Consider the following 72,089-nt stretch of genomic DNA (forward strand, 5'->3'; position numbering starts at 1 on the left):
AAAATGAGCTCCTTGATCACACAGGCCCTACCCATCTTCAAAGAACATTTGCATGTGAAGAGGATTCCTGGAAGTCAAAATTATTGCTGGACATACTTATATTAATATCAAACCAGCTTCTGACCTCTGAGAACTTCCCCCTCCCCCTCAGGAACCACTGAGGATGACATGGACCAAATGGCCTAAATAGCCCTGGGTTTAGTTGCTCTTGATCAGCAGAGCTCTCTTTGAGAACAAAGGAGGCCAGACATAGAGGCTCCATGACTAGTAACTTCAAAAAGGACAACCGGTGAAATTGCTCATCTCTCCTGACTTCAAAGAAAGCAAATGGAGTTTGGGCTAGGAAGAAGATAAGTTTTAGGATCTCTTTGTTCTGGAGGGATAAAAACAGAGCACATGCTCTCCTCCCCTCTTTCTGTCCCGGGCATTTCTCTGTGTCCTGGGCACTACGCCTCTCTCTTTCTTTCTCCCTGCAGCAGAGTGCACAGGACTCTGCTGGGCTGCCTTTGTTTCTTCTTTTTCTTTCTCTGCACACCTCCATCTTTAGCCACCAGAGCACCTGGCTCGGCTCCCCCCATTCTCAGACAGCCCTATTCCAAGGTTTCTCTCTTCCTCTGAACCAACACCCTATCCTTTCTTTCTCTTACTCTAAACACACACCCAGAGACAGCCTTGTACCCTTTTACCTGTACCAAGTGCTATAAGCCTATATATATCTGCAAAATATAATATACTTTATATATATCCAAACCCGTGTGGACTGTATTCTTTGAGAACCCACTGCCTCTGCGAACTGGGCCTGGGACCAACCCTAGACAACGATTGCTGACATTTGGGGAGCTCGTCTCGGTTTCGCTAAGAGGATCTCCAGCTGGGTAAGTAAGACATTGTTTTGCTTTCTTCATGTTTGCATATGTACTTCTAGGCTTGTTAAGGGGATTGAAAGTTGAATTAATTTAATGCTGCGTTTGGGGCTGCTCAGAAAAGACTGATAGATCTTCCAACTTTATTGGAAAGGGTACCAAGTTAAACAGTCCCACATTTTTAAACACTACATATCTGTCTTTGGTTCTCTATCCAGCCAGTCTCTGTCTTGGTGAAAGTCAGCTCTGCCTGACAGGAACCGACAGTTGGCATACTTAATCTTTTAACACCTGCCTATAATCTATATTCATTCTGTACTGCCTCTCCAGTCCCTCTCCTTTATAAAGAGGGCCTTTCCAAATCCAAGAAGCTACACAGAGCTAGTTCCATATATGTATATCTATAAAGAAACTAGCCAGGCCCTGGTACCAATAAAAAGTATTTTTCAGCAGCCTCAACCGTGGACGCTTTTGATCTTAAAGAACTAAAGGTTATGGTACAGACTTATTGTAACAAAAAGGGAGGCCCATTTGAAGGGGAATTCCCAGAGGATTCCTGGTATAACATTCAAAAACAAATGGTACACCATTCCCAAGAGTTCAAAAAGAAAACTAACAAACGGAAATGCCTTTTTATACAAGGCCTGTGTAGGGGACTAATTACTTTGAAACAGCAAAATGCAGACCTGACCACTCAGTGCACTCAGTTAACCAGGGACCTTGAGGACGCACAAGCGTGCATCTCGATGCAACGGGCACAGGTTGTGCAAGCAACAAATTCCTTCTTACATGTAAATGAACAATTGGACGAGGCTAAAACAGAATTAAAACATTTAAAAAGTAAATGTGCCTCAAAGGACCAGATTAACTCTGTGCACTGGCAGACCCCAAGTATTTCTCCCTCAGCACCGCCAGCCTATGAAACACCCTACAAGCCAGGTTTTCAATTCATAGAACCACAAAAGCACACAGAAGTGTGTGTAGTGGATTTGAGAAGTGGGGGCAAATCTAAGACTGACAGCACTGACTTAAGCACTCAAACATGCATAGATGAGCAAACCCCAGGCACAACCACTACCCTGAGGCCACTGCCTCTGCGAACTGGGCCTGGGACCAACCCTAGACAACGATTGCTGACAAGGTGGATAAGCAAAGGGCAAGAGTTGTGCAGATTGATTTTGCGATGGCATGCCATTGTGAGTGTCAGGATGAAGTGCAATCTACTTTATGGTCTCGGCAGTCTGTAATGTTGTTTACGCTTACAGTGTTTCGCAATGGGTAGAGAAAATCTCTAGTCATCTGCTCAGATACCAACAACAAAGGCAAGACCACTGTTTTTGAGTAAAGTCAGTGACAGCATCATCCAGGAAATTATTGACAGTGATGGGCCTTCATCAGAATTCAACACAAAGTCCTCCCAAGGACTTTCACCAACTACACCCTCTCCAAAAAACATTACACGATGTGATACCCGCAAGCGAGCCTTATCCGGAGAAGCCCCCACACTCTGGAATGCGTTGCCTAAAAGTCTCCGCTTAACACAAGACTACCTCTACTTCAGGAAGCAGGTGAAAGCTTGGCTCTTCAACCAAGCCTATAATGGAAGAAGTAACTAACTTGTTAGTCTCACACACAAGGATTGACTCGGGCTGCACATACTGCAGCGGGACATGTTTATCCACTCCTACCCTAGCTGAGATAATATTTAACCATCTCTCTGACCTCACGTGCAACTTTCTTCAAATCAATCACCTTACTTTCTAATTCTTCCTACTTTCTTACTCATCTGTATGTTACAACTTTGCCTTACCCTTCACTACCAATTATAATGTTCTAGTTGTGTTGTCATTGCAAGTATTATACCATAATCTATAATATCTTACTTCCAAGGATTGTCGTATGTGTTAACCAGGACCCCCAATGACAAACTAACATTAGCATTGGGGGTCCTGGTTAACACATACGACAATCCTTGGAAGTAAGATATTATAGATTATAGTAGACCAAGGAACCCAAATAAAGGAAAAATAGAGAAGTATTATACCATGCCATTCTTTGTATTGTTGTTCGAATATTTTTACTGCTGTAATTGCCTCCTGCTTATGTTTGATCTACTCTTACTGTACACTGCCTTGAGTGAATTCCTTCAAAAAGGCGGTAAATAAATCCTAATAAATAAAATCAATAAATAAATGGTCAAGGTTGTTCACATCCTATCTGCCAGATACAACAAAACTTTCATTGGAAATACTTTGCAGTATCCCATGGTAAAGGGGTGATCGATGACATTGGAGGATGAGCAAAGTCTGTGGTACACCAGGCTGTGATGAGCAAAGCCAGTAGCAGAGTTATCGTACAGAATGCTGCTGATTTTGCCAAAGTTGCTGCTGAGAAGATACTAATGCTATTAAGTCCACCGTCAATACATGGGAAGAAATTCCTGCCATCCCGGGCAATACATCTGCAGACTCCAGCTCTTCATCAGTCATTATTTCTTCTCCACAGGCTGAGTTGGCCATGTTACATACTAAGCTTGATATGTCAGTCGATGAAATAGCATCCAAATGTGTCGACGATGGTCATTCAGACGATGCGCCTGTTGAAAACTGCTGCATAGTGTGATATGATGGGTCATTGTATCATAGGCGGAGAGTTTGAAGCGTCTGTTTTGATAAAATCCAGCAAATATTATTGTTGGCCAGACAAACCAGTTCGTCTGTGCTACAAGAAACAGAATATGCTTCATGCCATGTTTCCACCTGAATCAGTTGATAAGAAAACCAGAAGCCTCTACTGCTTTAATGATCCAAAACTGTGATAGAAAACAGCCAGTTGTGACAGATTAAGTAAACTTTGCTTAACAGGTACATAACTGTAACAATTACTCATTTACAGATTTACTGATTTAAACAGTTGCACATGTACATAAATAATGCCATTCATGGGGAAAGACCAAGGGTCCATTGAGCCCAGCATCCTGTCACCGACAGCGGCCAATCCAGGTCAAGGGCACCTGGCAAGCTACCCAAACGTACAAACATTTTATACAAGTTATTCCTGAAATTGTGGATTTTTCCCAAGTCCATTTAGTAGTGGTTTAAGGACTTGTCCATTAGGAAACCGTCTAACCTCTTTTTAAACTCTGCCAAGCTAATCGCCTTCACCACGTTCTCTGGCAACGAATTCCAGAGTTTAATTATGCCTTGGGTGAAGAAACATTTTCTCCGATTTGTTTTAAATTTACTACACTGTAGTTTCATCGCATGCCCCCTAGTCCTAGTATTTTTGGAAAGCGTGAACAGACGCTTCACATACACCTGTTCCACTCCACTCATTATTTTATATACCTCTATCATATCTCCCCTCAGCCGTCTCTTCACCAAGCTGAAAAGCCCTAGCCTCCTTAGTCTTTCTAAGACATCAGATGACAATTCCATAATGAAGTATATAGATAGTGTTTTGACTGTATATTGCCAGACAGCATCTTCTACAGTGTGCCAAAAAATATTATGATTTTCTAAAACTGGCTTGCAAAGGTCACACATGTAACCAGAGAATGCGCCAGACATATATAAGGCAATTGTATTAAAGTGGAAAGATTAAAAAAAGTGTTCACAGATGATGCCTACTCCTCTGTAGAGGTCTGCAGCCAGTCTCAGGGTTGCCAGCTGGGAAAAATTTCCCCAGCCCCAAACGAGCCATAAACCCGCTCAAAAACCGCCCGTAACCAATCCCCGTCTCCCGCGTCACCGAACCCTGCTCCCCGCATCACCTAACCCCGCCCCGCATCACTAACCCTGCCTCCCACATCACTAGCCCCGCCCCCTACGTCATCCCTGACAGGCTTCTAGAAGCCCCGGAAAAGCTTCTATTGGACCAAATTGGACCAATAGAAGCCCCAGAAAAAAACGCCGAACTTGCACAGCGGCGATGGGAAAACCGCATCCCGCGGTCGGCGAAATTTTCCCGCCACTGCTGGCGAAAACCCGCCCAATTGGGCGGTAAAACCGCCCACCTGGCAACTTTGGCCAGTCTGCTCTCTTACACATCCCACTTTCCCTCGGCCACCAGTGATACGTCCCACCCATCTCTGATGCAACTTCCTGTTCTGCATGGGCTAGAGGCATCAATGGGAAGGCCGAGACCATGAGACAGCCTGCCTTAATCACTACAGTGTTGCTACTGGCAGTAATCAATACAAATTAGCAGCACTATCAGACCGCAGATGCTGGCACCTGAAGCCAACAACAGCCCAGGATAGTGCCTGGAGGTTGTGAGGGAGAGGAGGACACCAATCACCGCAATGAGAGCAGGTCGGGTCCGTGAGATCAGCTTGCTGAGGTAGACTGGGTTCTGTGGAGGGGCATAATCGAACGCAAACGCCCATGTGTAAGAACGTCCGTCTCCGAGAAAGGGTCCGTGAAGGGGTGGGCCGAATCGTAGTTTCGAAAAAGATGGACGTCTATCTTTAGTTTCGAAAATACAGTTTGTGCCAGGCAAATGCATTGGATGTGGGCGTTTTTTGATCTGGGCGTTTTCGTTTTTCGGCAATAATCGAAACCGAAGCGTCCCAGCTCAGAAACGACCAAATCCAAGGCTTTGGGTCGTGGGAGGGGCCAGGATTCATAGTGCACTGGTCCCCCTCACATGCCAGGACACCAACCGGGCACCCTAGGGGGCACTTTTAAAAAATAGGAAAAAAAACATTAAATTACCTCCCAGGTGCATAGCTCCTTTACCTTGGGTGCTGAGACCCACAAATCCCCCCCCAAAACCCACTCCCCACAACTCAACACCATTACCATAGCACTTAATGGTGAAGGGGGGCACCTACATGTGGGTACAGTGGGTTTGGGGGGGGGGGGTTAGAGAGCTCCCATTTACCACCACAAGTGGTACAGGTAGGGGGGATGGGCCTGGGTCCGCCTGCCTGAACTGCACTGCATTACCCACTAAAACTGCTCCAGGGACAGGACTTGTTGCTGCTGAATAACCTTGGCACAGCAGTTCACACCGTAAGACTAATCTTGCTGAAAACGTCCTTTATTTCAATAACCGCGTTTACTCACAGTTAACTGCAGATCAAAGGTTGTGCCCCACTGGCAACGAGTCTCCCTGGTACTAAGATTAGCAGTAGCTCAGAGCTGGCAGAATGGTGTGCAATGCCCTCTTTCAGCAACATTCAAGATAAGAACTAAGTTCTGTAACGTGGCTAAAACACGAAAGGGTTCTAAAACGGACTTACAAAAATGGCCACTACCTCGTGGACTACTGGAAACAAAACAGGGCACACTCTGACCCAGTAGGCAGGGGGAAACGCACCATGGGAGAAGAACCTACCAACTACCAACATCATGAGACTGTAACAGAAGCTAATGAAATCACGGAGCCCAATACCCTACACCCACCACAATGCAATGCTGATGTGACCCTGTACTGCACCCGAGAGCCACATCTGACCCAGGGAAAGGCTGTGAGAGGATGGAACACATTCTGCTGTCATGGAGGTGGGTACGGCATTTGAGGGTGGCATAGAGGCTTGGAAATAAGGTTTTTGCAAGTGGGTTTTTTTTGGTGGGTTAGTGACCACTGGGGGAGTCAGGGGAGGTAACATAGTAGATGACGGCAGAAAAAGACCTGCACGGTCCATCTAGTCTGCCCAACAAGATAAACTCATATGTGCTACTTCTTCTGTATACCTTACCTTGATTTGTATCTGCCATTTTCAGGACACAGACCATAGAAGTCTTGGCCAGAACTATGATTCCCGATTCCCTCCGGTGGTCATCTGGTCATTTAGGGCACTTTTTGGGACCTGTTCGTGAGAAAAAAGGGTTAAAAAAAAAGTGTCCTAAATTCTCGCTAAAAACGCCTTTCTTTTTTCCATTATCGGCTGAGCGCACCCATCTCTGCTCGGCCGATAACCACGCCCCAGTCCCGCCTTCACCATGCCTCCGACACGCCCCCGTCAACTTTATTCGTTCCCGCGATGGAGTGCAGTTGAAGATGACCAAAATCGGCTTTCGATTATACCGATTTGGCCGCCCACGGGAAACGGACGCCCATCTCCCGAACATGGGCGTTTTTCTCCTTTCGAAAATAAGCAGGATAGTGCACAAGAATATTGGAAACTGCAACTGGTGGCAGCAGTGGGATTTCTAGATGTGCCAATTTGGGTGGACACACTATTTCCTCTGCCCCCCTCCCCATGACCCCAACATTAAATAAATACCTGAGCTGGCAAGCACACTAGGTGAAAAAAAAACAGTAGAGGAAAGAAGAAAAACCTCTTATAGATGATGTCCAAAATATTCTTTTATTTCAGTAATCTTCAAGAACAGCATAGGAGACCCGACAAAACCCGTGTTTCGGCCCTACTGGCCTGCATCAGGGGGTCTGCAAAATAAAGAAAATGCATCCAAATAAAAAACTAAAACATATAAAGATATATATATATATCTACTATAATAAAACGCAGCCTCAACGTTCTGAGGACACTGACGTCACTGAAATCACTCACACACCGGTTCGTGGTTTCATGGGGGTGAAGCCACAACATCTTCATGCCCCGCCCTCGACGTCATCACGTGATGACATCGAGGGCGGAACACGAAAACAAATTAACGCACGGGGAGCAGTACTCCTCCCCTTCCAACAAATCCCAGCCGCCGCCAACGTGCACATGAACCCGCCCCTTTCGCCATATAGCCCCGCCCACGGTTGCACACGCTTAACCTCACCAACCTCCCTCCCCCCCTGTCACCTCCCCTCCCCTTACGCATGTCTCCCTGGTGGTCTAGAGGTACCTGTTCTGTCGGCCCAGGAAAGAAAGAGCCCCCTCTTTCCTCCCGTAGCGGTGGCTTCCTTGCTGCATCGTATGGGAGTCCGGCTCTCGGTGTTTGAAAATGGCCGCCGAGAGTTCAAGCTGCCTCACGAGACTTCAACTCTCGGCGGCCATTTTGAAATGCCGAGAGCCGGACGATGCAAGCTACCACCACCGCTACGGCCAGGAAAGAGGGGGCTCTTTCTTTCCTGCCCCGACCGAACAGGTACCGTAAGGGGAGGGGAAGGGAGTCCCGTGCCCGCTAGCGCCCGTTTCAACGGCGCCAGAAACGGGTCATTTTTACTAATAATATAGATAAAATAATAGGTTAAGAAAAGGGGGGAAGGTTCCTACCTAAAATTTAGTCAGAAAGATCATCAGAGAAAGTCTTCTGTTGACAATACAAAAACCAAGTATAAAAATATAAGGTTTAGATTTTCAAAGACCTTTAAGAGACACAAAAAGGTCACATAAAAATAAGGTCTATAATCAAATATGTTAAAATACCTTTTTAAAAAAACATAGATTTCAAAATAATGGAAACAGAAAAAGCATCTTGTTATAAATTGCTGTTATAGCCTTATAAAGAGATCGTCAAATATGTGAACCACACTAAAACAGTCTCATGAAAATTTCATAAGAGGTGTATAACTTCACCTTCTGAAAAAAAAACTTTTCTGTGGCTGACAAAAATGACGACATATTATCAAAAATGTCTGTAATAGCTTCAAATATGAACATGTCCAAGACCGAGCTTATCGTCTTTCCACCAAAACCCACTTCTCCTCTTCCTCCACTCTCTATCTCAGTTGATGACACCCTCATCCTCCCCGTTTCATCTGCCCGCAACCTCGGAGTCATCTTCGACTCCTCCCTCTCCTTCTCCGCGCATATCCAGCAGATAGCCAAGACCTGTCGCTTCTTTCTCTTTAACATCAGCAAAATTCGCCCTTTCCTCTCTGAGCACACCACCCTTACTTTCGTCCACGCTCTCATTACCTCTCGCCTCGACTACTGCAACTTACTCCTCACCGGCCTCCCACTTAGCCATCTATCCCCCCTTCAATCTGTTCAGAACTCTGCTACACGTCTCATAATCCGCCAGAACCGATATACTCATATCACCCCTCTCCTCAGGTCACTTCACTGGCTTCCAATCAGATACCGCATTCAATTCAAGCTTCTCCTTCTTACCTACAAATGCACTCAGTCTGTTGCCCCTCACTACCTCTCTACCCTCATCTCCCCTTACGTTCCCACCCGTAACCTCCGCTCACAGGACAAATCCCTCCTCTCAGTACCCTTCTCCACCACCGCCAACTCCAGGCTCCGCTCATTCTGCCTCGCCTCACCCTATGCTTGGAATAAACTTCCCGAGCCCTTACGCCAAGCCCCCTCTCTACCCATCTTCAAATCCTTGCTCAAAGCCCACCTCTTCAATGTTGCTTTCAGCACCTAACCTTTATACCTTTCAGGAAATCTAGACTGCCCCAATTTGACTGACTGTACATTTGTCCTTTAGATTGTAAGCTCCTTTGAGCAGGGACTGTCCTTCTATGTTAAATTGTACAGCGCTGCGTAACCCTAGTAGCGCTTTAGAAATGTCAAGTAGTAGTAGTAGTATATCATTACTTGACCATGTTTGACCTATGTGGGCAAAACAAAAAGGGCAATAAAAGCTAGAATAATTGAACACAGAAGTTGTAAAGAGGGAGAAAGATACAGGGAGGGGCATAATCGAACGGGGCGCCCAAGGTTTCATGAGGGCGTCCTCGCAGGACGGCCCCGTAAAGGGGCGGGACAACCCGTATTATCGAAACAAGATGGGCGTCCATCTTTCGTTTCGATAGTACGGTCGGGGACGCCCAAATCATGAAATTTAGGTCAACCTTAGAGATGGTCGTCCTTACATCATTTTTGAGATGGTCATCCCTGGTTTTCGGCGATAATGGAAACCGAGGACGCCCATCTCAAAAACGACCAAATCCAAGCCATTTGGTTGTGGGAGGAGCCAGCATTCGTAGTGCACTGGTCCCCCTGACATGCCAAGACACCAACCGGGCACCCTAGGGGACACTGCAGTGGACTTCAGAAAAAGGTCCCAGGTGCATAGCTCCCTTACCTTGGGTGCTGAGCCCCCCCAACCCCCCCCCCCAAAAACCCACAACTGTACACCACTACCATAGCCCTTAGGGATGAAGGGGGGCACCTACATGTGGGTACAGTGGGTTTGTGGTGGGTTTTGGAGGGCTCACATTTACCACCACAAGTGTAACAGGTAGGGGGGATGGGCCTGGGTCCGCCTGCCTGAAGTACACTGCACCCACTACAACTGCTCCAGGTACCTGCATACTGCTGCGATGGACCTGAGTATGGCATTTGAGGCTGGCATAGAGGCTGGCAAAAAAGTATTTTTAAAGATTTTTTTTGAGGGTGGGAGGGGGTTAGTGACCACTGGGGAAGTAAGGGGAGGTGATCCCCGATTCCCTCCGGTGGTCATCTGGTCAGTTCGGGCACCTTTTTGGTGCTTGGTCGTGAAAAATAAATGGACCAAGTAAAGTCGCCCAAGTGTTCGTCAGGGATGCCCTTCTTTTTTCCATTATCGGCCGAGGACGCCCATCTCCTAAGCACGCCCCAGTCCCGCCTTCGCTACACTGGCGACACGCCCCCGTGAACTTTGGTCGTCCCCATGACGGAAAGCAGTTGAGGGCGCCCAAAATCGACTTTTGATTATGCTGATTTCGGCGACCTTGCGAGAAGGACGCCCATCTTGGGATTTTGTATCGAAAGATGGGCGCCCTTCTCTTTCGAAAATTCACCTGAGGGTGTCACCTTTAGTGACGCATTGATGACATAAAGTTTTTTGTAATAAAGAAAATACAACTAACATGGCTTGGTGGCAATATACATACATACATAGTAGATGACGGCAGAAAAAGTCCTGCACGGTCCATCCAGTCTGCCCAAGAAGATAAATTCATATGTGCTACTTTTTTATGTGTACTGTCCTCTTCAGGGCACAGACCGTATAAGTGTGGCCAGCCCTATCCCCGCCTCCCAACTACCAGTCCTGCCTCTCACCACCGGCTCTGGCACAGACCGTATAAGTCTGCCCAGCACTATCCCCGCCTCCCAACCACCAGCCCCAGCACAGACCGTATATGTCTGCCCACACTAGCTCCGCCTCCCAACCACCAGCTCTGCCACCCATTCTAGGCTAAGCTCCTGAGGATCCCTTCCTTCTGCACAGGATTCCTTTATGTTTATCCCACGCATGTTTGAATTCCGTTACTGTTTTCCTCTCCACCACCTCACGCGGGAGGGCATTCCAAGCATCCACCACCCTCTCCATGAAAAAATACTTCCTGACATTTTTTTGAGTCTGCCCCCCTTCAATCTCATTTCATGCCCTCTCGTTCTACCGCCTTCCCATCTCCGGAAAAGGTTCGTTTGCGGATTAATACCTTTCAAATATTTGAACGTCTGTATCATATCACCCCTGTTTCTTCTTTCCTCCAGGGTATACATGTCCAGGTCAGCAAGTCTCTCCTCATACGTCTTGTAACGCAAATCCCATACCATCCTCGTAGCTTTTCTTTGCACCGCTTCAATTCTTTTTACATCCTTAGCAAGATACGGCCTCCAAAACTGAACACAATACTCCAGGTGGGGCCTCACCAACGACTTGAACAGGGGCATCAACACCTCTTTCCTTCTGCTGGTCACACCTCTCTCTATACAGCCTAGTAACCTTCTAGCTACAGCCACCGCCTTGTCACACTGTTTCATCGCCTTCAGATCCTCAGATACTATCACCCCAAGATCCCTCTCCCCATCTGTACCTAGCAGACTCTCACCGCCTAACACATACGCCTATCTTGGATTTTTACTCCCTAAGTGCATCACTTTGCATTTCTTCGCATTGAATTTTAATTGCCAAACCTTAGACCATTCTTCTAGCTTTTTCAAATCCTTTTTCATGTTTTCCATTTCCTCCGGGGTGTCCACTGTGTTACAAATCTTAGTATCATCCGCAAATAGGCAAACTTTACCTTCTAACCCTTCATCAATGTCACTCACAAATATATTGAACAGAATCGGCCCCAACACCGATCCTTGAGGCATTCCACTACTCACCTTTCCCTCCTCCGAGCGAATTCCATTCACCACCACCCTCTGGCTTCTGTCCATCAACCAGTTCCTAATCCAGTTCACCACTTTGGGTCCTATCTTCAGCCCTTCTAGTTTATTCAAGAGCCTCCTGTGGGGAACCGTGTCAAAAGCCTTGCTGAAATCTAAGTAGATTACGTCTATAGCACGTCCACGGTTCAATTCTCCGGTCACCCAATCAAAGAATTCAATGAGATTCATTTGGCACGATTTCCCTTTGGTAAAACCATGTTGTCTCAGATCTTGCAACTCAATATTGATATCAAACTCTTGCGTGAGGAGTAATTTGATATATACCTTAAACACCCAAAGGTCTGAATACTGAGATAGATTTCACATCTGTCTTATAACCTTTTTCACATTGACCTCATTACTTACCAGCCTCTCTCTCTCTATGTACTTATCATTTCTATAGCGCTAGTAGACGTATGCAGCGCTGTACACTTGAACATGAAGAGAGAGAGAGCAGCTGCTTTTCCCCTCAGGCTGCATGTGATGGGTTATTTTTTTAATTAAATGTATATTACATTTAGTCATACAACATAAATGACAGAAAAAAGGAAATATAAATGATCATTGCATTGCAAATCATGAAATAATTCAAACACTTTTAGACCACAATTTCACGTGCAAGAAACAAGGAATAAAAACAAAATAAAAAAGGAACTACATGACTTAATCAAAGTGCGGTGGCATGCACATTACTCACAGCCGAATATCAGCGTACCAGCCTATTGAGCATTCAGGGTTGAATTCCTCTACTTTCTCTAGAGCTAATAAAAACTTTCATTTTTGGGGGTTCAAGAAACATATATGTAACTGAGTCAATGGATATCATGGAGTGGCCTAGTGGTTAGGGTGGTGGACTTTGGTCCTGGGGAACTGAGGAACTGAGTTTGATTCCCACTTCAGGCACAGGCAGCTCCTTGTGACTCTGGGCAAGTCACTTAACCCTCCATTGCCCCATGTAAGCCGCATTGAGCCTGCCATGAGTGGGAAAGCGTGAGGTACAAATGTAATTAAAAAAAAACATGCTGGCTTGTGCAGTATACAGATGTACATAAAGGAAGTATAAGAAGGGAATAACTTTTCATAGGTAGAGTAGTAATGTGTTATAAATCGTAATCAGTGTGTGTCATTTGGAGAGGCTGGTTATGGGGACACTGTAGGACAGTTATATTTGTGCAAAGATTTTATTTTTTCTCAAGATAAAGGGCCTCTAAAACAGACAACATGTTATGAGAATCAGGTGCTCAACATTCAGAGTTTCTTTCTATCCATTTATTTACTTACTAGTAAAAAAGGCCCGTTTCTGCCTGTCATGAAACGGGCGCTAGCGGGCAGGGGACTCCCTTCCCCTCCCCTTACGCTACTCTCCCTGGTGGTGTAGAGGTACCTGTTCGCTCGGGGCAGGAAAGAAAGAGCCCCCTCTTTCCTGCCCGGAGCGCTGCTGCTAGCTGCCCTGCTGCATCCTGTGCGAGTCCGGCTCTCGGCGTTTCAAAATGGCCGCCGAGAGTTGAAGTCTCGCAAGGCTGCTTCAACTCTCGGCGGCCATTTTGAAACGCGGAGAGCCCGACTCACAGAGAATGCAGCAGGGCAGCTAGCAGCAGCGCTCCGGGCAGGAAAGAGGGGGCTCTTTCTTTCCTGCCCCGAGCGAACAGGTACCTCTACACCACCAGGGAGAGTAGCGTAAGGGGAGGGGAGGTGATGGGGAGGAAGAGAGGGCTACCAGGGGCGGGATGCTAGCGTTAAAGGGGCGAGGCGATGGCGTGAAAGGGGCGGGGTGATGGGCACGTCCTCGGTGGCTGCGATTTGTTGGAAGGGGAGGAGTAGGGAAACACGCTACGCGTGCTTTTCTACTCCTCCCCGTTCGTTCATTTGCGTGGTTGTGTACATGTTCCGCCCTCGACGTCATCACGTGTGATGCGAGGGCGGGGCGTGGAGACATGGTGAGTGTTCTGGCTTCACCACCATGAACTTACGAACCGGTGTTTGAGTGCCTGCAGTGACATCAGTGTCCTCAGAACGTTGAGGGTGCATTTTATTATAGTAGATGTATATCCCACATTAAACATGAATTGGGTTGAAACCTGGGAACATTTAAAATCTTTTTGTTTTCTTACGGAAAAGAAAACGGTGACATGAGATAGAGTGAGCGGGGCTAAGGTAGAGTGGAAGGAGCTGGGGTGTGTACTAAAATCGCCCTCTCAAGAATCCGGACCCCTTGGCAGCAGTGGCCATGGGTGGGCCTAGGCCCATCCACATTGAGCTCAGGGCCACCCAGTAGCAGCACACCTATGATGTGGCTGACAGGGATCCCCAAGCCCCACCAGCCCAAAACTCCCAACAACTGTCCCTCTTCACCTGCAGTGAGCAGCGACTGATACTGCTTTCACCTGCTCCACAGCTTTCCCTCTGATGCAGTGGCGTAGCAAGGGCGGGGCGGTCCGCCCCGGGTGTCACCGGGTGGGGGGGGGGGTGCTCTGCTCCCGCTGCTCCGCCTTAAAAAATTTTTTTTCGAAGCGCCGGAGAGGCAGCGTGCCTCGCATCTGCCCTGCTAGTAAAGAAGATCTCGCTGACGTCGTCGCCCTTCCCACATTGAGTCCTGCCCCCCTCTGAGGCAACTTCCTATTACCGCGAGGGCGAGCGGGACTCAGTGTGGGAAGGATGACGACGTCGACGAGATCTTCTTTACTAGCAGGGCAGACGCGAGGCGTGCTGCCTGCCACTCTCCGGCGCTTCGAAAAAAGTTTTTTTTTAAAGGCAGGACAGGGTAGGAGCAGCAGGAGAACAGATCTCAGCTGTTAGGTCGGGGAGGGGGGACTCAGAGGGGAGAAGGGGATTGAAGAGGGGTGGGGGAGCTCAGAGGGGTTCTTAAAGGGGATTAGGGAGGGTGAGGGAGCTCAGAGAGGGGAGAAGGGGATTGGGGAGGGGTGGGGGAGCTCAGAGGGGTGCTTAAAGGGGATTAGGGAGGGTGGGGGAGCTCAGAGAGGGGAGAAGGGGATTGGGGAAGGGTGGGGGAGCTCAGAGGGGTGCTTAAAGGGGATTAGGGAGGGTGGGGGAGCTCAGAGAGGGGATTGGGGAAGGGTGGGGGAGCTCAGAGGGGTGCTTAAAGGGGATTAGGGAGGGTGGGAAGCTCAGAGAGGGGAGAAGGGGATTGGGGAAGGGTGGGGGAGCTCAGAGGGGTGCTTAAAGGGGATTAGGGAGGGTGGGGGAGCTCAGAGAGGGGATTGGGGAAGGGTGGGGGAGCTCAGAGGGGTGCTTAAAGGGGATTAGGGAGGGTGGGAAGCTCAGAGAGGGGAGAAGGGGATTGGGGAGGGGTGGGGGAGCTCAGGGGTGCTTAAAGGGGATTAGGGAGGGTGGGAGAGCATCAAGGAGGGGAGAAGGGGATTGGGGAGGGGTGGGGGAGCTCAGAGAGGTGCTCAGAGAGGGGAGAAGGGGAGGGGGAGGGGGGAGGGGAGTGCTCAGATGGGAGAAGGGGTCTGAAGCTGGAACTGGGGTCTGACAAGGGGGCAGGAGGGAAAATGGGTCCATGCCTGGGGCAGGTGGGAGAATGGGTCTGGGGCTGAAAAGGGGGGGGGGGTGCAAGGCATGTGGTGGATGAAGGGGGCTGAAACTGTGGGGACTAGGGGCTTTAAAGGGGACAGGGAGAACTGGCTGGGGCTGAAGCTCGGGACTGGTGGGATAGTGGGGCTGAAAAGGGGGGCAGGTGGGAGATGTGGGCTGGGGCTGGAACTAGGGGCAGGTGGAATAAGGGGGCTGGAACTGGGGGCTGAAAAGAGGGGGCAGAGAGAGATGGGACAGATCCTGGATAGAAGGGGGGCACGTGAGGGAGGGCAGACCCTGGACGGGTGGGAGAGGGCGGGCAGACGGATTGAAGGGGCAGAGAGAAAGGGCAGATGGTGGGTGGAAGGGGAGAGAGAAAGAGGGCAGACTGGGGCAAATGGTGGACGGAAGGGGCAGAGATAGAGGGCAGATGATGATGGAAGGGGGAGAGAGAGATGGCAGACTGGGGCAGATGGTGCATGGAAGGGGCAGAAGTGGATGGAAGGGAGAGAGGGCAGACAGTGGATGGAAGGGGCAGAGAGAGAGAGGGCAGACACTGGATGGCAGAGAGAGAGCGAAGACAGATGCTGGATAGAAGGAAGACAGTGAAAAGATGAGGAAAGCAGAAACCAGAGACAACGAACTGTAAATATATATTTTTATTTTTTTGCTTTAGGATAAAGTAGTATTGTAGCTGTGTTAATAAATGTTTATAATAGAACATGTAAATAAGGTAATCTTTTTATTGGACTAATTTTAATACATTTTACTTTCAGAGAACAAAACCCCCTTCCTCAGGTCAGGATAGGACACTAACAGTACTATACTGAATTGACCTGAGGAAGGAGGTTTTGGCCTCTGAAAGCTAAATGTATTAGTCCAATAAAATGATATTATTTGTTTTATTTCTATTTGTTAATTTGTAAAGTGGTGATTGGTATTTGTTAGTTTTTTCAAATTTACATCTGCTGTCTTTATATTTTGCACAGTACTAGAGGACATTTTCTGTTTCTGTGGTGTTGCATTGTATGCAGAGTCTGGCATCGGGGGTTCAGTTTAATTTTTGTCTAAATAGAAAGTTTATGATTACTTATTCTATAGTGGATTAGGGTGTATCTGTATTTGTGAAAAAGACATGGCTTTTGGTTGGCATTGACTGTGCAGGATCTACGATCTGTACTATTCTGTCTGTTTTCGTTTTACAATAGGTGAATTGATGTTCTAGTGCTCACTGTAGTGCTTAAGATGCTTTCCTTTTCCTTGTGTGACTCGTATGGTAGAATTGCTCTATAGGTCCTGAGTGTTTTGTATTCTCAGTATGCCTAGTACTGGATTTGGGGGGGGGGGGGGGGGGGGGTTAAAAAATGACCGGCCCCGGGTGTCAACTACCCTAGCTACGCCACTGCTCTGATGTATTCCCGAATCCCACCTATGCGGAAACAAGAATTTGCATCAGAGAGAAGGCTGTGGGGCCAACATGAGCAGTGTATATTAGTTGCTGCTTGCAAAAGGTATGTGGGGGAGGGGGGATATTTGAGAGACAATACGGCAGGCACGCAAGTGAGAGAGGGAAAGACCAAATCACTTGTGGGACAAGGCGGAGTTCTTCTGCCACCCATCTTGGGCCCAGGCCCACCCGAAATTGGGTGCCTGGCTACGCCCCTGCTTGGCAGCTTTGGCTGTGACCTTGCAAGACTTCAGTGGGTAAATCCAGACGTATTGTAACCCTATGTATTTCATATCTGCCAACACCGTTTCAACCCTCCTTTACAACCAGGAGTTAAACACAGATCCAGAAGCTGAGATCATTTACAATCCAATCACTGCACTGCATTTGCAAAAATAAAATTCATTGAAGTGCCCAAATAAACACTATTAAGATATAAATGTAATAGAGGTCCAGAATTTTCAGGAAGATTCAGGTCTCAAGAACCTCAAGGACATAGATGCAACAGGATTAACTCATTTTCCTGATCTGTCAGCTGTTTTCTACACAGATCCACCTTAAGTAGGTGGGAAATCCTAAAATGACCTCAGCAGAGGGGAGGAGCTCAGAGGAAGGGGGAGGGAGCTCATAAGGGAGGAGGGGAGGAGCTGGAGCACTTAGATGCTCTGCATTTTCTTTGTTTAGTGTCTGCAGACCTGCAAAGAGGGAAATTACTTAGCACAAAAGCAGAAACTTTCTGTCTCTGGGGTCTGGAAATCCCTGCAAGACCCAGTCTTAGATCTGCAGAGAGGGAGAGGAGGGAATTTATCTGAGACCCGGAATCAGCTCAACCTCTTCCTGTTTTATTCATCTTTCCAGGAAAAGAGAAATCTACAGCCTCAATCCACCCCAGCAGCAGCAGCAAAATTCAGAGGGAAAAAACAGCAGGGAAATGTCTGCGCTGGTTTCTGATCAGGTAAGAAATTATTCTCTCCCCTCTTGTACACAGGGTTCCAGCACTAAAAGGAAAATATTTCTGTGCACAGCTTTTCCAGCCTTCTCTTCTCTTTCTTTATTTATCTGTGTTGGAGTGAAGCAGTAGGTCTAGTTGCACTTAAGATCAAAGAGGTTTACAGTAAACTTAAAACACACAGAAAATGAGAAAATAAGTACATAAGTATTGCCGTACTGGGATGACCAAAGGTCCATCAAGCCCAGCATCCTGTTTCCAACAGTGGCCAATCCAGGTCACAAATACCTGGCAAGATCCCCAAAGAGTGGCAACATTCCATGTAGAACCCCAAAGAGTAGCAACATTCTGGAATCCTAAAGAGTGACAAGATTCCATGTAGAATCTCAAAGAGTAGCAACATTCCATTCAGAATCCCAAGTACATAAGCGTTGCCGTACTGGGACGACCAAAGGTCCATCAAGCCCAGTATCCTGTTTCCAACAGTGGCCAATCCAGGTCACAAATACCTGGTAAGATCCCAAAAGAGTGGCAACATTCCATGTAGAACCCCAAAGAGTAGCAAGATTCTGGAATCCTAAAGAGTGACAAGATTCCATGCAGAATCTCAAAGAGTAGCAACATTCTATGTAGAACCCCAAAGATTAGCAAGATTCTGGAATCCTAAAGAGTGACAAGATTCCATGCGGAATCTCAAAGAGTAGCAACATTCCATTCAGAATCCCAAGTACATAAGTACATAAGCGTTGCCGTACTGGGACGACCAAAGGTCCATCAAGCCCAGTATCCTGTTTCCAACAGTGGCCAATCCAGGTCACAAATACCTGGTAAGATCCCAAAAGAGTGGCAACATTCCATGTAGAACCCCAAAGAGTAGCAAGATTCTGGAATCCTAAAGAGTGACAAGATTCCATGCAGAATCTCAAAGAGTAGCAACATTCTATGTAGAACCCCAAAGATTAGCAAGATTCTGGAATCCTAAAGAGTGACAAGATTCCATGCGGAATCTCAAAGAGTAGCAACATTCCATTCAGAATCCCAAGTACATAAGCGTTGCCGTACTGGGATGACCAAAGGTCCATCAAGCCCAGCATCCTGTTTCCAACAGTGGCCAATCCAGGTCAAAAATACCTGGCAAGATCCCCAAAGAGTGGCAACATTCCATGTAGAACCCCAAAGAGTAGCAACATTCTGGAATCCTAAAGAGTGACAAGATTCCATGCAGAATCTCAAAGAGTGGCAACATTCCATGTAGAACCCCAAAGAATAGCAAGATTCCATTCAGAATCTCAAGTACATAAGTACATAAGTATTGCCATACTAGGAGAGATAGAAGGTCCATCAAGCCCAGTGTCCTGTTTCCAACAGTGACCAATCCAGGTCACAAATACCTGGTAAGATCCCCAAAGAGTGGCAACATTCCATGTAGAACCCCAAAGAGCAGCAAGATTCTGGAATCCTAAAGAGTGACAAGATTCCATGTAGAATCTCAAAGAGTAGCAACATTCCATTCAGAATCCCAAGTACATAAGTACATAAGCGTTGCCGTACTGGGACGACCAAAGGTCCATCAAGCCCAGTATCCTGTTTCCAACAGTGGCCAATCCAGGTCACAAATACCTGGTAAGATCCCAAAAGAGTGGCAACATTCCATGTAGAACCCCAAAGAGTAGCAAGATTCTGGAATCCTAAAGAGTGACAAGATTCCATGCAGAATCTCAAAGAGTAGCAACATTCTATGTAGAACCCCAAAGATTAGCAAGATTCTGGAATCCTAAAGAGTGACAAGATTCCATGTAGAATCTCAAAGAGTAGCAACATTCCATTCAGAATCCCAAGTACATAAGTACATAAGCGTTGCCGTACTGGGATGACCAAAGGTCCATCAAGCCCAGCATCCTGTTTCCAACAGTGGCCAATCCAGGTTACAAGTACCTAGTAAGATCCCCAAAGAGTGGCAACATTCCATGTAGAACCCCAAAGAGTAGCAACATTCTGGAATCCTAAAGAGTGACAAGATTCCATGCAGAATCTCAAAGAGTAGCAACATTCCATGTAGAACCCCAAAGAGTAGAAGATTCTGGAATCCTAAAGAGTGACAAGATTCCATGCAGAATCTCAAAGAGTAGCAACATTCTATGTAGAACCCCAAAGATTAGCAAGATTCTGGAATCCTAAAGAGTGACAGGATTCCATGCAGAATCTCAAAGAGTAGCAACATTCTATGTAGAACCCCAAAGATTAGCAAGATTCTGGAATCCTAAAGAGTGACAAGATTCCATGCGGAATCTCAAAGAGTAGTAACATTCCATTCAGAATCCCAAGTACATAAGTACATAAGCGTTGCCGTACTGGGACGACCAAAGGTCCATCAAGCCCAGCATCCTGTTTCCAACAGTGGCTAATCCAGGTCACAAATACCTGGCAAGATCCCAAAAGACTACAAGACATTTTATATTCCAACTCCAATATAGAATTTGATTTTATTAAAAATTTATATTATACACTATCACTAACGTAATCCTCCATTATATCGGGGATTACTAGACTGCAGTACAACTCTGCAGAGTTGTAGGGGGGGGGGGGGGGGGGCGGAAAAGGCCTAGTCTTCGGTGGAGGGGGGGAGGGAAAGGCTAAGTCTTCCATTCAAGATATATAATATTTTCAAACTATCTTCATTTTTCATTTTCATAATAAAAAGAATTTAAAATAAATCTGTATAAGCACTTAGCTTAAAGTAGCCAGTATAATATATATATATTTTTATATTTACCCGGTCTTGGGAGCTCTGGGAAAAGGCTCTGAGGGTTTGTCTGCTGCCGGTGGCGGGTCCACTGCAGGAAAACCGCAGGGTTCCAGGCCGCCGCTGATGTGAAGGCAGCCAGGCATGGCTGGCAGGAAGAGTCCCGGATTTGCTGAGGCCTGCTGGGGCCTGGGAATTGCTGGACATGTGAGCACAACATTGGGGAAACGCGCTGACATCATCAGTGACATCACCCAAGCATTTGCGGTAGAAAAAGATGCCGATGGCTCCGGAGCCTCAGGAACCACTGTACCACCAATTTTATTCAATAATTTGAGTGAGGGGGGACTTGTGACCTGAGAAGGGTCTAATTATGAGCGATTGTGCATGCCCCCATATGGCGCAGTTTTAATTAAAGCCCAGTGGTTGCTGGGAAAAGGAGGGGGGCTTTTGGGTTACCAGGTTGACCCTTAAATGGCGTGAGAAATCGCCCAGGTGCAGTGAGGTCACCGGATACCTAGAATATAAAATAAATAAATATGAAAGTTCAAAAGTGTATGCAAGAGTTTTAATGGAAGTATTCAGGTGTGGGAAGCTTATATGTCTGCCATGAGTTTATTTGTGCTCTAGCTTTCTGCAAATTAGTTCTAAGTTGAGTATTTGGGGGTCTAATTTAATGCAAATTTTTACATAATTCACGTTAGGGCACTGCTCTAATCAGGGGCGCAGCCAGACTTCGTGGTGGGAGGGGGCCAGAGCCCGAGGTGGGGGGCACAGTTTGTTCTGCCACCACCGCCGTCACACCGTTCTCCCGCCCTGCCACCCTGCCACTCCCCACCCACTGCTGCAGCAAATACCTTGGCTGACGGGGGGGGGGGGGGTTCTCAACCCCCGCCAGCTGAAGTCCAGCACCGGTCTCCGGTGCCACTGCATTGTACATAAGTACATAAGTAGTGCCATACTGGGAAAGACCAAAGGTCCATCTAGCCCAGCATCCTGTCACCGACAGTGGCCAATCCAGGTCAAGGGCACCTGGCACGCTCCCCAAACGTAAAAACATTCCAGACAAGTTATACCTAAAAATGCGGAATTTTTCCAAGTCCATTTAATAGCGGTCTATGGACTTGTCCTTTAGGAATCTATCTAACCCCTTTTTAAACTCCGTCAAGCTAACCGCCCGTACCACGTTCTCCGGCAACGAATTCCAGAGTCTAATTACACGTTGGGTGAAGAAAAATTTTCTCCGATTCGTTTTAAATTTACCACACTGTAGCTTCAACTCATGCCCTCTAGTCCTAGTATTTTTGGATAGCGTGAACAGTCGCTTCACATCCACCCGATCCATTCCACTCATTATTTTATACACTTCTATCATATCTCCCCTCAGCCGTCTCTTCTCCAAGCTAAAAAGCCCTAGCCTTCTCAGCCTCTCTTCATAGGAAAGTCGTCCCATCCCCACTATCATTTTCGTCGCCCTTCGCTGTACCTTTTCCAATTCTACTATATCTTTTTTGAGATACGGAGACCAGTACTGAACACAATACTCCAGGTGCGGTCGCACCATGGAGCGATACAACGGCATTATAACATCCGCACACCTGGACTCCATACCCTTCCTAATAACACCCAACATTCTATTCGCTTTCCTAGCCGCAGCAGCACACTGAGCAGAAGGTTTCAGCGTATCATCGACGACGACACCCAGATCCCTTTCTTGATCCGTAACTCCTAACGCGGAACCTTGCAAGACGTAGCTATAATTCGGGTTCCTCTTACCCACATGCATCACTTTGCACTTGTCAACATTGAACTTCATCTGCCACTTGCACGCCCAATCTCCCAGTCTCGCAAGGTCCTCCTGTAATCGTTCACATTCCTCCTGCGACTTGACGACCCTGAATAATTTTGTGTCTGTTGGAATGTAATTGTATTTTACATGCATTGCCTGTCACCTATTATTTCTCTGTGATTACTCTGTGACCTCTGATGTGAATTACTTAGAGAGGTCACACAGCTATGCAACTTCCTGTGGGGGATAGATGCAGCACATGGAGCACATGGAGCACATGGAGCTCATGATCTCTCCTAACCTGAGAGGATCTATGGTGGTGTGAGCATCCATTACCATCTAAGCACATGGAAGGAGCTGATAATACAAATGTATAGTAATATGTATATATAAGCCTGTCTGATTATAATCTAACTACAAACTGTGAGTAAACAGATGTTTTGTTACTTCAACTTTAAAGTGACTCAGCAGTGAATTATTCAGGGGTGAATGAGAGAGAGATGAAGAAAGAAATTAACATTTCTAAAGCTGAAGCTGTGTGTACTAAAATCTGCTAATTATTTACTACAAATAATCCAACAAAAGGGTTATGGGCCCAGGGCTCAGGAATTGAAAAAGAAGAGAAATATTACCAGGCAGAAAAAAAAGCCACATTTTTCTCTTAAGTTTTAAAGGAAAGATTCAGTCTGTCTCTCTCTCCCCCCACACAGCAGACAGAAGGCTAAGAAAATGGCTGAGGGAAGAAATTCACCATTTTTCTATTCTCTCAAGGTGCCTAAATTAACTGAGTTTAATTATCAGCAGTGGGAACTAAGATTCATATGTCTCCTTCGAGCAAAAGGATTAAATATATGCTTAGACCAAGACAGAACAGATGAAAATATGGCTGAATGGGACAATGCAAACTATTATGTGAAGTGCATGCTTTTGGAAGCTCTCTCAGAGAAACAAGCCATATTAGTGGAGGGAAAAGATACACCAAAGGACATTTTATATAAACTGAGAACTATGTATGCAACTACATATGCAAAGCAGCAACCAATTTGGCTGGCAGAGTTGAATGAAACCAAATTAAGGGATAAAAGTAAATGTAATGATCACATTATGCATCTTATGTCTTCATTTCAAAAGCTAGAACTTTCTGGAATTCCCATGTGTGATGCATTGAAAAGAGCATTTCTTTTTACCTCACTATCAAAGAAGTTTGATGTTTTTAGGTCTGTAAATGAGGCCATTGAAGGGCAATCTTTTGAACAGGCAACATCAAAACTAAGGCAGGAATGCATAATAAATGATTCTGAGGAGATGTGTTCTCAAAGCAAGTCAGAGAGAAATGAAACAAATTTCTTGGCAAAGAACAGAGGAAGGCGGAGCTATGGGAAAACTCCACCCAAGGGCAAGCTGATTTGCTACTCATGTGGAAAGGAGGGACATGTATCTAAATGGTGTAAGGAAACACAAAACACTCCCTCTAGCTCACCTAAGCCAATGGAACTAAAGAATTTTCAAACCAGGAAATGTATGAAGGACAAAGATAAACACAAGGGCTTTCTAATGGCAGAAAAATCTTTGACTATGGTAAATAATAATTCAAATGAAAGTACTTGGATTTTGGATTCAGGGAGCACATGCCATTTAACCAATTGTAAGGATTTCTTTCAGGAAATGTGTCCAGAGGAAGGTATTCTTAAAACTGCAAACGCAGGGACTGCTAAGATCCAAGCAAAAGGTATTGGATTCTTAAAATGCAAAGTGTCTAATGAAGTTAAAGAAATTCCTGTAAGTGATGTCTTGTATATTCCCCAAGCAGTTTGCAATATGCTTAGTGTATCTACATTAGATAAGAAGGGATTTGTGATTCATTTTGAAAACAGTAAGTGCACAATCTCTAAAAATGATGAAGTGTATGCTGAAGCTTTTATGCATAATGATGTTTATAAACTGAGCATTTCAGGTGAAGCCTCACATATGGCGCAAGTAAGGAAGAATGATGGTAAATGTAGTCTGGAAATCTGGCACCGCCGCCTGGGACATCGTGATTCTAAGGTGATCCAGGATCTTTACAGTAAGCAACTGGCCACCGGCATTCAGATAAGTGCAGATGCTGGTAAAATGGAGAAATGCATAGACTGTGTTACTCAAAAAGGTGTGAGACCCTCATTTCCTGCATACACAGGAAATAGGAGTAATAAAGTGCTGGACTTAATACACAGTGACTTATGTGGACCGTTTAATATCCCATCATTGGGAAATAACAGATTTGTGCTAATATTCTTGGATGATTTCTCTAGATATTGTGTGGCCTATTTGCTGAAAGAAAAAAGTCAAGTCACAGACATGCTGAAGAAATACATAGCCATGGTGAGCAATAAATTTGAAAGAAAACCAAAGGTTCTTCAGACCGACAATGGTGGTGAGTTCACTTCACAAAGCATGCGCACATTTCTAGAACAAGAAGGCATTCAACATATCACAACAGTAGCTTATACACCAGAGCAAAATTCTGTTGCAGAGAGAAAATTTAGGTCACTTGTGGAAATGACCAGGTGTATGCTGTCAGATAGCAATCTCCCTAAAAGACTATGGGGGGAAGCCATTCTCACAGCAGTGTACCTACAAAACAGAATGCCAACTAAAGGCGCTGAGCGCACACCACATGAGACATGGCATGGTAGGAAGCCAAACCTGTCACACATAAGAACATTTGGAAGTACAGCATATGCTCATGTACCAAAGCAAAGAAGGCATAAGCTGGATTCCACAACAGAAAGGGGCATTTTAGTTGGCTATGCTCCAGGACACAAAGGATATAGAATTTTGAATCTGAAAACTGGCATTGTTGGCATAAGACATGTTACATATTTTGATGAAAACAAGAGGGTTGATAAAGGCTGGATTATCCCAGATGAGCCTTATCATCCAGAATATGAAACTAGAACCATAATAGACATGCCAGTGTATATAAATGCCATACCAAGGCAGATGTCTGAAAGCAACTCATCTGTATCTAACGAGGAACAGACAGAGGAAGCAGACACAGAAAGGATCATTGAAGAAGACAGTACAGTTGGAGAAGGGGAATCAATTGGAGAAGAACTCTCAGATTTAGAGGATGCAGAAAGGTCAGACCAACCTGTTGTCAGACGCTCATCCAGGGAAAACAAAGGTGTTCCACCCCCAAGACTGTCTTACCTAACAAAGTCAGCAGAAGCTCAAGAGCCCTTAACATGGGATGAGATTGAGAAAATGCCAGCAGAAGAAGCTGCTGAATGGCATAAAGCTGCACAAGAAGAAATTGATGCATTGGATAAAAATAATACTTGGATTCTTACAAAATTACCTCCTGGCAAGAAAGCTATAGGATGCAAATGGGTATTCAAGTTAAAAAGGAATGCACAAGGAAAAGTGGAAAGGTATAAAGCCAGATTAGTGGCAAAGGGATATCTTCAAAAATATGGAGAAGATTTTGATGAAGTGTTTGCACCTGTAGTGAAACACACGACAATCAGAACACTTCTAAGCATTGCAGTCTCAAAAGGCATGCAAGTCAACCACATTGATGTGAAAACAGCGTTTCTTCACGGAGATATAACTGAAGACTTGTACATGGAACAACCAACAGGTTTCATAAATACAAAACAAAGACAGCTAGTGTGTAAATTAAACAAAGGTCTTTATGGATTAAAGCAAAGTGCAAAATGTTGGAATGATAAATTGCATGAAATATTGACAAATTTAGGATTTAAGCAAGGTGAAGCAGATAAATGCTTGTACACTAGGTGCACAAATGGACAATATGCATACATTTTAGCTTTTGTTGATGATCTGCTCATTGCAAGCAAAAGTGAGCAAGAGTACAAGGACATTGTAAAGTGTTTAAACCTCAATGTTGAGATAAAAGAACTTGGTAATGTGTCATACTATCTTGGTATAGAAATTGAGAAACAAAATGATGGTTCTTATCTTCTAAGCCAGAAGCAGAAAATAAATGAGCTTATTGAAAGTTTAGGTATGCAAGATGCCCAAGTTGTAAGCACTCCCATGATCACTGATTTTCTGAAGGATGAAACAGTAAGAGAACCTTTACCAGATAACATCCAATATAGATCAGCCATAGGTAAGCTTTTATATCTAGCTACCACATACAGGGCTGATATAGCAAATGCAGTAGGAATTTTGAGCAGAAGGGTCAGCTCACCTACCAAATCAGATTGGACTGCAGTTAAAAGGATGGTAAGGTATTTAAAGGGTACCATTGATTGTAAATTAAAGATTTCAGCCAATAGTAATCCAAAACTAATATGTTACTGTGATTCAGATTGGGCAGGGGATCATTCTGATTATAAATCCACAAGTGGATATGTGTTTATGTATGGAAATGTACAAATTTCATGGGCCAGTCATAAACAAAGTATTGTGAGTTTGTCTTCTACAGAAGCTGAATACGTGGCCGTATCGGAAGCGTGCAGAGAACTGATGTGGATTGAAAAACTTTTGCTGGATTTTGGAATAGCTGAACAGAGACCAATCCAGATAATGGAAGATAATCAGAGCTGCATCCGACTGTCACAGAATGACAAGGTTCAGTCACGCACCAAGCACATCGCAACGAAATACCACAACGTGCGAGAGTTGGCGAAAGAAGGGGTCATCAGTCTACAATATTGTCACACCAGTGAGATGACAGCTGACATCATGACCAAACCGTTACCCAGAGAACATTTTGTGAATCTGCGTATAAAGCTTGGACTTTGTATGAATAAATAATTGCATGACAGTTATGCATGAGAAGGGGTTTGTTGGAATGTAATTGTATTTTACATGCATTGCCTGTCACCTATTATTTCTCTGTGATTACTCTGTGACCTCTGATGTGAATTACTTAGAGAGGTCACACAGCTATGCAACTTCCTGTGGGGGATAGATGCAGCACATGGAGCACATGGAGCACATGGAGCTCATGATCTCTCCTAACCTGAGAGGATCTATGGTGGTGTGAGCATCCATTACCATCTAAGCACATGGAAGGAGCTGATAATACAAATGTATAGTAATATGTATATATAAGCCTGTCTGATTATAATCTAACTACAAACTGTGAGTAAACAGATGTTTTGTTACTTCAACTTTAAAGTGACTCAGCAGTGAATTATTCAGGGGTGAATGAGAGAGAGATGAAGAAAGAAATTAACATTTCTAAAGCTGAAGCTGTGTGTACTAAAATCTGCTAATTATTTACTACAAATAATCCAACAGTGTCATCGGCGAATTTAATTACCTCACTAGTTATTCCCATCTCTAGGTCATTTATAAATACATTAAAAAGCAACGGACCCAGCACAGACCCCTGCGGGACCCCACTAACTACCCTCCTCCACTGAGAATACTGGCCACGCAATCCTACTCTCTGCTTCCTATCTTTCAACCAGTTCTTAATCCATAATAATACCCTACCTCCGATTCCATGACTCTGCAATTTCTTCAGGAGTCTTTCGTGCGGCACTTTGTCAAATGCCTTCTGAAAATCCAGCCCTTCTTACTGACAGAGATCATATAACAAAGTCTATTAAAAGACATGATAATGAAACTGTGACTGACGATGTCCTGTCTGCTGTTCCAGGCATTGGTCACATTCAAGGATGTTTCTGCTTATTTCTTGGAAGCGGAGTGGGACATTCTGGGAGAATGGCAGAAAGAGCTTTACAAGAAGGCCGTCAAGGAGATTCATGACATCCTCACATCAAAAGGTAAATGTGTCTTCTCTGTCATTTTTATTTATCTATTTATTAGGATTTATTTACCCCTATTTTGAAGGAATTCACTCAAGGCGGTGTACAGCAAGAGTAAATCAAAGGTATTAATCCGCAAACGAACCTTTTCTGGAGATGGGAAGGCGGTAGAACCAGAAGACATGAAATGAGATTGAAGGGGGGCAGACTCAAGAAAAATGTCAGGAAGTATTTTTCCACGGAGAGAGTGGTGGATGCTTGGAATGCCCTCCCGCGGGAGGTGGTGGAGAGGAAAACGGTAACGGAATTCAAACATGCGTGGGATAAACATAAAGGAATCCTGTTCAGAAGGAATGGATCCTAAGCTAAGGAGCTTAGCCGAGATTGGGTGGCAGAGCCGGTGGTGGGAGGCGGGGCTGGTGGTTAGGAGGCGAGGATAGTGCTGGGCAGACTTGTACGGTCTGTTCCCTGAAAAAGATAGGTACAAATCAAAGTAGGGTATACACAAAAAGTAGCACACATGAGTTGTCTTGTTGGGCAGACTGGATGGACCGTGCAGGTCTTTTTTCTGCCGTCATCTACTATGTTACTATGTTACTACAAGCAACAGACAATTACAGCAGTAAAAATATTCAAATAACAATACAAAGTATGGCATAGTCTACTACTTACAATGTCAACACAATATGTAATAAAACATTTTAATTGACAGTGTAGGGCATAATAAAAAGAGCATATAGACAGGTAACAGAGTAACAGGGCTTAGAAAATATGGTGACTAATTTAAAGGAAGGTGCACATGAGGTCAGAGAGATGGTTAAATATTATCTCAGCTAGGGTAGGAGTGGATAAACATGTCCCGCTGCAGTATGTGCAGCCCGAGTCAATCCTTGTGTGTGTGAATGAGACTAACAAGTTAATTACTTCTTCCATTAAAGGCTTGGTTGAAGAGCCAAGCTTTCACCTGCTTCCTGAAGTAAAGATAGTCTTGTGTTAAGCGGAGACTTTTAGGCAATGCATTCCAGAGTGTGGGGGCTACTCCGGAGAAGGCTCACTTGGGGGTATCACATCGTGTAATGTCTTTTGGAGAGGGTGTAGTTAGTGAAAGTCCTTGGGAGGACCTTAGTGTCCTTGGCGGTGTGTTGAGGATCAGCCTATTCTTCAGGTACTCAGGGCCATTTCCTTTGAGAGCCTTGAAGATCAGACCTGGAGGGGCATAATTGAATGGTGCCGGCCATCTATATGGCCGGCGCTGCAAAGAGCGGTCCCGAACCATATTATCGAAAAAGATGGCCGGCCATCTTTCGTTTCGATAATACGATTGGGGCTGGCCAAATGTCAGAGATGGCCGGGTTTGAGATGGCCAGCATCAGTTTTCGCTGATAATGGAAACTGATGCCGGCCATCTCAAACCCGGCCAAATCCAAAGCATTTGGTCGTGGGAGGGACCAGCATTTGTAGTGCACTGGTCCCCCTCACATGCCAGGACACCAAATGGGCCCCCCAGGGGGCACTGCATTGGACTTCAAAAATTGCTCCCAGGTGCATACCTCCCTTACCTTGTGTGCTGAGCCCCCCAAATCCCCCCAAAACCCACTCCCCACAACTGTACACCACTACCATAGTCCTTATGGGTGAAGGGGGGCAGCTACATGTGGGCACAGTGGGTTTGGGGGGGGGTGTTTGAAGGGCTCCAATGTACCACCACAAGTGTAACAGGTGGGGGGGGGGGATGGGCCTGGGTCCACCTGCCTGACGTGCACTGCACCCACTAAAAACTGCTCCAGGGACCTGCATACTGCTGTCATGGAGCTAGGTATGACATTTGAGGCTGGCAAAAAAAAATGTTTTTTTTTTTTGGGGTGGGAGGGGGTTGGTGACCACTGGGGGAGTAAAGGGAGGTCATCCCCGATTCCCTCCGGTGGTCATCTGCTCAGTTGGGGCACTTTTTTGAGGCTTGGTCCTAAAAATAAGTGGACCAAGGGAAGCCGGCGAAATGCTCCTCAGAGCTGGCCTTTTTTCCATTATCGGCCGAAGCCAGCCATCTCGTAACCACACCCCCGTCCCACCTTCTATACCCTGCCGAAACGCCCCCTTAAACTTTGGCCGGCCCTGCGACGGAAACCAGTTGAAGCCGGTGAAAATCGGCTTTCGATTATACTGATTGTGCTGGCTTCAGCAGATGGCCGGCCTCATAGGCGGTCGGTGGCCCAACTGTTTGGGGAGGCTAAATGGGGTGGGGTTTACATCCATAATTGTCTGACAACACAGAAAATAAGTAACAATAAAATAATCACAATTAATACTTTTTATTACATTTAGATATTAGATATGTATCATATGGGCCAGCTGGCATGAGTCAGGTGAGGCACTGGCTCAGAGTGCCAAAAGCCTGCATCACTGGATTGCCCTTCAGAGTTGTGAGAGCATATTCTTTTGATTCTGAATTCCGAAAACGGTAACGGAATTCAAACACGCGTGGGACAAACATAAAGGAATCCCGTTCAGAAGGAATGGATCCTAAGGAGCTTAGCCGAGATTGGGTGGCAGAAACGGTGGCGGGAGGTGGAGATGGTGCTGGGCAGACTTATATGGTCTGTGCCAGAGCCGGTGGTGGGAGGCAGGACTGGTGGTTGGGAGGCGGGGATAGTGCTGGGCAGACTTATACGGTCTGTGCCGGGGCTGGTGGTTGGGAGGCTGGGATAGTGCTGGGCAGACTTATACGGTCTGTGCCAGAGCCGGTGGTGGGAGGCGGGACTGGTGGTTGGGAGGCGGGGATAGTGCTGGGCAGACTTATACGGTCTGTGCCGGGGCTGGTGGTTGGGAGGCTGGGATAGTGCTGGGCAGACTTATACGGTCTGTGCCAGAGCCGGTGGTGGGAGGTGGGACTGGTGGTTGGGAGGCGGGGATAGTGCTGGGCAGACTTATACGGTCTGTGCCCTGAAGAGGACAGGTACAAATCAAGGTTGGGTATACACAAAAAGTAGCACATGTGAGTTTATCTTGTTGGGCAGACTGGATGGACCATGCAGGTCTTTTTCTGCCGTCATCTACTATGTTACTATCCAGCTTATAATTGAAAGTAATCGCCGGCTATTTCCCGACACAAATCGGGATATGGCCGGCGATTTCGCAAAAGCGGCAAAAAGCATATAATCGGAAAGCTACATTTGTGATAGCTTCGCCGCTTTCCCTTTGCCTCGCCGGCGAAAGTTCAAAGGGGCGTGTTGGCGGCGAAGCGAAGGCGGGACATGGGCAGGCTTGGGCGTGGCTACCAGATGGCCGGCTTTCGCGGATAATGGAAAAATAAATCCCGGCGATAAGCAGTATTTCGCCGGGTTTACTTGGTCCTTTTATTTTCACAACCAAGCCTCAAAAAGGTGCCCCAACTGACCAGATGACCACCGGAGAGAATGGGGGATGACCTCCCCTTACTCCCCCAGTGGTCGCCAACCCCCTCCCACACTAAAATGATTAAAATACAAACCTTTTTTGCCAGCCTGTATGCCAGCCTCAAATGTCATACCCAGCACCCTGACAGCAGTATGTAGGTCCCTGGAACAGTTGTTGTTGGTTGCAGTGGACTGCAGAAAGGCAGAGCCAGGCCCATTCCCCCCCCCCACCTGTTCCACTTGTGGTGGGTAATATTGAGCCCTCCCAAACCCCCCAAAACCCACTGTACCCACATGTAGGTGCCCCCCTTCAGCCCTTAGGGCTAGGGTAATGGTGCACACTTGTGAGCAGTGGGTTTTGGAGGGGATTTAGGGGACTCAGCACACAAGGGAAGGGTGCTATGCACCTGGAAGCTAATTTGGTTATTTATAAAAGATGTTTGAAGTGCCCCCTAGGGTGCCCGGTTGGTGTCCTGGCATGTGAGGGGGACCATTGCACTACAAATGCTGACTCCTCCCAAGGCCAAATGCCTTGGATTTCGCAGGGTTTGAGATCGCCGGCAGTTTTTTCCATTATCGTGGAAAAACAAAACTGGCGATCTCAAACCCGGCGAAATCCAAGGCATTTCGCCGGCCCACACCGTATTATCGAAAAAAAAGATGGCCGGCCATCTTTTTTGAAAATACGGTTCCGGCCAGCTGTTGCGCCGCCGCCAAAATAGATCGCCGGCGACGTTCGATTATTCCCCTCTATGTTACTATATGTCAAAGAATAAAGTGGTTGCTCAAAGCATATACTAACCACAATCGCTGAACTGCAAAACACTATGCACAACTTTGTGCAAAACACTCAGAACCTTACTGTACCATAAATATTACACTGGGCAGAACCTAATACACCAATGTACCACCCATACGGAAAATGCAGACCGTCAACAATATGAAACAAGGGGTCATAATATCACAATTCTCATGTAGAGCCACAAAACATCCTTTTAGGGTGGCTAGTGTTCACAATGAGCTCCTTATGTAGATCCTTCAAGAGGTAGTGTGTCATGATTTAGGCTCTACACCCTTTCTGATGTTTTGGTGCCACCTCAGTAAGGCCAACACACAATCTCTCCACTACAAAACACTATACACAAACTTGTGCAAAAACACATTCATAACCTTACCAAACCATAATCGCACTAATTCCAAGGACAGGACGAGCTACAACCTTATGCGTGGAAAGGCAGAACTGTAATTATACCAGGCTCTAAAACACCAGTACACAACCTAGTGAAACAAAACAAAAAGGGCTGCAAATACTCAGGGCTGTGCCTAGGGTCTTGGCGCCCCCCCCCCCCCCCGTGTGGCATCTCCTTTCTCTCTTCTCCCTCGTCTCCCACCCTGCCCCCTTTTTCAGCCCATTACCGTAAAAGGTGAATGACAAGTTGAAGAACAGCAGGCAGAGGGAGCACAAGATGCAAAGGAAATAGGAGCTGAAAGATGGGAATGGGAGGCTATTTGATAGAACAAATTTTAGAGTTTCAAAAGGATAATGAAAATGGCACAATTCGGTCTTAAACAGATCTTTAAAGGCGCATAGTTCATCATACAGGTCAGTTCCATTGATGTCCTTATTATCACCATCTGATAAACTCTATCAAAACTCCGAGGGGTCTAAGATCGTCAAGATCCTACCTAAACCTACACTACCCAAATTGCAAAGGACTGAAATACAAAACAACTTTCGCATCCGGCTTCACCTACATAAGCGCACAACTATGGAATGGGCTCCCAAAAGCTGTGAAAACAATCCACGACCACTTGAACTTCAGGAAATCACTAGAAACCAACCTCTTCAAAAAGGCCTACCCCAACGACCCCACGTAACCCTCTTCACCTACCAACACAGCATGACTACTACTACTACTACTACTTAACATTTCTAGAGCACTACTAGGGTTACGCAGCGCTGTACAGTTTAACAAAAGGACAGTCCCTGCTCAAAGGAGCTTACAATCTAACAGGCGAAATGTCAAGTTGGGGCAGTCTAGATTTCCTGAATAGAGGAACGGTGGTTAGTTGCCGAAGGCGACATTGAAGAGGTGGGCTTTGAGCACCTCTTCGGTGTCGCCTTCGGCAACATTGAAATCACTAGAAACCTACCTCTTCAAAAACCCTACCCCAACGACCCCACGTAACCCTCTTCACCTACCAACACAGCATGACTATGATCGAACAGGACAACACGCAATCTTCATCCATTCCGACCCTCCACTTATACCTCATACGATCACTATACAACTTTGTATTTGTTATCCACCGACTACTACTACTACTATTACTACTACTATTTAGCATTTCTATAGCGCTACAAGGCGTGCGCAGTGCTGCACAAACATAAAAGAAAGACAGTCCCTGCTCAAAGAGCTTACAATCTAATAGACAAAAAATAAAGTTAGCAAATCAAATCAATTAATATGTACGGGAAGGAAGAGAGGAGGGTAGGTGGAGGCGAGTGGTTACAAGTGGTTACGAGTCAAAAGCAATGTTAAAGAGGTGGGCTTTCAGTCTAGATTTAAAGGTGGCCAAGGATGGGGCAAGACGTAGGGGCTCAGGAAGTTTATTCCAGGCGTAGGGTGCAGCGAGACAGAAGGCAAACAAACGCCTTTGACGGTACTATGTAAGACACATTGAGCCTGCAAATAGGTGGGAAAATGTGGGATACAAATGCAACAAATAAATAAAGAAATAATGCATTTTGATGAGTAGATCCTTTTAGCTTGAAAGTTCTTTGGCAGAAGGTGTATTGCAAACATGTGCTGAGCTCCGCACACCAGAGGCATTATGTAAAACAATTCTATTAGATCCACAGCACACGTCTGAATAGCATGCCCATTCCCACGCTTCAGTTTTCTAGAGCCTGCATTCTGACATTATAGATACATGAGTGAATATATTCCAATGATCATACATGTGAATTTAAGCATATCACAGTATTCATTTCCATCACAGGATAATTAAGCCATATTCCATGAACAACATGCAGAAATATTCGCCCTCTCTGGGTGAAACAATTTTCCATTTCATTATTAGTCTTTTTAAAATTCTTTGAACAGTTTCTCAGCAGTCCCTGGAATTCCTCATACCAGACCAGCTCCAACTTTGACAGTATCACCTCAGATGGGGTGCCTGATGCACCAAGCCCACTCTGGCTATAAGAAAAATACTTGGCACATCAAGCGCCCACGGAGAGGGCTCCAGTTGGCCCACACAGTCTTATGTACACACCATGTACACTCCCCAGGTCGTCAATCTCCCGTCTGCCCGACAGCCCTCGATTCCTTCCTGCCCTCGCCCTACCTTAAAATATTCTAATTTTCCTCGAGTGGGCAGCGCCGGCATTGTAAGCAGCAACAGGCTCCAGCCTTCCCTCGCATGGTTCTGCCCTCGCGGAAACAGGAAATACGTCAGAAGAGGGCGGAGCCATGCGAGGGAAGGCTGTAGCCTGTTGCTTCTTACAATGCTGGCGCCGCCCGCTCGAGGAAAATTACAATATTTTAAGATAGTGCGAGGGCAGGAAGGAATCGAGGGCTATTGGGCAGCTGAGGGCAGACGGGAGATGATTGGTGACCTGGCTGGGGAGCGGGGTGGGGGCAGCGGTTGGGCTGGGGAGGCTTAGCCTCCCCAAGCCTCTTATACCGGGCGCCTATGGCCGGCCATCTCCCGATTTGTTTCAGAAGATGGCCGGCCTTCTCGTTCGAAAATAAGCAGGACAGAGTTTTACATTTAGTCCTGTATTATACTGGTAGCCAATGAAGTTTTTGCAAAAATGGCACATTATGGAATGGGTGCTGTTATTTTATCAGAGCTGGAAAGATCCCAGGTCCCATGGGCACCTGAAATTGAGATCTGGCTTCTGACGCAAAAGATGCTGCTCTGTGTTGTGAGATAAATGTTTACCTTAAAGTAGAGAGGGGCATAATCGAACGTCACCGGCCAAATAGATCGCCGGTGGCGCTACAGCTGGCCGGAACCGTATTATCGAAAAAGATGGCCAGCCATCTTTTTTGTCGATAATATGGTTTAGCCCGGCCAAATGCCGTGGAGTTCGCCGGGTTTGAGGTGGCCGCGTTTGTTTTTCAGCAATAATAGAAAGTTATGTCGGCCATCTCAAACCCCGGCCAAATTCAAGGCATTTGGCCGTGGGAGGAGCCAGCATTTTTAGTGCACTGGGCCCCCCTGACATGCCAGGACACCAACCAGCCACCCTAGGGGTCACTGCGGTGGACTTCAGAAAAGCTCCCACGTGCATAGCTCCCTTACTTTGGGAGCTGAGCCCCCCAACCCCCCACCAAACCCACTACCCACAAATGTACTGCACCCACTAAAATTGCTCCAGTGACCTGCATACAGCCTCTAGGACTTATTGCTGCTGTATAACTTTGGCACACCAGTTCACACCTGAAGACTAATCTCTCTGAAAAAGTCCTTTCTTGAAATAAGCACGTTTACTCACAGTTAACTGCAGATCAGAGGTTGTGCCCCACTGGCAAAGAGTCCCCTGGTACTAAGATCAGAGGTGGCACAATGGTGTACAATGCCCTCTTTCAGCACCATTCAAGGTAAGAGCTACGTTCTCTAACGTGGGTAACACAGGAAAGGGAACTAAAACTGGCTTACAAAAATGGCCACTACCGCATGGACTACAACAGGAAACAAAACAGGGCACACTCTGACCCAGTAAGCAGGGGGAAAAGCAGAGCCTACCAACTACCAATACCTATACCCACCACAATGCATTGCTGATGTGACTCTGCAGTGCAAATAACAGAAAAGGTGCCACACTCACCCCGGAGCCACATCACAAGCAGGCAAAAGCTGTCGGAGGACAGAACACATTCTGCTGTTATGGAGGTGGGTACGGCATTTGAGGCTGGCAAAAAAGTATTTGTAACCTGTTTTTTATGCTGGGAGGGGGTTGGTGACCACTGGGGGAGTACAGGGAGGTCATCCCCGATTCCGCATGGACTACAACAGGAAACAAAACAGGGCACACTCTGACCCAGTTAGCAGGGGGGAAAAGCACCATGGGAGTAGAGCCCAGTACCCTACACCCACCACAATGCATTGCTAATGTGACTCTGCAGGGCACCTAACAGAAAAGGTGTCACACTCACCCGAGAGCCACATCGCAACCAGGGAAAGGCTGTCGGAGGATACAACACATTCTGCTGTCATGGAGGTGGGTACGGCATTTGAGGCTGGCATACAGGCTGGTGTTGAGAAATGGGGGGGTCCCGAGCCCCCCAAGAAGGCTAGAGTGACCTCAATCTGACTCCATCTGTAAATAACACTAGTACTGGGGTAATCCAGGAGTTATGAGGTTTTGGAAGGAATTGCCACTGAGAGAGACGTTAGGTCTCAAATACCGGCATTAGTCCGCCTCTCAGCACTGGCAAGGAATAGATACCAGCCTTATGACAAACTGGATTTAGGCTACAGGTTATATAATGCAGCGAATGATAGCCTGATGTAGCAAAAGCATTTGTACTTACAGCCTTTCATCATTAAGTGAAGCCCACAAACCATCATTTAGAATGAAGAGTTTATTTGCATATCAGACTTTAATCAGGTACATTCATCAGACAAATTATGGATTCAGCTGACCGGAGCTCTGCTGCTTCCGAGGCGTTGGAGAAAAGTTCTCCCGAGGGCTTGCATGCACCCTGCTTTTATACAATTTGGCCACTATACAAGTCTATGGAGAGGGATTTTTTTCTCTAATATTGCTTAATCTATGAGTCATGACCTCCGACCAGGTGCTCTTCCGTTTTAGTATTGCAACTTGTTGTGCAACTTCCCTTTTTGTAAACACTTCCTTAGATACGGACATCCAAACATCAAAACATGAACAAAACAACTTTTTTATGAAGATATCTAAATTTGGATATATTAGGTTCATATCATTTTGTGATCTGGATTAGGATTTTAGCCATCAATTCCTTGATCTTGGCTTTTGCACTGCTTTTGAATGTCACACCAAATTCAAATGAGGCCTAGTCAGTGCCTTTTAGCAGTTTAAGCTGTTTAAGGTATGTAAATTGACCCACCACTATTCCAGTGGATGGATCCCAAGCGGGGACACATATTAACTTACAGGTAAAGCACGTCCTTGCTCAGCCAGTCATAGATTTTTAAACCTAGCTGGTATTTTTACAGCCTGAGTCCTAAAATCTGGCCTTCCACCCTTCCGGTGGGCATCCAGTGAGGGCCTCTTGCTGTACTATAATTATACATTCCCCACTTGTCACCCCCTCTGGAGAGGGGTGACACAAAGCTCGTCAAGCTCGTCATCATCCATTCCAGAAGGTGGCAAGCTATCAAACGAGAGGGGGAGTTTTGCTCTTATGGATTGCTAGCAGATATTATGCAAGACAGAAAACTTCATTCTTAGGTGGTATATTTTTTTGGCATATGGAATTCCCTTTATATTACCCCACCCCTTGGGCTTAATCCTGATGACATCTCTCTTGAGGTTTTATGAATGGGACAAATCCATGAGTTCATCTACAAAATCCCCATGAAGTATAGGTATGCGGGTACTAGCAATTTCAGGTGGATCATACTAATAAATACTTTCAGGTCTTGCTATGACTTCTATTGTATCTGTTGCGTAGTACATGGGGAGATAATCTAATGTATGTATCTCAGTGGTCCTCGGAAGGAATAGTGGTTTTGATTAAGCATTGTTATGGGCTCAACAAATATATGGTTAGTACTTTGATTGCAGGCTTTTTTAGGTTGTAGGTATTCAGAATCCTTAAACAAGTATGAGGTTGTCTTATACAGCAAAAAAAGGGTCAATCCTAGGAAAATTTATATTAACAAAGGTCATGCATGGATTTTGACATATGCATAATGACCTGGAAGTATGGGAAGCATTTTATATATCCGTTACCCCACTTGGAGCTTAGTCAAACCTACAGACAGACATGCAGCTTAAGTAAGCCTACACCAAAGTTAAACAAATGCATAACTGGTTGATACTAACAGGGTTTACACCTACATTATGATATCATAGCCAGTATGAGGGTTTGATGTTACCCTTGTGTCTGAGCAATATCAACTTCAATTTAAATTACATAAACAGAAATAACGGGAAAACTCTTAAAAAAACAATTAGAACAATAAAGGAAATAATAGGAAAATAAAAATAAAACCTTTTCAATATATAGACAGGATTACTGCTAAACTGAAAATAAAACAAAATATGAGTCTATAATGTCCATAAACAGCAACAGTAAATCTCAAATTAAGTATCCGTTCTGAATTCTCTTTCATCGATCATGGTTGAGGCGGTGGAAGCGCTGAAGAATCTGGACGGAGATCTGGGTTTTCAGGCTGGCCTGCTGAAGGAAGTGGCTGGTCTTGAGATGGTTAGGCTGGTAACATCTGGTTCTACGGCTGAGTAAACCCGTATATCTTTCACATGGACCCAGGACTTGTGGTCCAGTAGTTTGCAAGGTGTAAAGATTATTGCCACAACCTTGGGGGATCTAACATCATTTGGGCCTGGATAGAGCTTGAAGACGTATTTATGGTGTACAAACTTGGATCTTTCCATGTCTTTATTCTAGGCAAAAAAGGTTTTTAGTTTTATTTTTTTAGTATGGAAGGGGGTAGGTGACCACTGGGGGAGTATGGGGAGGTCATACCCCATTCCCTCCAGTGGTCATCTGGTCAGTTGGGGCACCTTTTTGAGGCTTGGTCATGAAAATAAAAGGACCAAGTAAACCCGGCGAAATACTGCTTAACGCTGCTTTTTTTTTTTCCATTATCGGCGAAAGCCGGCCATCTGGTAGCCACGGCCATGCCCGCCCATGTCCTGCCTTCGCTAATCTACCGACCCGCCACCTTGAACTTTCGCCGGCGAAGCGACGGGAAAGCGGCGATGCTGTCAAAAATGCCACTTTCGATTATACCGATTTCGCCGCTTTTAAGAAATCGCCGGCCATCTCCCGATTTGTGTGGGAAGATGGCCGGCGATCACTTTCGATTATAAGCTGGAGAGTCTGTCTCCCTTTTCTGTACAACAACATTTTGACCGTTCTTGCTGAGAACTACAACTTCTGTGTAAGGGGCCTGACTGTCGGCTGCTCACTAGTCAGTTACTCCATAAAGTGTGTAACCCCTTCAGATGGTAACCAGATATCACAGAGAAGTTTGACACCTCCCGTGACTTCAGCTTAGAGGTTCACAAATAGAAATATGGCACCAGATAACCTCCAACTTTTAATATAAATCAGGCATCAAATTACAGCTCCCTCTTCTCTCCAAACCTCGTCAGGCCAATATAAACAGCCCAAGATTTACAGTGTTGATTTAATTTTATATTTGTTGCTGAAAATTGCGTGCAATTTAATTGGATAATGAGCCAATTAGCACGGATACTTGGGTGCTAATGATCAATTATCAGCGCTGATTGGCATTAAACTTAAAGGTGGATCTAGAAAGGGGGTGCAGACACAGGAGGGGCATGGGTGGATCAGGGGTGTTCCTGGAATTTGCCTCATTACCTCTCTACCCTCATTTCCCCTTACGTTCCCGCCCGTAACCTCCGTTCACAGGACAAATCCCTCCTCTCAGCACCCTTCTCCACCACCGCCAACTCCAGGCTCCACTCATTCTGCCTCGCCTCACCCTATGCTTGGAATAAACTTCCTGAGCCCATACGCCAAGCCCCCTCCCTACCCATCTTCAAATCCTTGCTCAAAGCCCACCTCTTCAATGTTGCTTTCAGCACCTAACCTTTATACCTTTCAGGAAATCTAGACTGCCCCTATTTGACTGACTGTACATTTGTCCTTTAGATTGTAAGCTCCTTTGAGCAGGGACTGTCCTTCTATGTTAAATTGTACAGCGCTGCGTAACCCTAGTAGCGCTTTAGAAATGTCAAGTAGTAGTAGTAATTTGCACATAGTGTTACAGAATAACGGAGATTCGTGAGAATTTAGACCAGGTTTCAGTAGGTATAATCCTCACACCTAAAATTGGGCGCAGATCCCGGCGCAAAACGCTGCTTGTTCAGAGCAGGACACAGAAGGAAGTTTCCCAGGGGCTCTACATATATATTTAAATGCCATTTTCCTACTTACAGGTTATTCAATTGTTAATCCTGATGTTATGTTCAAGATAAAAAAGGAAGATGAGAAATATTTCACTCAACATTTTGAGTGGGAAGGAAAAGAAAACCCAAATGATCCCATGAAGTGTAAGTAGAAGGGTTTAAGTGCTCTGAATTTTCAGATCAATGTCTCCAGACATTTGGAGACTTAAAATCCATTTCCTAATCCTTGTAATAATGTGTTTTCTCTTAACAGGCCTTCCGATTGTAACGTCTGTGTTCTCTCTGAGTGTTAAACAAGAGGAAGATGTCCCCTTGATGGATCCTCCCAAATCAGAGGTGTCTGAACAGACTCACCCTCCTGTAACAAGTAAGAATAATTCTCCTCCTGCACATCTTAATAAACTCCACCAGGATTATTTAGGATTCAGGCCCAGATGCATCAAACAAACGTAACAAAATCTAAATCGTTAACGTCCTTAACGATTTTGAAAAACCGGAGCATGCACCAAAAAAAACAGGTAAAACATGTTCGTTGCGGTATCCAGAAGTACAATGTATCAATGAATCGTAATCCCCATCGTAATCGGCCCCTAAATCATGCGCAGAGCAGCCAAGCGTTATGCTGGCTGCTCTGCGCATGCCACAAACGTCCGAAAAAAACCACAACACAAACACGTGGCTCCCCACTTCCCCCTGCACTAATCAAAACATTTAAAAAATCCAAATAGATCGGGAGGGGGCAAAGGCGCTCATCAGGAGCGTCCTGTATGGGCGCCCTTCTCCCCCCCCCCCGAGATCGCCGCTGTTTCCCGCTTCAGCCAGTTTTAATAAAAACAAATCTCCAAATTTTCTCATCCCCTGTCCCCCTCCCTTCCTGTGTTTCCTGTCCCTTGCTCCAGGGCTCCACCTCCCGCCATCCTCCGCCCCCGTGCCCCGCCCCCTGGGATCGTCGTCGCCACTCCCACCCTCCACCGGACCCCCCTCCACATTACCGTCCCGTGCAGCGCCTCTCACCTGTATGCGAAGGTGCTGCACGGGATAAAACATCTGATCGCCAATTGCTTCTCCCTTCTCCGACGTCAGTCTGTTGTTCCTGGGCCCGCCCTCCATTGACGTAAGTTACCTACGTAGATTTTTTTTTTGTTTTGGTTAGTGCAGGGGGAAGTGGGGAGCTACCGGTTTGCGTTTTTATATAACTTTTTTTTTTTTTACATGCCAGCTTGCATTTTTAAGGTGCAGGAGGGAGCGGGGAGATGACAGCTCAGGCCTGAACGACAGGTCTGAGAGCTCGCTAAATTTGTCACGTTAAATGATTCGTTAGAATCATCGGTATGGTTAGTGCATAGTGAATTGTCCACATTTCAATGGTAGTTTCTGGTTTGCATTCCGTTTTCGTTATCTGCTAGTGGCTTCAGAAAAAGGCCTATAATGCATGCAACGGTCGTTAGAGTTTTGTGCATCTAGGCCTCAGAGCTGGTGAGATAAGAAACTGTTACCCTCTGCCGGGGTGTGTGATTGAGCAGCAGCACTAATACTACTAGTATTACTACTTAACATTTCTACAGCACAACTAGACGTACACAGCACTGTACACAGACATGTAAGAGACAGTCCCTATTAGGGAGTTAACGTTTATTGTGGGAAGGGGCTAATTGTAGAGCAGGAGGAAAATAGAAATTATATGATGCCTTCTGCAAGGCCCAGTTGTCTTCTTCGTCAGTTCTCTACCTTTTTGGGTAGGTGATGACGTAAAATGCAGACTAGTGCAGACTACCTCAATGTCCTTAATCTAAGGTGATCTAGGGGGTTAACTGGCAATACCTGCCTCAATCACCCCCGTTCTAGGAATTCTCTGTCACCAGTGCCCTCTAGTGGGGGCTGAAGACCTCTTCCACTCTGACTTATAAAATCTTAGGCCTGGTATTCAAAAGGGTTTAAATGAGCAGGAGAGACTCCAATGAGCTGGTCATTCCCATATATTCAATGGCCCTTAACTGGATAGTGTCACTGATTATCCCTCTGACTGCCAGTGTATTACTACTACTACTACTATTTAGCATTTCTATAGCGCTACAAGGCGTACGCAGCGCTGCACAAACATAGAAGAAAGACAGTCCCTGCTCAAAGAGCTTACAATCTAATAGACAAAAAATAAATAAAGTAAGCAAATCAAATCAATTAATGTGGACGGGAAGGAAGAGAGGAGGGTAGGTGGAGGCGAGTGGTTACGAGTCAAAAGCAATGTTAAAGAGGTGGGCTTTCAGTCTAGATTTAAAGGTGGCCAAGGATGGGGCAAGACGTAGGGGCTCAGGAAGTTTATTCCAGGCGTAGGGTGCAGCGAGACAGAAGGCGTGAAGTCTGGAGTTGGCAGTAGTGGAGAAGGGAACAGATAAGAAGGATTTATCCATGGAGCGAAGTGCACGGGAAGGGGTGTAGGGAAGGACGAGTGTGGAGAGATATTGGGGAGCAACTTATAATGCTTTCTTTTTCTTATAATAGGCTCCTACAGTGTGAAACCTGACATTTTAATCCGGTTTGAGCAAGATGGATTCAGGACTGAGCCTCAGGGGTGTAAGGAAAGAGGAAATCTGACCACCACCGACGGCACATGTGAGGAACTGCCTGAAGCAAGTGATGAAACTTGGATTAAAGCTTGTAATGAGGTGATACAAACTTTTCCTATAAGAAAGATCTCTGGACAGGGGATAGTGAGAATGAGGTGATATAATCACAACATCTAACCTTTGTTGTGTAGATAATTTGTTCTATTTTTTAAATATTTTTACCTTTCTCTTTTCATTGTCGGTTCATTTTCTTTTCTCCACCACCATTATCCCATGTCGTTCTTTCTCTTCCCTTTCTCTTCTTTAGTATCTACTGTTCCTCATCCTTTATCAAGTTTTGTCATTTTCCCTGTATCTCTCGCTCTTTCTGACCTGTCTCTATCCACTTTGCAGTCTGTTTCCTGCTGAATTTTTATTCTGTTCCACTCAATTTCCTCTTTAACATATTGCGCTACCACCCTCCAGTTTAATCCACCCTATCATGGCGATATAATTTGTCAGGGCCGTGCCTAGGGTCTCTGGCGCCCCCCTGCAGACTATCAGTTGGCGCCCCTACCCCCCGTGAAAATGATCACGCCCACGCCCCCCCCCCCCCCCCCCCCCCGGTGAAAATGATCGCTCACCACTTGCCACACTGACAGGAATTGTCAGCAATATTCTTAGAAACAAATTGCTATACATTGCAAAATAAGATAGCAGATGTAAATTCTCAAAGTGGACATATTCCAAACACTATTTAGACAAAAATTAAACTGAACCCCCAAGATGCCAGACTCTGCATACAATGCAACACCACAGAAACAGAAAATGTCCCCTAGTACTGTGCAAAATATAAAGACTGCAGATGTAAATTTGAAAAAAACTAACAAGAACCAATCACCACTTTACAAATTAACAAATAGAAATAAAACAAATATAGAAAATAAAATAATACCATTTTATTGGACTAATACATTTAGCTTTTAGAGGCCAAAACATCCTTCCTCAGGTCAATACAGTATAGTGCTGTTACAGTATCCTATCCTGACCTGAGGAAGGGGGTTTTGTTCTCCGAAAGTTAGTCAAAATGTATTAAAATTAGTCCAATAAAAAGATTACCTATTATAAACATTTATTAACACAGCTACAATACCACTGTATCCTAAAGCAAAAAAATAAAAGTAAATATTTTATTTACAGTTTGTTGTCTCTGGTTTCTGCTTTCCTCATCTTCTTTTCACTGTCTTCCTTCCTTCCATCCAGCATCTGTCTTTGTTCTCTCTCTGCCATCCAGTGTCTGCCCTCTCTGCTGTCCCCTTCATCCAATGTCTGCCCTCTCTCCCTGCCCCTTCCATCCACCATCTGCCCCTGTCTGCCCTCTCTCTCTCCCCCTTCCATTCACTGTCTACCCTTTCTCTCTGTCCGCTCAATCCACCATTTGCCCTCCCTCTCCCATCCATCAAGGTCCCTCTCACTCCCCCTTCCATCTAGGATCTGTCCCCTCTCTCTGCCCCTTTTTTTCATCCCCCAGTTCCAGCCCCACTATCCCACCAGTCCCCAGTTTCAGCCCTAGCCCTTTTCTCCCACCAGTCTTGAGCTTCGGCCCCCAGCCACTTCTCCCTGTCCCCTTTTCAGCCCCCAGTTTCAAACGCAGCCCTTTTCTCTCACTAGTCCCGAGCTTCAGCCCCAGCCACTTCTCCCTGTCTTCTTTTCAGCCCCCAGTCCCCACAGTTTCAGCTCTTGTCCCTTTTCAGCCCCCAGTCCCAGTACTAGCCCCCTTATCCCACCTACCCTCCTTTTCAGCCCCCAGTTCCAGCTCCCTTCATCCACATGCCTTGCATTAGGGCCTCCCCTTTCAGCCCCAGACCCCATCTGGGCTCCCCTCCCCATCCCCTTCTCCCATCTGGGCTCCCCATCCCCTTCTCCCATCTGGGCTCCCCACCCCATCCCCTTCTCCCATCTGGGCACCCCATCCCCTTCTCCCATCTGGGCTCCCCACCCCATCCCCTTCTCCCATCTGGGCTCCCCATCCCCTTCTCCCATCTGGGCTCCCCACCCCATCCCCTTCTCCCATCTGGGCACCCCATCCCCTTCTCCCATCTGGGCTCCCCACCCCATCCCCTTCTCCCATCTGGGCTCCCCATCCCCTTCTGCCATCTGGGCTCCCCACCCCATCCCCTTCTGCCATCTGGGCTCCCCACCCCATCCCCTTCTGTCATCTGGGCTCCCCTTCTGCCATCTGGGCACCCCTGATCCGACCCGACTACCAGCTCTGTCGAGATGACAGCGGGTGGAGGGGGGGGGGGGTGCTCCGCTCCCGCTGCTCCCACCCTACCTTCTTTTAAAAAATAAATCAGTAAAGCGGCGTGGCAGGCAGCGCAGCTTCGCGTCTGCCCTGCTTGTAAAACAAGTAGATCTCCTCGTCGGGCCTTCGCTCACTGGGTCCCGCCCTCGAGGAAATAGGAAGTTACCTCAGAGGAGGGCGGGACCCAGTGAGCGAAGGCCCGACGAGGAGATCTACTTGTTTTACAAGCAGGGCAGACGCGAAGCTGCGCTGCCTGCCACGCCGCTTTACTGATTTATTTTTTAAAAGCAGGTAGGGTGGGAGCAGCGAGAGCGGAGCACCCCCCACCCGCTGACATCCGGGGCGGACCGCCCCCACCGCGCTCTTGGTTCCCTCAGTGTCCGCCTTCTTCTGACGTCAGAAAAAGGCGGGACACTGAGGGAACCAATGAGTGCAAGGGAAGGGAGACGTCGGCAGCGCTTTCACCGACGCTGCTGCAGCCTGCGACCAGGTAATTTAAAGTCCTCGGCGGCGCGGGGCGAGGGTAAGCACCGCGGTGGCGCCCTCCAGAGGTGGGCGCCCCCCTGCGGCGCTTACCTCGCTTACCGCATCGGCACGGCCCTGTAATTTGTACCCTGATATCACAGTGAGCCAGAACCACTGCCGGATCGCCGTGTGCCGTTTCCCCCGTAGCCTACTGAGGCCTAGTGAAAAGACCCCTAAGTGCATTTTACTCTCTCTCTCCCATCTTATCTTTCAAGCTTCTAGGATTTGTATACAGACATTTCAAAGTGTGTTTTTTGCCTGTATTTACAACTTGCTTAGTAGTTTGACAGGGATCCTTAGCAGTCTCTTCTCTGCATCTGTTCCTCCGTTGAAGGCATCTGGCCTACTTCTGCCTTTGTTGCAACTTCCCTATCAGGATTCCCTTACTTCCCTGATCTGATAGTATCCTTTAAAGATACCTAGGCCCAGATGCATCAACCAAACGTAAAAAAAGCAAAAACGTAAAAGCTGTTACCGAATTTTAAAAAACGAATAATGCAGCAAAAAAAACAAGTCGCACATGTTCGGTGCGGTATTGTAAAGTACAATGCATCAATCTGGTGGAATCCCCGTCGGTAATCGGCCCCTAAAGCATACGCAGAGCAGCCAAGCGTTATGCTGGCTGCTCTGCGCATGCCACAAACGTAAAAAAAGCAAAATAGAAAAAACAAAACACAAACACGTGGATCGGGAGGGGGCAAAGGGGCTCGTCAGGAGCGTCCTGTATGGATGGCCTTGCCCCCCCCCCCCCCGCCCGTGGTCGCCGCTGCTGCTCCCCGCTTCCTCCCCCAGCATTAAATAAAAACACAAAATAAAACTCACAACTTTTAGGAGCCCTGGCCCTCCTCCCTTCCTGTCTCTAAATTCTTTCTCCACACAGCTCCGCCTCCCTCCGCCCCGTGCCCCGCCTCCACCATCCCCCCTGAGGTCACCGCCGTCTCTCCCCCCTCCACCGGGCCCCCCCCCCCGCATTACCGGGCCCGTGCAGCGCCTCTCACCTCTGTAGCAGCGCCTCTTACCTCTGTATGAAGGCGCTGCACGGGCAAGACCATCAGATCGCTGCAGTCTTCAGGACGTCTCTCTCCTTCTCTGACCTGGCCCCGCCCCCGTCTGACGTAAGAAACCTACGTCAGACGGGGGCGGGCCCAGGTCAGGGAAGACAAAGGAGAGAGACGTCCTGAAGACTGCAGCGATCTGATGGTCTTGCCCGTGCAGCGCCTTCATACAGAGGTGAGAGGCACTGCACGGGCCGGTAATGCGGGGGAGGGGCCCTGTGGAGGGGAGGAGCGACGGTGATGATCTCAGGGGGGGGGTGGGGGTGGAGGGAGGCGGAGCTGTGTGGAGAAAGAGTTTAGAGACAGGAAGGGAGGGGGGCCAGGGCTCCTAAAGCTTTGAGTTTTGTTTTATGTTTTTATTTAATTCTGGGGGAGGAAGTGGGGAGCAGCAGCAGCGACCATGGGGGGAGGGGGGGGGGCAAGGCCGCCCATAAAGTACGCTCCTACGAGCGCTTTTGCCCCCTCCAGAACCTTTTTTTTTTTCACTTTTATAGTGATGCAGGGGGAGCGGGGAGCAGCAGCGACCTTGGGTGTCAATAAAAGATGCCCCTGACGCGCATTTTCGCCCCCCTCGCTTTTTTTTTTGTTTTGTTTTTTACATTAAAGTTTTTAGTTGGATAGCCCTAACGACAGGTACAGACCTGTCGTTAGCTTTCCGGCAGTTTTCCTACGTTAGGGTAGTCGGAAAACTTTGATGCATCTCATTTCAATGGGGTTTCTACACAATTTGCTCATCTGCATTCCGTTTTCGTTTTCTGCTACTGTGGTCGGAAAATGGCCTTTAATGCATGCCACGGTTCAAAAATTCTTCGTTAAAGGGTTGTTAAAGGGTCATTAAAGTTTAGTGCATCTGGGCCTATCCCAACCCCTGAGTGACTGTCGTCTTTCCCCCCAAGTTGTAGTATCTCCTTTTAAACATTTGGTTCTGCCCTGGTTAAGGTTCAGCACATCTTTTTGGAACATGCTTCCCCTTCCCCAGAATGTTGTCCAGTTCCTAACAAATCTAAATCCTTTTTCCCTGTATCATTGTCTCACCCAAACATTGAAAGTTTGGAGCTCTGGAAATCTCTTGGCTCCTGTATGTGAAACAGGGAGTATTTCTGAGACTGTTACTCTGGTTCTTTTAGTTTTCAGTTTTCTATCTAAAAGCCTAAATTTGGCTTCCAGAACTTCCCTCCTACACTCTCCTATGTTTTTGGTATCCTTTTTTTTTTATAAGTGAACTATTACATATGTAATTGTAATATGTACATTGTAAACCATCTAGAAGTATGTTGATAAGTGAGTGTATATTTAATAAAATGAAATGAAAAAAATAAAAGTTTGATGTAAGGTGTTCTGTTTGGTGTTCTAGGCTTTGGTCATATTCAAGGATGTTGCTGCTTATTTCTCGGAAATGGACTGGGACCTTCTGGGAGAATGGCAGAAGGAGCTGTACAAGAAGGTCGTCAAGGAGATTCATGACATCCTCATGTCACGAGGTAAATATGTTTCTCTGTCGTCTACCACACAAGCACATTATGGAATCAGTGGTGTAAAAATCACAGGAACTAGATACCATGGACACATGAAATTTAGATCCTGGCTTCTGATGCCATCCCATATTCAATAGGAGCCTGTGAAATATATCACTGCTACAGGCTCTGCAAAAGATGCTGCTCTCTGTTGTAAGATAAAATTATACCTTAAACTAGAGGCTTCACACAACACCAGCAGGAGTCTCTCTCGCATTCCTATACAGAAGACTAGAGAGAGGATTTACCTCGCAGATTTTTTCTGAGACTTCTGTATAAGGTCACGGCGTATCAGCTGCACACTAGTCAGTTATATTGTACTTAAATCACACATAAACAAACCACATAGATTTGTAAGGAGGAAAAGCCTCAAATCGAAAGGGAACACTCCGCCGTTGATCACTCAACATAGAAGGAGGACCCTTTAATCATCACAGGCTGAAAAAAAACCTCTTGTTGGAAAGTAAAGCTGATTAGAACCTATCTCAAACCTTAAAGGCTCTATCAAATTGTACTAATCTCAGTTCTGTGGTCGTTTTACAACACCTTCCACGGCCCAACTTCGGCCCAAGTTTCAAACTCTGCTTCAGGGTCCGTGGTGTCCGACCAGGTCAGTATCTGCAAAAGGAACAAACTAATCACTTCAGATTCAGTTTTATCATACACTCTCCATTTGTATATCAGGCTCTCTTCTGACTCTCAGGGGTTCGCCAAAATGGCTTCCCTATAAAATGCTTTACGTCAGACGCTAATGCGTTTCAGCTCCTCCTACTGATCTGTCGATCAAGAGTTGTCACTCTTCCATTCGGAAAAATGGCGGAGTTGTTCCCTTTCGATTTGAGGCTTTTCCTCCTTACAAATCTATATAACTCACATCATTAGTGACTCTGTTTGTTTATGTGTGATTTAAGTTCAATTTGTGACTATAACACAGGGTTTGATAGCTCCAGGAGTGTATTTACAGTTATATTGTACAACATATAACCCTCTGCAAATGATAACCAGAAGATTGGCACCTGCAATGTGTCTCCACCTAGGAGGGCTATGAAGACAATTCTCTGTGCCATAAACCCTCTATGATATAATCTTTAATCAAATGGCAGACCACTGATGCTGCCTCTCTTCAAGCTTTTTCAGATAAATACACATACCCCAAGATATCTGTACATACACATATCCAAAAAAAACAAAAAGGCACACAACTGCTTACAAAACAGTAGATAAAAAACAACAAAGCAGTGGAATCAAATGCATTTATTGGAACAATACCCGACGTGGCCACGTTTCACCCTCAGGCTGCGTCAGGGGTATAAACTATAAAAACAAAACACAAGTATAAAAACATGTATAACCATACATATTAACAATGTCATAAGCATGATTCAACTAATAAAAGGCAATTATTTAAAGAAAGATTCAACATATATAAAACAATCCTTTAAGAGTTCTAAAAAAACATGTATAGACATACATGATATCATCTGTAAAACAAATATTTATAATTATCATTAAAATCATACATCACATAAAATTTTTTTATATCAGAACATCTACAATTACTCATATCACATTTATAACTCTCAATAAAAAATGTTAAGATCATACAATTAGAATCAAAACATTTCAATGAAGAGGGGAAGAAATTTCTTTATACCTATCAAAAGTGAATGTAAATATATCATACACACTAGTAGCTCCAAAAATCTAGTTCTACACAGATATAAAAACAAAAAATAAAAGTATCATCAGACAAGAAGTATATCTAAATGTACACAAAACTTTTAAAAGACTCTAGACATTCTAGTTTCTCCACTGATATTCTTAACACAAAACCAAAAAACCTCCTTAGAAATAAATAACCAGTCCACATTACTGCTAGAGGCAGGAAGCAGTTCACTAAATAAAAGACTTCTCACAAAAATATAACAACAGAGGAAGCACTGCAAGCACTCAATCTTCAAAACAACATCTAGTAGGTCTCCATCAGATCACAGCTAGACTCCCTACATATTCCAAAGATGTGCAAGATGAACAGAAATAAAGCAAACACTTACCCACTTATCTGCTACTTCCAACTAAACTGATATGCATTAGCATCAGGGTTGCCAGGTGGAAAATTTTTTTCCCACCCAATCCAGCCTAAAAACAGCCCAAAATCCGCCCAAACTCAAACCCTGCCCCTGACACCCCCCCCCCCCGCGTCATCACCCCCGCCGTCATCGGCCCCTCCTCCCCCATCATCGCCCCGCCTCCCCCGTCATCGGTCCCGCCCAGAACGTCACTAACCCCGCCCCCCGCGGCCGAAAAAAACGCCTGAAAACCGCGGAAAAGAAAAAAAAGAAGCCCAAAAAACCGCGACCCGCTGCGGGCAAAATTTCCCGCAGCGGGTCGCGGAAAACCGCCCAATTGGGCGGTAAAACCGCCCACCTGGCAACACTGATTAGCATTACTAGCTTCTGAGACCCATGACTCATATAGCATCATCATAAGGTTAAAGGTCATCTCTAAGCACATTGCAAGTATCTTAAAGGGCCAGATAGATATTTTACATTGGAGAGCCAGATTTTAAAATAAACAGTGCTTAATTGTGAAATGTTCATAAAGGTTACAAAACTGATGATCTAAATTAATAAAAGCTTACAAATGGGTATAAACACAATGCTTTCAAAACCGAAAACTCTAGGAATAAATAACCTGTCTACATTACTGCTAGAGGCATTTGATTCCACTGCTTTGTTGTTTTTTATATACACATATACACACACCTTCATGCAAACAACATATACATGAAGCAGATGGAACCTCCTGTGAGATTTTGCAACTACAACTGAAATGTAATTTTCCTACTTCTTATCAACAGGTTATTCAATTGTTAATCTTGATGTTGTATTCAAGATTAAAAATGAAGATGAGAAATATTTCACTCAACAATCTGAGTGGGAGGGAAAAGAAAATCCAAATGACTCCAACAGTAAGTAAATGTTTTGGTTTTAATGGGCTTTGCATTTTAGATCACAGGAGATAGGTCATTAACATCATAAGTACATAAGTAGTGCCACACTGGGAAAGACCAAAGGTCCATTGAGCCCGGCATCCTGTCCACGACAGCGGCCAATCCAGGCCAAGGGCAACTGGTGAGCTTCCCAAACGTACAAACATTCTATACATGTTATTCTGGAATTGTGGATTTTTTCCCATTAGTAGTGGTTTATGGACTTGTCCTTTAGGAAACCGTCCAACCCCTTTTTAAACTCTGCTAAGCTAACCGCCTTCACCACGTTCTCTGGCAACGAATTCCAGAGTTGAATTACGCGTTGGGTGAAGAAATATTTCTCCGATTTGTTTTAAGTCATTTGGACTCTTAAAATCGGTTTCCTAATTTAGTATTATCAGATCCTTGGTGGATCCTTGTAAATGTGTTTTCTCATCGCAGGCCTTCCAGTCGTAACTTCTGTGTTCTCACTGAGCGTTAAACAAGAGGAAGATCTCCCCTTCATGGATCATCCTGAGTCAGAGATGTCTGAACAGACTCACCCTTCTGTAGCAAGTAAGTGAGGTGATTAAAATATGCAGATGATAGGAAACTATTCAAAGTTGTCAAAACCTTTCTCCTATTTGTTTTAAATCTACCATATTCTAGCTTCATCTTGTGTCCCCTGGTTTTGTTGTTGTTTGAAAATGTAAACAAACGCTTCACATCTGTCCGCTCTACTCCGATCATTATCTTGTAGACTTCTATCATATCACCCCTCAGCCTCCTTTTCTCCAAGCTGAAGAGCCCTAACTTTCTCAGCCTTTCCTCATAGGGAAGTCATTCCATCCCTTTATCATTTTCGTCGCCCTTCTCTGCACCTTTTCTAATTCCTTTATATTTTTTTTGAGATGCAGTGACCAGAATTGGACACAATACTTGAGGTGCGGTCGCACCATGGAGCGATACAACGGCATTATAACATCCTCGTGTTTGTTTTCCATCCCTTTCCTAATAATACTCAACATTCTGTGCACTTTCTTAGCCACGGCAGCACACTGGGCAGACGTTTTTAACGTCTTATCAACAATGACTCCCAGATCCCTTTCTAGGTTTGTGACTCCTAACGCGGAACCTTGCATGACATAGCTGTAATTCGGGTTCCTTTTACCCACGTGCATCATTTTGCACTTGTCAACATTGATCTTCATCTGCCACTTGGACGCCCAATCCCCCAGTCTCGCGAGGTCTCCTGTAATGTTTCACACTCCTCCTTCGACTTGACGACCCTGAATAATTTTGTGTCATCTGCGAATTTAATTACCTCACTAGTTAATCCATCTCTGGGTCACTTATAAATATGTTAAAAAGCAGTGGTCCAACACAGACCCCTGCTGGACCCCACTAACTACCCTTTTCCACTGAGAATACTGACCATTCAACCCTACTCTTTGCTTCCTATCTTTCAACCAGCTCTTAATCCATAGTAATACCCTACCTCCGATCCCATGTCTCTCCAGTTCCTCAGGAGTCTTTCATGAGGCACTTTGTCAAACGCCTTTTGAAAATCCAGATATCAATATCAACCGGTTCCCCTTTGTCCACATGTTTGTTTACTCCTTCAAAGAATTGAAGTAAATGGTCAGGCAAGATTTCCCCACACAAAAGCCGTGCTGACTTGGTCTCAGTAATCCATGTCCTCGGATGTGCTCCTGTAATTTTGTTTTTAATAATAGCCTCTACCATTTGCCCGGTACCGACGTCAGGCTCACCGGTCTATAATTCCGGATCTCCTCTGGAACCTTTTTAAAAAATCGGTGTAACATTGGCTACCCTCCAGTCTTTCGGTACCACACTCGATTTTACGGATAGATTGCATATTACTAACAGTAGCTCTACAAGTTCATTTTTCAGTTCTATTAATACTGTGGGATGAATACCATCAGGTCCTGGTGATTTACTACTCTTCAGTTTGCAAAACTGACCCATTACATCCTCCAAGTTTACAGAGAATTCATTTAGTTTCTCCGACTCGCCTGCTTCAAATATGTTTTCCGGCACCGGTGTCCCTCCCAAATCCTCCTTGGTGAAGACCGAAGCAAAGAATTTGTTAATTTCTTCTCTACAGCTCGGTCTTCCCTGATCGCCCCTTTAAACACCATTTTCGTTCCAGCGGCCCAACCGATTCTTTAGCCGGCTTCCTGCTTTTAATGTATCTAAACAAATTTTTACTATGTACATAAGTAAATGCCACACTGGGAAAAGACCAAGGGTCCCATCGAGCCCAGCATCCTGTCCACGACAGCGGCCAATCCAGGCCAAGGGCACCTGGCAAGCTTCCCAAACGTACAAACATATCTCTACATGTATTCCTGGAATTGTGGATTTTTCCCAAGTCCATTTAGTAGCGGTTTATGGACTTGTCCTTTAGGAAACTGTTCTAACCCCTTTTAAACTCTGCCAAGCTAACCGCCTTCACCACGTTCTCCGGCAAACAAATTCCAGAGTTTAATTACGCGTTGGGTGAGAGAAAACATTTCTCCGATTTGTTTTAAATTTAATACACTGTAGTTTCATATCGCATGCCCCCTAGTCCTAGTTATTTTTGGAAAGTGTGAACAGACGCTTCACATCCACTGTTCCACTCCACTCATTATTTTATATACCTCTATCATGTCTCCCCTCAGCCGTCTCTTCTCCAAGCTGAAAAGCCCTAGCCTCCTTAGTCTTTCTTCATAGGGAAGTCGTCCCATCCACGCTATCATTTTAGTCGCCCTTTCGCTGCACACCTTTTCCAATTCCACTATATCTTTTCTTGAGATGCGGCGACCAGAATTGAACACATACTCAAGGTGCGGTCACACCATGGAGCGATATAACGGCATTATAACATCCTCACACCTATTTTTCCATACCTTTCCTAATACTACCCAACATTCTATTCCGCTTTCCTGAGCCGCAGCAGCAACACTGACGCAGAAGGTTTCAGTGTATTATCAACGATGACACCCAGATCCCTTTCTTGGTCCGTAGCTCCTAACGTGGAACCTTGCATGAAGTAGCTATAATTCGGGTTCTTTTTTCCCACATGCATCACCTTGCACTTGCTCACATTAAACGTCATCTGCCATTTATCCACCCAGTCTCCCAGTCTCGTAAGGTCCTTCTGTAATTTTTCACAATCCTGTCGCGAGTTAACGACTTTGAATAACTTTGTGTCATCAGCAAATTTAATTACCTCATTAGTTACTCCCATCTCTAAATCATTTATAAATATATATATATATATTTTGTTACATTTGTACCCCGCGCTTTCCCACTCATGGCAGGCTCAATGCGGCTTACATGGGGCAATGGAGGGTAAGTGACTTGCCCAGAGTCACAAGGAGCTGCCTGTGCCCTGAGGTGGCACAGACCCTGAGGAACCCACTAACTCCCTTCTCCATTGTGAATACTGCCCATTTAACCCCCTCTCTGTTTCGTATCCTTCAACCAGTTTTTAATCCAAATAGGACTTTTTTCTCCTATCCCATGACCCTCCCAATTTCCTCTGTAGCCTTTCATGAGGTACCTTGTCAAATGCCTTTTGAAAATCCAGATACACAATATCAACCGGCTCCCCTTTATCCACATGTTTATTTACTCCTTCAAAGAATTGAAGTAAATTGGTCAGGCAAGAGTTTCCCCACACAAAAGCCGTGCTGACTCGGTCTCAGTAATCCATGTCCTTGGATGTGCTCTGGTAATTTTGTTTTTAATAATAGCCTCTACCATTTTCCCTGGCACCGATGTCAGACTCACCAATCTATAATTTCCCCGGATCTCCCCTGGAGCCTTTGTTAAAAATGGGCGTTACATTGGCCACCCTCCAATCTTCCGGTACACGCTCGATTTTAAGGATAAGTTGCATATCACTAGCAGTAGCTCCGCAAGCTCATTTTTCAGTTCTATCAGTACTCTAGGATGAATACCATCCGGTCCAGGAGATTTGCTACTCTCAGTTTGCCGAACTGCCCCATTACGTCCTCCAGGTTTACCGTGAAGTCAGTAGTTTCTCCGACTCTGTCCGCTTGAAATTTTGTTATTTATTTTTTAATACCTTCACTATATCACCCACCGACGGTATATTTTACATCCTCCATGCTTCATATAGTTTCCAATGTTCTTAACCAAGGGGCTTGCCCTCTTTCGAATCCTCGTTACTATAGGCTCAGTCTATTCGTGCTTTATCTTCCTCGTGGTATAGCCGATATACCCTTTCCCACATGGGAACATACTATCCCATAAACTACTTGAGATGAGTCACAATCTGTGTTGGATAAAATCCTATAGGGTTTTCCCGTTACAGGATGTTGCACCTGCTGTGTTTGCCAAATTACAATAAACACACCGTAAACATGGTCTATGTCCTCCATCACTACACTACTACTACTACTTAGCATTTCTATAGCGCTACAAGGCGTACGCAGCGCTGCACAAACATAGAAGAAAGACAGTCCCTGCTCAAAGAGCTATGTAATAAAGTGAGCCAAGTATAGGACAATCAAGCCATTGTGACATCACTGATGAGGTTGGCTCTTATTGGTGGCCTGAGGCATTATGACATCACAATATCACCTCTGATTACAAGAGACTACTACTACTACTATTTAGCATTTCTATAGCGCTACAAGGCGTACGCAGCGCTGCACAAACATAGAAGAAAGACAGTCCCTGCTCAAAGAGCTCACAATCTAATAGACAAAAAATAAATAAGTAAGCAAATCAAATCAATTAATGTGAACGGGAAGGAAGAGAGGAGGGTAGGTGTAGGCGAGTGGTTACAAGTGGTTACGAGTCAAAGCAATGTTAAGAAGGTGGGCTTTCAGTCTATATTTAAAGGTGGCCAGGATGGGGCAAGACGTAGGGGCTCAGGAAGTTTATTCCAGGCGTAGGTGCAGCGAGACAGAAGGCGCGAAGTCTGGAGTTGGCAGTAGTGGAGAAGGGGAACAGTGTTGGAATGTAATGTGTATTTTACATGCATTGACTGTCACCTATTATTTCTCTGTGATTACTCTGTGACCTCTGATGTGAATTACTTAGAGAGGTCACAAGCTATGCAACTTCCTGTGGGGGTTTAGATGCAGCACATGCAGCACATGGAGCTCATGATCTCTCCTAACCTGAGAGGATCTATGGTGGTGTGAGCATCCATTACCATCTAAGCACATGGAAGGAGCTGATAATACAAATGTATAGTAATATGTATATATAAGCCTGTCTGATTATAATCTAACTACAAACTGTGAGTAAACAGATGTTTTGTTACTTCAACTTTAAAGTGACTCAGCAGTGAATTATTCAGGGGTGAATGAGAGAGAGATGAAGAAAGAAATTAACATTTCTAAAGCTGAAGCTGGGTGTACTAAAATCTGCTAATTATTTACTACAAATAATCCAACAAAGGGTTATGGGCCCAGGGCCAGGAATTGAAAAAGAAGAGAAATATTACCAGGCAGAAAAAAAGGCCACATTTTTCTCTTAAGTTTTAAAGGAAAGATTCAGTCTGTCTCTCTCTCCCCCCCACACAGCAGACAGAAGGCTAAGAAAAATGGCTGAGGGAAGAAATTCACCATTTTCTATTCTCTCAAGGTGCCTAAATTAACTGAGTTTAATTATCAGCAGTGGGAACTAAGATTCATATGTCTCCTTCGAGCAAAAAGATTAAATATATGCTTAGACCAAGACAGAAACAGCTGAAAATATGGCTGAATGGGACAATGCAAACTATTATGTGAAGTGCATGCTTTTGGAAGCTCTCTCAGAGAAACAAGCCATATTAGTGGAGGGAAAAGATCACCAAAGGACATTTTATGTAAAGCTGAGAACTATGTATGCAACTACATATGCAAAGCAGCAACCAATTTGGCTGGCAGAGTTGAATGAAACCAAATTAAGGGATAAAAGTAAATGTAATGATCACATTATGCATCTTATGTCTTCATTTCAAAGCTAGAACTTTCTGGAATTCCCATGTGTGATGCATTGAAAAGAGCATTTCTTTTTACCTCACTATCAAAGAAGTTTGATGTTTTTAGGTCTGTAAATGAGCCATTGAAGGGCAATCTTTGAACAGGCAACATCAAAACTAGGCAGGAATGCATAATAATGATTCTGAGGAGATGTGTTCTCAAAGCAATGTCAGAGAGAAATGAAACAAATTTCTTGGCAAAGAACAGAGGAAGGCGTAGCTATGGAAAACTCCACCCAAGGGCAAGCTGATTGCTACTCATTGGAAAGGAGGGACATGTATCTAAATGGTGTAAGAAACACAAACAACTCCCTCTAGCTCACCTAAGCCAATGGAACTAAAGAATTTCAAACCAGGAAATGTATGAAGACAAAGATAAACACAAAGGCTTTCTAATGGCAGAAAAATCTTTGACTATGGTAAATAATATTCAAATGAAAGTACTTGGATTTTGGATTCGGGGAGCACATGCCATTTAAACCAATTGGTAAGGATTTCTTTCAGGAAATGTGTCCAGAGGAAGGTAGTCTTAAACTGCAAACGCAGGGACTGCTCAGATCCAAGCAAAAGGTATTGGATTCTTAAAATGCAAAGTGTCTAATGAAGTTAAAGAAATTCCTGTAAGTGATTTTTAAGAAAGGTTCCAGAGGAGATCCGGGAAATTATAGACCGGTGAGTCTGACGTCGGTGCCGTGCAGATGGTGGAGGCTATTATTAAGAATAAAATTGCAGAGCATATACAAAAAACATGGACTGATGAGACAAAGTCAGCACGGATTTAGTGAAGGGAAGTCTTGCCTCACCAATCTAATGCATTTTTTTGGAGGGGGTAAGCAAACATGTGGACAATGGGGAGCCGGTGATATTGTATATCTGGATTTTCAGAAGGCGTTTGACAAAGTGCCGCCGAAAGACTCCTGAAGAAATTGCAGAGTCATGGAATCGAGGTAGGGTATTATTATGGATTAAGAACTGGTTGAAAGATAGGAAGCAGAGAGTAGGATTGCGTGGCCAGTATTCTCAGTGGAGGAGGGTAGTTAGTGGGGTCCCGCAGGGGTCTGTGCTGGGTCCGTTGCTTTTAATGTTTATAAATGACCTAGAGATGGGAATAACTAGTGAGTAATTAATTCGCCGATGACACAAAATTATTCGGGTCGTCAGTCGCAGGAGGAATGTGAACGATTACAGGAGGACCTTGCAGAGACTGGGAGAATGGGCGTGCAAGTGGCAGATGAAAGTTCAATGTTTGACAAGTGCAAAGTGATGTCTGTGGGGTAGAGGAACCCGATTATAGCTACGTCTTGCAAGGTTCCGCGTTAGGAGTTACGGATCAAGAAAGGGATCTGGGTGTCGTCGTCGATGATACGCTGAAACCTTCTGCTCAGTGTGCTGCTGCGGCTAGGAAAGCGAATAGAATGTTGGGTGTTATTAGGAAGGGTATGGAGTCCAGGTGTGCGGATGTTATAATGCCGTTGTATCGCTCCATGGTGCGACCGCACTGGAGTATTGTGTTCAGTACTGGTCTCCGTATCTCAAAAAATATAGTAGAATTGGAAAAGGTACAGCGAAGGGCGACGAAAATGATAGTGGGGATGGGACGACTTTCCTATGAAGAGAGGCTGAGAAGGCTAGGGCTTTTCAGCTTGGAGAAGAGACGGCTGAGGGGAGATATATAGAAGTGTATAAAATAATGAGTGGAATGGATCGGGTGGATGTGAAGCGACTGTTCACGCTATCCAAAAACTAGGACTAGAGGGCATGAGTTGAAGCTACAGTGTGGTAAATTTAAAACGAATCGGAGAAAATTTTTCTTCACCCAACGTGTAATTAGACTCTGGAATTCATTGCCGGAGACGTGGTACGGGCGGTTAGCTGACGGAGTTTAAAAAGGGGTTAGATAGATTCCTAAAGGACAAGTCCATAGACCGCTATTAAATGGACTTGGAAAATTCCGCATTTTTAGGTATAACTTGTCTGGAATGTTTTTACGTTTGGGGAGCGTGCCAGGTGCCCTTGACCTGGATTGGCCACTGTCGGTGACAGGATGCTGGGCTAGATGGACCTTGGTCTTTCCAGTATGGCACTACTTATGTACTTATATGTACTTATCTCTTGTATATTCCCCAAGCAGTTTGCAATATGCTTAGTGTATCTACATTAGATAAGAAGGGATTTGCGATTCATTTTGAAAACAGTAAGTGCACAATCTCTAAAAATGATGAAGTGTATGCTGAAGCTTTATGCATAATGATGTTTATAAACTGAGCATTTCAGGTGAAGCCTCACATATGGCGCAAGTAAGGAAGAATGATGGTAAATGTAGTCTGGAAATCTGGCACCGCCGCCTGGACATCGTGATTCTAAGGTGATCCAGGATCTTTACAGTAAGCAACTAGCCACTGACATTCAGATAAGTGCAGATGCTGGTAAAATGGAGAAATGCATAGACTGTGTTACTCAAAAAGGTGTGAGACCCTCATTTCCTGCATACACAGGAAATAGGAGTAATAAAGTACTGGACTTAATACACATGACTTATGTGGACCGTTTAATATCCCATCATTGGGAAATAACAGATTTGTGCTAATATTCTTGGATGATTCTCTAGATATTGTGTGGCCTATTTGCTGAAAGAGAAAAGTCAAGTCACAGACATGCTGAAGAAATACGTAGCCATGGTGAGAAATAAATTTGAAAGAAACCAAAGGTTCTTCAGACCGACAATGGTGGTGAGTTCACTTCACAAAGCATGCGCACATTTTAGAACAAGAAGGCATTCAACATATCACAACAGTAGCTTATACACCAGAGCAAAATTCTGTTGCAGAGAGAAAATTTAGGTCACTTGTGGAAATGACCAGATGTACTATCAGATAGCAATCTCCCTAAAAGACTATGGGGGGAAGCCATTCTCACAGCAGTGTACCTACAAAATAGAATGCCAACTAAAGGCGCTGAGCGCACACCACATGAGACATGGCATGGTAGGAAGCCAAACCTGTCACACATAAGAACATTTGGGAGTACAGCATATGCTCATGAACCAAAGCAAAGAAGGCATAAGCTGGATTCCACAACAGAAAGGGGCATTTTAGTTGGCTATGCTCCAGGACACAAAGGATATAGAATTTTGAATCTGAAAACTGGCATTGTTGGCATAAGACATGTTACATATTTGATGAAACAAGAGGGTTGATAAAGGCTGGATTATCCCATGAGCCTTATCATCCAGAATATGAAACTAGAACCATAATATACATGCCAGTGTATATAATGCCATACCAAGGCAGATGTCTGAAAGCAACTCATCTGTATCTAACGAGGACAGGCAGAGGAAGCAGACACAGAAAGGATCATTGAAGAAGACAGTACAGTTGGAGAAGGGGAATCAATTGGAGAAGGACTCTCAGATTTAGAGGATGCGGAAAGGTCAGACCAACCTGTTGTCAGACGCTCATCCAGGAAACAAAGGTGTTCCACCCCCAAGACTGTCTTACCTAACAAAGTCAGCAGAAGCTCAAGAGCCCTTAACATGGGGAGATTCAGAAAATGCCAGCAGAAGAAGCTGCTGAATGGCATAAAGCTGCACAAGAAGAAATTGATGCATTGGATAAAATAATACTTGGATTCTTACAAAATTACCTCCTGGCAAGAAAGCTATAGGATGCAATGGGTATTCAAGTTAAAAAGGAATGCACAAGGAAAAGTGGAAAGGTATAAAGCCAGATTAGTGGCAAAGGGATATCTTCAAAAATATGGAGAAGATTTTGATGAAGTGTTTGCACCTGTAGTGAAACACACGACAATAATAACACTTCTGAGCATTGCAGTCTCAAAAGGCATGCAAGTCAACCACATTGATGTGAAAACAGCATTTCTTCACGGAGATATAACTGAAGACTTGTACATGGAACAGCCACAGGTTTCATAAATACAAAACAAAGACAGCTAGTGTAAATTAAACAAAGGTCTTTATGGATTAAAGCAAAGTGAAAAATGTTGGAATGAAAAATTGCATGAAAATTGACAAATTTAGGATTTAAGCAAGGTGAAGCAGATAAATGTTGTACACTAGGTGCACAAATGGACAATATGCATACATTTTAGCTTTTGTTGATGATCTGCTCATTGCAAGCAAAAGTGAGCAAGAGTACAAGGACATTGTAAAATGTTTAAACCTCAATGTTGAGATAAAAGAACTTGGTAATGTGTCATACTATCTTGGTATAGAAATTGAGAAACAAAATGATGGTTCTTATCTTCTAAGCCAGAAGCAAAAATAAATGAGCTTATTGAAAGTTTAGGTATGCAAGATGCCCAAGTTGTAAGCACTCTCCCATGATCACTGATTTTCTGAAGGATGAAACAGTAAGAGAACCTTTACCAGATAACATCCAATATAGATCAGCCATAGGTAAGCTTTTATATCTAGCTACCACATACAGGGCTGATATAGCAAATGCAGTAGGAATTTGAGCAGAAGGGTCAGCTCACCTACCAAATCAGATTGGACTGCAGTTAAAGGATGGTAAGGTATTTAAAGGGTACCATTGATTGTAAATTAAAGATTTCAGCCAATAGTAATCCAAAACTAATATGTTACTGTGATTCAGATTGGGCAGGGATCATTCTGATTATAAATCCACAAGTGGATATGTGTTTATGTATGGAAATGTACAAATTTCATGGGCCAGTCATAAACAAAGTATTGTGAGTTTGTCTTCTACAGAAGCTGAATACGTGGCCGCATCGGAAGCGTGCAGAGAACTGATGTGGATTGAAAAACTTTTGCTGGATTTTGGAATAGCTGAAAAGAGACCAATCCAGATAATGGAAGATAATCAGAGCTGCATCCGACTGTCACAGAATGACAAGGTTCAGTCACGCACCAAGCACATCGCAACGAAATACCACAACGTGCGAGAGTTGGCGAAAGAAGGGGTCATCAGTCTACACTATGTCACACCAGTGAGATGACAGCTGACATCATGACCAAACCGTTACCCAGAGAACATTTTGTGAATCTGCGTATAAAGCTTGGACTTTGTATGAATAAATAATTGCATGACAGTTATGCATGAGAAGGGGTTTGTTGGAATGTAATTGTATTTTACATGCATTGACTGTCACCTATTATTTCTCTGTGATTACTCTGTGACCTCTGATGTGAATTACTTAGAGAGGTCACATAGCTATGCAACTTCCTGTGGGGGTTTAGATGCAGCACATGCAGCACATGGAGCACATGGAGCTCATGATCTCTCCTAACCTGAGAGGATCTATGGTGGTGTGAGCATCCATTACCATCTAAGCACATGGAAGGAGCTGATAATACAAATGTATAGTAATATGTATATAAGCCTGTCTGATTAATCTAACTACAAACTGTGAGTAAACAGATGTTTTTGTTACTTCAACTTTAAAGTGACTCAGCAGTGAATTATTCAGGGGTGAATGAGAGAAGATGAAGAAAGAAATTAACATTTCTAAAGCTGAAGCTGTGTGTACTAAGATCTGCTAATTATTTACTACAAATAATCCAACAAACAGATAAAAGGATTTATCCATGGAGCGGAGTGCACGGGAAGGGGTGTAGGGAAGGACGAGTGTGGAGATACTGGGGAGCAGCAGAGTGAATACATTTATAGGTTAGTAGAAGAAGTTTGAACAGGATGCGAAAACAGATAGGGAGCCAGTGAAGGGTCTTGAGGAGAGGGGTAGTATGAGTAAAGCGACCCTGGCGGAAGATGAGACGGGCAGCAGAGTTTTGAACTGACTGGAGAGGGGAGAGGTGACTAAGTGGGAGGCCAGCAAGAAGCAGATTGCAGTAGTCTAAACGAGAGGTGACAAGATGTGGACGAGGGTTTGGTAGAGTGCTCGGAAAGAAAGGGGCGGATTTTACGGATGTTGTAAAGAAAGAAACGACAGGTCTTGGCGGTCTGCTGGATATGAGCAGAGAAGGAAGAGAAGAGTCAAAGATGACCCCAAGGTTTCGAGCTGAGGAGACAAGGAGAATGAGAAGCCATCAAGAAATAGAAAACGGGGGGAGCGGGGAGGTGGGTTTGATAGCCTCAATTGAGGCTATCATTTTTCTATCATTTCCTAAACCCTGTCGGAATAATTCCCCAATATTTTTTGCTCTCGTGTATGCAATAGCAGATCCTCTTTAAAATTGAGTAAAGATAATATCGGCCAATGTTTTTTAATTATGTTCTTAACTTGTCCTGTACGGGAGGAATATGGCAACACACATGTAAACTTATCTCGCTGATCCTTTAGTAGCCATGTGTGTTTTTGATGTGTGTTCGAAGCTCTCTTATACGTCCCCAACTGCTTTCCGTCACGGGGATGACCAAAGTTCCCGGGGCGTGTCGGAAGCGGGACTTGGGCATGCCTAACACATGGGCATCCTTGACCCATAATCGAAAAAAGAAGGGCGTCCCTGACGAGCACTTGGACGACTTTACTTGGTCCTTTTTTTGTTACGACCAAGCCACGGAAATGCCCGAACTGACCAGATGACCACCGGAGGGAATCGGGGATGACCTCCCTTTATTCCCACAGTGGTCACTAACCCCCTCCCACCCTAAAAATAATCTTTAAAAATATTTTTTGCCAGCCTCTATGCCAGCCTCAAATGTCATACTCTGGTCCATCGCAGCAATATGCAGGTCCTTGGAGCATTTTAGTGGGTGCAGTGCACTTCAGACAGGCGGACCCAGGCCCATCTCCCCCCTACCTGTTACACTTATGGTGGTAAATGTGAGCCCTCCAAAACCCACCAGAAACCACTGTACCCACATCTAGGTGCCCCCCTTCACCCTAAGGGCTATGGTAGTGGTGTACAGTTGTCGGGAGTGGATTTGGGGGGGGGGGGTTGGCGGGCTCAGCACACAAGGTAAGAGAGCTATGCAACTGGGGCAATTTCTGAAGTCCACTGCAGTGCCCCCTAGGGTGCCCAGTTGGTGTCCTGGCATGTCAGGGAGACCAGTGCATTACGAATACTAGCTCCTCCCATGACCAAATGGATTGGATTTGGTTGTTTCTGAGATGGGCGTCCTCTGTTTCCATTATCACCAAAAATCAGAAACGACCAGTCTAAGGATGACCATCTCTAAGGATGACCTAAATTCAAGATATGGGCATCCCCGACTGTATTATCGAAACGAAAGATGGACATCCATCTTGTTTCGATAATATGGGTTTCCTCGCCCCTTCACAGTGATGTCATGCGAGGACATCCTCAGAAAAACTTGGGCGTCCCTTTCGATTATGCCCCTCTTTGTGTCATCAGCAAATTTAATTACCTCACTAGTTACTCCCATCTCTAGATCATTTATAATATATTAAAAGCAGCGGTCCCAGCACAGACCCCTGAGGAACCCCACTAACTCCATTGAGAATACTGCCCATTTAACCCCACTCTCGTTTCCTATCCTTCAACCAGTTTTTAATCCACAATAGAACACTACCTCCTATCCCATGACTCTCCAATTTCCTCTGTAGTCTTTCATGAGGTACTTTGTCAAATACCTTTTGAAAATCCAGATACACAATATCGACCGGCTCACCTTTATCCACATGTTTGTTCACCCCTTCAAAGAAATGTAATAGATTGGTGAGGCAAGATTTCCCTTCACTAAATCCATGTTAGCTTTGTTTCATTAATCCATGCTTTTGAATATGCTCTGCAATTATGTTCTTTATAATAGTCTCTATCGTTTTGGCCTTCACTGATGTCAGGCTCACTGGTCTATAATTTTTCGGATCTCCTCTGGAATATTTTTAAAAATTTCATTACATTGGCCACCTTCCAATCTTCCAGTACTATGCTTGAGTTTAAGGATAAATTACATATTACTAACAATAGTTCTGCAAGTTCATTTTTCAATTCTATCAGTACTCTAATATAAACTCTTAGTGCAACATACTTAGATCCTGGGGAACTGGGTTAGATTCCCCCTGCACCTCTTTGTGATTCTGGGCAAGACACTTAACCCTCCATTGCCCCAGGTACAAAAAAGTACCTGTACATACTATGTAAACCACTTTGAATGTAGTTGCAAAAACCACAGAAAGGCGGTATGTCAAGTCCTATTCCCTCCCCTTCTTTTGTCCTAATTAGAATAATTGACTATAAATGTGAGCTAGGGGTGGGTGGGAGCTGTGTATTTATTATTGCACTTGTATCCCACATTTTCCCACCTATTTGCAGGCTCAATGTGGCTTACAAAGACCTGATATGGCATCACCAAATCAGGGTACAAAAAATACAATTGATGTGAAAGATATATCAGGATAGTAAGTTAGTCTAATAAAGCTGTTATAAAAGACAATCATCGCGAGGAATGAGTAATGATATGTTAGAATTGGTTATGGATTTTCATGATAGGCTTTGGTGAAAAGGTGAGTTTTCAGCAATTTGCGAAAGTTAATGATTTCGTTGATTGTTTTCAGGTGATTTGGTATAGCGTTCCACAATTGCGTGCTCATGTAGGAAAAGCTGGGCGCATGTGTTAGTTTGTATTTTAATCCTTTGCAGCTGGGGAAGTGCAGGTTAAGAAAAGTACGGGCAGATCTTTTGGCATTTCTAGGTGGGAGGTCCACAAGGTCAAGCATGTATGACGGGGCGTCTCCATAAATGATTTTGCGGACAATCGTGCAAATCTTGAACTTGATGCGTTCTTTGATTGGGAGCCAGTGTAGTTTCTCTCTTAGGGGTTTTGCACTTTCATATTTTATTTTTCCAAATGTAAGTCTGGCTGCAGTATTTTGTGCAGTTTGAAGTTTCTTGATAATCTGTTCCTTACAGCCTGCGTAAAGTGCATTGCAGTAGTCCAGGTGGCTTAGTACCATTGATTGTACCAGGTTTCGAAAAATAGCTCTTGGGAAGAAAGGTTTTACTCTTTTGAGCTTCCACATATAATGGAACATTTTCTTGGTGGTATTTTGCACATGGTTTTCAAGTGTGAGATTTCGATCGATGGTGAGTCCAAGAATTTTCAAAGTGTTAGAGACGGGAAGGGTAAAGTTTGGGGTGGTTATGGTGGAGTATTTACTTGTGTTGTGAGGTAAGTATAAGGCATTGTGTTTTTTCCGCGTTAAGTTTTAGCTGAAATGCATCCGCCCAGGAGTGCATGATTTGGAAGCTTTGGTTGATCTCATTGGTGATTTCCTTTAGATTGTGTTTGAAAGGGACGTAGATCGTGACGTCATCTGCATATATGAATGGATTGAGGTTCTGATTGTCTAGAAGCTTGGCTAAAGGTATCATCATTAGGTTAACGAGGGTTGGTGAAAGGGGGGATCCTTGGGGAACTCCACATTCAGGTATCCATGGGGCTGATGTCGCCTCTTTAGTTGTTACTTGGTATGATCTTGTTGTCAGGAATCCTCTAAACCAGTTAAGAACGTTTCCTCCAACTAACAAAGTATTCCAGAATATGTAATAATATTTTATGGTTGACCATGTCAAAGGCACTGGACATGTCAAATTGTAAAAGGAGTATGTTGTTACCAGTTGCTATTAATTGTTTAAATTTATTCATTAAAGTTACTAGTACTGTTTCGGTACTGTAGTTCGATCGGAATCCTGATTGAGATTTATGCAGAATTGAGTATTTGTCTAGGTGGTTAGTGAGCTGATTCGTCACTGCGCCTTCCATGAGTTTGGTTTTCAGCGGGATCGATGCTACTGGACGATAGTTATGTCACTTGTACTTTTTTTTGCGTCTTTAGGTAAAGGAGTGAGTAGGATATTTCCTTTATCTTTTGGGAAGAGACCTTTTTGTAGCATGTAGTTCAGGTATCTCATAAGGTCTACTTTGAATTGTTGAGGGACAGACCTTATCAGATTGTTTGGGCAAATGTCTAGTTTGCATTGTGATTTGGCGTACTTTTTAAGCAGTTGGGAAGTGTTGTCAAGCGGTAATATGTCAAAATTAGTCCATGATCGATCTGCTGGATATTCCCCCGGTATTGGGTCTAGACAATCAAGTAGGGTTGCGTAGTCGGTTGTGTTAATGGGCATTGTGAGTCGTAACTTTATAATTTTCTCTTTGAAGTAGTTTGCGAGGCTTTCTGCTGATGGAGTGTCTATTTCGTTGGAGGTGACCGGAGTACTGTTCAGTAGTTTGTTTACGAGTTGAAAGAGTTTATGTGTGTCCTTGTAGCCCGGTCCTATTTTAGTTTTATAATAAGATCTTTTAGTATGTCTGATAGTGTATTTGTATTTTCTTTGTAATTGCTTCCAGTCGTGGAATGCAGAGTCATCTTTTTCTTATTCCAGGCGCGTTCTAATCTTCTGACTTGTGTTTTGAGTTCTTTAAGTTCTTTGTTGAACCAGGGTATGAATTTTTCCTATGTGAGGTTCTGGTTTGAAGTGGTTGGTTGGGTTGGGAATAAGGACTGAACTAGGCCCTGCTGTGCCTTCTAGAGTCTGTCTGTTAATGCTGTGGCAGAAAATTCAAGTTTTAAAACTATGAGTTAAAGGGTATGGAGACTAGTTAATAAGTTTGCTTCTGTTTTTTTTTTCTTTTTAATTGTGTGTTTATCAATAACATACAATTCCTCTTATAAACCCAATCTTTAAGTTACCAAGCACAGAGCAAAATCACGTCACTTACCCAGAGAAATGTCCTCTTCTCTCAGAACGTCTCAGAAAAAGTTAATTGGGACGTTTCCTCTCTGTATTCTAAGGAAACTGCTTCAAGCAAACCCTTTGAAGCTAACCCAGTAATCAGATTGCCTTAGTAACCTTTGCAAATATTCTACTTAATTCATCTGAAAAGTAGAAATGATTCCCTGGTCCAGCGGTTGTATTTTGGAGGTGGTGTTCTTGGGAAGACAGCTTACCTTGATTTTTTCATCTTTGCTGGTTACTGTTTCCACCGGAGAACGCGCAGGAAAATTGTCGAAAAGGAGGCCTGCCTTTGGCTCAAGTTTAAGCTGCCTTGTATGAGCCCAAACAGATGGCACAAAATGCTTATGATACCATTCTTGAAATATGTCCGACGTCATCCAAGCATTTTTGCTGTTGTTTTTGAATACTTGCGTGTTTATATTTTTGTGGTGAGAGCAGTGCAGGGATTTTGACTTCCCAATGCAGAGTAGTTTCAGTTTGCGTGAACCCATTTTGTTCATACAAAAAAGCAGTGTTACGTGATCCTTAATCTCCTTGAAGCCCTCTGCCTTTTGTTCATCAGTTTTGCAGGCAAGTGTTTTGTCTGAGAGCTTTCAGTAACAGAACCCCATTTCATGGAGACTATCCATTTTCATTTATTAAGGTGCGTAGTTTATCTGTACAGTCATTAGCAGGAGCTGTGTCAGCTGGATGAATTTCACCTGATATGGCAACTTGCCAAATCCCGTGACGACGTTTAAAACACCAAAACCATCTGTATTGCTTTCTTTGAAATACCTTGCTCACTGTCAAGATTTTGTTTCAGGGACTCTGCCTTATAATGGCCTTAGAAATTGACATTCCTTCTGCCCTTTCCTGTGTGAACCATGTGAACATAGCTTTATCCAAATCACTGTCTGTGCTGAGTTTTAATCTCTCTTCCTTTGCAAACCCTCACTCTCGTCGAAATCCAAGATGGATCCCCTTAGCTTGGACTCTTTCTTGATCCAACCATGAAGAGTTCTTCTAACCCCAAGCTTAAAAGACACATTTGCCTGAGTAAGGCCTGTCTTTAGCATATCCAGTGCATTTAGTTTTTCTTTCATTGTCCATTAAAAGACATTTCTTAGTGCTATGCTTTAGTATATTCTGCACATGAACGGGAAGAGCTGACGGTTTATTGTTTAATTGCCAATTTAATTCAATAAGACCTGAAGAGGCTGAACGATAAGTTGAGGTCCACGAGCTGTTTGCATTGTAAATGGGTCCGCGTTCAATCGAAGCATGTTGAGTCACCAGTGCATTTCCAAAGATCTTATAAAAAGGTTGACGTCGTAATTGAGTTGGTGACAGGTTCAGTCTAACTGGACCCTGTCTTGGAATCGTTCTCTTTCTTGTATCACGTGAACATGTCATTTCATGGTGGAAGCTGAAATTGAATGTCATCTCTTCAAGGAGTATATAAAGTCATAACATTGCTGGGGCCATCCCTTTTAGTATTTTAAAAACCAGCAACATGGAGATCACGTGATGCACGGCTAGAGAGAGGTTGTCGTCGTGCTGAGCTCCTGCCTCCCCGCGACTACTTTTATTTAAACATCCTCTCCTTAGTTATCCTGGGAGCGGAAAGACTACCTGGTGGATTACTCACAGTTTGGAGAAGAGAAAAGTGCATTTGGAGAGCTGGGAACACGAGCGATGGCAGCCAAATCGGCGAAAAAGGACGGGACCCGAAGTCGCGCTGCAGATTCTAAGATGGTGGACGGAAGAGGGAGAGAGCGCGAAATCTGTGAGCTGCGCGTGGGTGGCGGAGGTTTCTGCGATGTTGGAGGCCTCGGTGGATACAAAGCTACAGAAGATTGCAGAGCATTGATGAAAAGCTGGGGAATATACAGTCGGAGTTTTCCCTTTACAAGCAGCGGCTCACGGAGGTGGAAGATGAGGTTCAGACAAGAAGAACAACAACAACAATCTTTCAAACGCAAAGTGGAAAGGCTGGAGTCTAAGCTGAAGGACTTAGAGAACCGAGCCAGAAGAAGTAACATCAGAATGGTAGGCCTGCCTGAAAAGATTAAACATTCAGAGCTGAGAGAGTTTTTGGAAAGTTGGCTACCTAAAGTTTTAAAGCTGCAATCGTTAGCGGGCCCTTGGAGAGTGGAGCGTGCTCACAGGTTGGGGGCCAGGGAATACGAAAGACTCGAGACCCAGAGTAGTAATCTTCAAAGTTCTCAATTTTGCCCACAAACAAGAGATCTTTCGAGCCTTTAGGAGGGCTGGGACTGTACAATATGAAAATGTGACAGTGCGCTGCTTCCAAGAATTTTCGGCTGGCGTATCTGTGCAGCGGAGGACATTTAGAGAAGTGTGTCAGCTGTTATTCTCTAAGAAAATACAATTTGCCCTGTTGTACCCGGCCCGCTTAAAGATCTGGCAGAATGGAAACAGAATATGTTTACTTCGGCCGAGGAGGCGCTGCAATTTGTGAATCGAGACTTGGTAGCTGAGAGACCAGAGTGAGTTGGTGTGTGTTGAGCAGCAGACAAAGATAGCGCCGGCTGGAATGTGCTGAAATGGAGACCAGAAGTCCTGGATGCTTTTGATATGGACTTGTAAAGTTAATTTACTTGGGAAATGTGGGTTCCTAGGAACCTATGGGAATTGTTGGGGGGTTTGTAGTTTGACCGTTGGATTGTTAACATTTTTGGCCTGGGAGATAACGTTAATTTACCAATATTCATTTCTCATCTTCAGTATATTTAAGCACAGGTTGCCTGGGATTTAATATGCATAGGCGGTGGGGGGGGGGGAGGGATAGAAAGTAATGTCTTCTGCCATACTAGATCCTATGGTGGTCTTATATTGTAACAGATGTATTAAGTTCATGAGTGGGATAAGCAGATGGAAATGTTTTATGTTACAATGATGTTATGGTGGTATTACACTGTTATATGAGGAGGGAGGAGGTGAGTGTGTGTGGTCTTTTATATATATATATACAGTGGGGGAAATAAGTATTTGATCCCTTGCTGATTTTGTAAGTTTGCCCACTGACAAAGACATGAGCAGCCCATAATTGAAGGGTAGGTTATTGGTAACAGTGAGAGATAGCACATCACAAATTAAATCCGGAAAATCACATTGTGGAAAGTATATGAATTTATTTGCATTCTGCAGAGGGAAATAAGTATTTGATCCCCCACCAACCAGTAAGAGATCTGGCCCCTACAGACCAGGTAGATGCTCCAAATCAACTCGTTACCTGCATGACAGACAGCTGTCGGCAATGGTCACCTGTATGAAAGACACCTGTCCACAGACTCAGTGAATCAGTCAGACTCTAACCTCTACAAAATGGCCAAGAGCAAGGAGCTGTCTAAGGATGTCAGGGACAAGATCATACACCTGCACAAGGCTGGAATGGGCTACAAAACCATCAGTAAGACGCTGGGCGAGAAGGAGACAACTGTTGGTGCCATAGTAAGAAAATGGAAGAAGTACAAAATGACTGTCAATCAACAAAGATCTGGGGCTCCACGCAAAATCTCACCTCGTGGGGTATCCTTGATCATGAGGAAGGTTAGAAATCAGCCTACAACTACAAGGGGGGAACTTGTCAATGATCTCAAGGCAGCTGGGACCACTGTCACCACGAAAACCATTGGTAACACATTACGACATAACGGATTGCAATCCTGCAGTGCCCGCAAGGTCCCCCTGCTCCGGAAGGCACATGTGACGGCCCGTCTGAAGTTTGCCAGTGAACACCTGGATGATGCCGAGAGTGATTGGGAGAAGGTGCTGTGGTCAGATGAGACAAAAATTGAGCTCTTTGGCATGAACTCAACTCGCCGTGTTTGGAGGAAGAGAAATGCTGCCTATGACCCAAAGAACACCGTCCCCACTGTCAAGCATGGAGGTGGAAATGTTATGTTTTGGGGGTGTTTCTCTGCTAAGGGCACAGGACTACTTCACCGCA

At 44.8% G+C, this 72,089-nt stretch overlaps 1 protein-coding gene across 1 annotated transcript; it reads left to right on the top strand.

Moving 5' to 3' along the window:
• Positions 1-5,166: 5,166 nt before the first annotated feature.
• LOC115461779 (zinc finger protein 777-like) lies at positions 5,167-43,292 on the top strand. The gene is made up of 6 exons (XM_030191825.1): positions 5,167-5,204; positions 17,708-17,804; positions 27,951-28,077; positions 40,600-40,713; positions 40,823-40,936; positions 43,069-43,292. Exons 1-6 carry the CDS (start codon positions 5,167-5,169, stop codon positions 43,290-43,292), a joined length of 714 nt encoding a protein of 237 aa, XP_030047685.1.
• The last annotated feature ends 28,797 nt before the right edge of the window (positions 43,293-72,089 follow it).

Source organism: Microcaecilia unicolor, chromosome 2, assembly GCF_901765095.1.
Source record: "Microcaecilia unicolor chromosome 2, aMicUni1.1, whole genome shotgun sequence".
In the NCBI taxonomy this organism is placed as follows: Eukaryota; Metazoa; Chordata; class Amphibia; order Gymnophiona; family Siphonopidae; genus Microcaecilia; species Microcaecilia unicolor.

Coding starts and splice junctions, on each gene's coding strand:
- LOC115461779 (XM_030191825.1), top strand. CDS start 5,167: ATGAGAGCAGGTCGGGTCCGTGAGATCAGCTTGCTGAG. Junction 5,205..17,707: donor CGTGAGATCAGCTTGCTGAG/GTAGACTGGGTT, acceptor TCATCTTTCCAG/GAAAAGAGAAATCTACAGCC. Junction 40,937..43,068: donor GACTCACCCTCCTGTAACAA/GTAAGAATAATT, acceptor TTCTTATAATAG/GCTCCTACAGTGTGAAACCT.